The sequence below is a fragment of the Miscanthus floridulus genome, chromosome 12 (assembly GCF_019320115.1).
Source record: "Miscanthus floridulus cultivar M001 chromosome 12, ASM1932011v1, whole genome shotgun sequence".
Classification (NCBI taxonomy): Eukaryota; Viridiplantae; Streptophyta; class Magnoliopsida; order Poales; family Poaceae; genus Miscanthus; species Miscanthus floridulus.
The window spans coordinates 2,481,256-2,551,187 of NC_089591.1; the positions used below are offsets into that span (position 1 = coordinate 2,481,256).

Consider the following 69,932-nt stretch of genomic DNA (forward strand, 5'->3'; position numbering starts at 1 on the left):
AGCCAAGAATCAAAGTAGTTCGCCGGCAAGCTGACCAGCCATTGGTGGCTTGCATGGCCGACAGCGACTGGGAAGTAGTTAGACATGACGTGCTCGTCAGCCATGGCTGATCTGTACGCGGTTTCGTAGAGCATGACCCATAATTCGGGATTCTCCTTGCCATCATACTTCTGAAGTTTTTCGAGCTTGAAGTTCTTGGGCCATATGACTTGGCGAAGGTGCGGAGTAAACTGCTTCAAACCCGGAGGGCCATGGGTAGTATCATACTCCATACGGTGATAGCTTTCGTGGGATGCACGATCGTTGGCTCTTTGGTTGATGCGATCATGTAGATTGCGTTCTCCGAGATAATGGCGGAGATCGTTATTGCCATCACGGTGATCTTGCTTACCACCCTGATTAACCCTACGACCATGGTTATCACAGCGATTATCGTGGTTGTCTCGGCGGTTGTCGTCCCAGAAGTCGCGGCGGTTGTCATCCCGACGGCGGTTGTCGTCCCGACCACCATCATGGCCACCGTTTCCGCCTTGACGGTTGTCTGATGGATCATTGTTGCGCGAGCCACGTTGGTTGGGTGGCTGTGAGCGACTTGAGTACTGGCGGCTGTGGCTTGATTTGACTAAGACGGATGGAGCCCGGGCTTGATTTACAATCTCTACGGTCTGGGCCATAGCAGCCATTAGGTAAGCTTGTATATCATCACGAACTGCCTGTGTTTCCGGGGTATTGGGTAGTCGTTGCATTGTTGCCATAGCAACAGCTATGTTGGCGCTTGGAGTCCTGAAGACCTGCTTGTCCCCCACCCTATCAAAGGCATTGTTAAGGTCACGTGGCTAGACCCTTATGCGTCGGGCCTCCTCTTCTGCCTCGGCTTCGATTTGTCGACGATTAAACCGGTCAATATTGCGTGCTTCGCGTGCTAGCCTTTCTTGTTCTATTTTGCAGACTACCGGTGGTTCGTCATTACTGACAACATTGATCAAGTCTCCTCGCCTTGGTGGGAAGGATGGGAATCGTGGGAATCCTGGGGCGTGGTTTGGGATATCCAGATCGTATTCAACGCCTTCATCGTCATGATGCTGGAGCTCGGTGTGAACAGAGGCATTAGATGCGATGCCGGACGAGGAGCTTGAGCCACCCTCTTGAATTGTGTGGACCGATCCTTCTTGATAATCCTCAATCCGAACCATGTTGACAAAGTTGCGTAGGCCGTAGGGCTGGGCCTGTGGTTCTCCATCGAGGCTTCATACTCGAAGAGCCGGAGACCCATCGCAGGGGCTGGCCGACGACGAACGGAGCGCCCTTCAAGAGTAGATGTGACCACGAGATCCGTACCGAGTCATGCAGGACGACTGGCCCGAGCTGGTCGGGTAGATCTGTTGTGGGTCGTTGTTACCTGCTCATTAGGTTGACTTTGAATCGAACTTACCAGAGCCAGGGTTTCGGCAAGTTTAGTGCCAACCCGATCGATGGAGTCGAGCAAGTCGGTGTTATCGATTTGCCTCCTTTTGTAGCGAGGAAGCGGACGACGGGTTGTCGGCGTGACTGAAGACGATGCTGGCGTGGTCGGAGCCAGATCCACCGTGGTTGGAGCCAGATCCACCATGGTCGGAGCCATAACCGATGCAGGTGAAGCAGTGGTCGACGCAGATTGAACCCACACCTCCTCCAGGGTCAGGGCGATGAAGTCATCGGAGCCAGTGGTCAAGGTGATCTGGCCTATGGTGAACGTGAGGTCGTGCGGCGTAGCCATGGAACCGGGGATGATGACCATCTTGTTCGCCTGGAGAGCAGTACGCATACCCCCTACCTGGCGCGCCACTGTCGACGAAATATGGTCGGCAGTCTACCTAGGGGTATGCCCAAGGTAGTAGATTATCGGCAGACAGATGCGCAAGCAACAAACAAGATGGTGACGCAAGACAGACACGAGATTTTATCTAGGTTCGGCCGCTGTGAAGGCGTAATACCTACGTCCTGCGTCTGATTGTATTGCTATATGTCAATAAGAGATATTTTTTAGAGGGTTCCCCTGCCCGCCTTATATAATCCGGGGGCAGAGTTACAGATCTGGAAACTAATACTAACCAGTTACAATTGCCATAGGTGGCCGGATAAGGATTTCTATTCTAACCGACCAGGATCTTGCTTGATCTCCAAATCTGCCTTGATTCCTTACGTAGGACTCCGAACGGATTGGCTGGGCCACGCGTCGTCTTCTAACGGGCTAGGCCCTCTGGTCTGGGCCGGCCCAGGCCTAGCCATAAGGGTATAGGGGTTAATACCCCCACAACAGAGTACCAAGACATGATAGATATTATCCAAGGGTAATTTGGTCTCTCTAGCAACTATATATACCCCGATCTCTTAACTGCAACAATTATTAAAGGCCAAATTAATTTTTTATTTTATTGGGCATAGTATTTGGAAAAGTTTCATTGATGAACACCACATGAAACATTGCAAAGCGCCACTGGATGTAATCGCACACAAAGTAAGTACTAGCTACATTTATATATATATATATAATTCAATTAACACCATGCATGCTTTCAATTCACCGGATCTTTTTTCTCATAAAAGTGGGTTCTGAGGCAAGAACAGGGGAACAACTACTGTGGATACTATGTTTGTGAGTTCATCATGGCGTACTCAAAAAGAACTCCTGAAGAGAACCTCAAAGTACGTTATATAAATATATTCATATATTCACAATTTTTTTATTGCTCATATATATAAGTAATCACGTGACCAATACACACACACACATATATATATATATATATATATATATATATATATATATATATATATATATATATTTCCTTTAACTTTTATAGAAGACTCTATGGTTGAAGGAAAAAATCATACGACGTGACCAACTGAAAGCAATTCAAGAGACCATAGTAGGATTTCTTAATGACCAGGTCCTAAACCCCGCCGGCGAGTTCTACAATGACGTGAACGAAACATGGAAGTCAAACCAGATGGAGTGAATTTGTTATCCCAAGAATATGATAGAATATACAATGCAAGATTTATTTGTAATATATATATATATACATATTATATGTACATAAAATAACATACAATATATGTATATGCATGTAATATATACGTTAGTTTCATACTTTAGTTTGTACAAAATGTTCGAACATTATAAACGTGTAGAATACGTATATTATTAGCAGTGTAGAATGCGTATTCGAAAACCTATTCGAAAACCAAAACGATTCATCAATTGAAAATAAAAAGAAAAAAAAGAAAAAAAAAAGAAAACCTTTAGTCCCGGGCGCGAAACCGGGAGTAAAGGAGGAGCCCTTTAGTCCCGGATTCGTGCTCTCGGTTCCAAAACCGTGACTAAAGGAGGTTGAGAACCGAAAGTACAGCATGTTTCTCTGCTAGTGGGCATTGGTTTGCTTTTGTAATTTTTCTTTGCCCTGTCTACTTTAGAAAATGGCGAGGACTGGACTGAGAGGACAGAGTGACAAACTAGAAACTACACGGCGCTTCTGCCTAGAAAATGCCAAGGGCTGAGCGTGCAGACTACGCAGTGAGTGAGCCAAACAAAGGCCAAAGCAAGGGCACTTCTCGCAGCACGCACCGTCGTTCGGTACATGTGCAACGCAGCACACCTTTGGCATCTTTGTACTTATCGCTTTGCAGACTGACGTTGAAAAGGACCACCATCTGCTTACTTAGCATAACACCATTTCTAAATAAGCCTGTTCAGAGATTAACTTTAGTATAATTGATTGATTTCCTAAGCATATATAGATTTAATCTTATTAGTGTTGGATAATGATATCACAGGTGCTTGTGGAATAAAAAATAAGGACCCTGATCATGTGGAGTGGGCTAAAGCCCTAAAAGAGCTTTACGTGCCCAATTTGCGTGATTATGTGAAGAGGTACTACCCATTGGGTCCTGCATGGCAACCACCAGGAAGTGCAAACAACAAGGCACCTTCAGTTCCGTCCGCTCCTTCTTTCCATCTCTTCGGCCTCATCATCCCAACCAAAATCTGGAATGTCAGCAGTATTTGCTGAAATCAGCTCTGGGAAACCAGTGACACAAGGTCAGCTCAGTATGAGTTTTTAGTTGATTTTCGGTTGAACAACTCGTACACACCTGCCCAATTCATGCACTAAAATTATGTTACAGTTACTGCTCCACCTTCTTGTTATATATACAGACCTCAGGAAGGTAACTGATGACATGAAGAGCAAAAATAGAACAGACAAAACAGATGTTGTAGCTGCTGAAGGAAAAGAAACTCGTAATGCACCTTCCTTTAGCTCAACTAAAGGTCCCGCTAAATTGGAGCTCCAAATGGGTCGCAAGTAATTATTATGCTCCTTCCTATCCAGAAATGCGAATAAACCATCAATGAAACAATCTCACTCGATTAATGGCATCCTCTATCATATGGGTGGTTGAGCATCATGTTGGGAACAAGAGCTTAATTATTGAAGATTGTGATACCAAAGAGTCGGTGTATGTATATGGATGCAAGGATTGTGTGCTGCAAGTCAAAGGTACTTTCCCACCAAAGTGCTACGAATAAATCTTCATTATTTTTTAAGAGAAAACAATAACCGTCCAAGCGTATATGTGGACACTGTTGTGCAGGGAAAGTGAACAACATAACAATTGATAAGTGCATCAAAGTAGGAGTCTTATTCAAGGTACATCTGTTGACAAACCAACACAGACAAAGTGTTAGCCTCAAACCCTGTCAGAGAGGCCTGCAGAAGCCTTCATGGCTTCATCTGACAAAACCGTGAGGTGATCCCGGCGGTGGGTTCCAGAGCATGGGATCCCCATGAAGCTTGCCTACAAGACGTTCGATGATTTGCCAATCTGGGAGTTTGAAGAGGATGACTCGGGAGGAGCTAGAAAGCTGATTAAAGTAGCATCCCAACCTGAAAGTAAGCTTCCTCTGCTAGTGGGTATAGACTTGCATTTAGGATATAATAAACCCTAGAATATGAACTAAAACTGAGAGAGATAGAGAGAGAGGATGAGAGTGAGGAGGCGTTACCGACCATCGTCAGGCTTGGCGGAGGAGCTGGCCATGGTATCGATGTAGGGCAGCAGTGGAGTCCGGCGGCGGTGTCGAAAGCGCAGTGGAGGCGCGGTCGTAGAGGCGGCGATGAAGATGCGGCGGTGGCGGTTTCCCGTCGCTGGCAGCACCCCCTCTCTAGATCGGCTTAGGGTTAGGATGTAGGTGGGGTTCGTGGCATCTCAGGTGAACCTCGTGCCTTGTGCCCCGGCCCCCACCTCCTTTTTATGGCGCTGTGCGATGGGGGCCCACCAACCATAGATAGGGTTGGACGCCCCCGATCAGGGCGCGGATTAAGGGCTCAATTGGTCGTTGGGCCAAGTTGGTAGAGATCAACCTAACATTCTCCCCCTTGATCTCACCTTATGACTTAAACTTAACTTACTTTATCTTTTTCCCATTCCATCACAGATCAGTACATAGAGCGTGCTTCATCGTCATAGTCAGTTGCCATTAGACTAACAGGTACAATGCACCTCTCTGTTTTGAAACAGATTCTCATCTAGGCCCTTATTGTCCAGGAATCATAGGCTTTCCCTTAAACCCATGCCGGCTAAGTGTTCTCTGAATACGTTGGGTGGTAAGCCTTTTGTAAGTAGATCCACGAGCATCTTTTTCTGTACTTATATGCTCAAGACTAATTATATGATCCCGGACTTTGTCTTTCACAACATAATACTTTATGTCAATGTGTTTGGTAGCACCACTTGACTTATTGTTGTGAGCATAACATACTGCTGGATTATTATCGCAATATAACTTGAGTGGTTTATGTATGTTGTCTACCACTTTCAACCCGGGCATAAACTTTTTTAGCCAATTCACCTGCCCTGTGGCCTCATAACAAGCTACAAACTCGCCATACATCATAGACGATGTAGTGACGGATTGCTTTGAGCTTTTCCACGATATAGCTCCTCCTACGAGAGTGAATATATATCCCGACGTGGATTTTCTATCATCTTCCACATAATCTGAATCTGTATACCCCTCTATGTGTAGGGAATCTGATTTTCCGTATGTTAGCATGAGACCATTTGTGCCTTGCAAGTAACGCAAAACTTTCTTTACTAGTCTCCAGTGTTCTATTCTTAGATTACTCTGATATCTGCCAAGTAATCCGGTAACAAATGCTAAGTCAAGGCGTGTACACACTTGAGCATACTGTAAACTTTCGACAGCTGAGGCATATAGAACCACTTTCATTTGATCGATCTCATATTGGTTCCTGGGACATTGAAATTACCCAAATCTATCGCCCTTGATTATGGGAGCGGGTGAAGGCTTACAATTTTGCATACTGTATTTCTTTAGAACCTTTTCTAAGTATGCCTTTTGTGATAGTCCTAAAACCCCCTTTTCTCTATCTCGGTGAATCTCTATTCCTAGAACGAACGATGCTTCACCGAGATCCTTCATATCAAACTTCGAGAACAAGAACTTCTTCGTTTCTATTTGTAGATTAACATCACTACTAGCACGTAAGATGTCATCCACATACAAGATTAGGAAAATGTATTTCCCATTTTTAAACTTTGCATAAACACAATTGTCCTCTATATTTTCTTGAAACCCAAACTTTCTTATTGTACTATCAAACTTTAAATACCAGTGTCTTGATGCTTGTTTTAATCCGTAAATGGATTTCTTCAGGTGGCATCCCATACGTTCTTTTCCTTCCACAACAAAACCTTTTGGTTGTGCCATGTAAACATTTTTCTCCAAATCCCCATTTAGGAACGCCGTCTTTATATCCATCTGATGTAATTCTAAATCGTAATGTGCTACAAGCGCCATTATAATTCTAAAAGAATCCTTTCATGAGACTGGTGAAAATGTCTCATTGTAATCTATGCCTTCTCTTTGCTTGAAGCCTTTCGTCATAAGTCGCGCTTTAAATCTTTCTATGTTCCCTTTGGAGTCATGTTTAGTTTTGTAGACCCATTTATAGCTACTGTCTTTGCTCCTTTAGGAATTGTTTCTAAGTCCCAAACACCGTTGGTATTCATTGATTTCATTTCATCTTGCATGGCTTCAAGCCACTTTGATGAGTGAGCGCTTCTCATGGCTTCTTCAAATGAGGTGGGATCACCCTCCATTTGAAATTCTTCACATTCATAAACTTCGTAGTCATCAGGAATAACTGATCTCCTCACTCTTTGAGACCTTTTAGGGGCCTCGTTAGTTGACTCTTGTTCTATATGAGGCTGTTGTTGCTCTTCCTCGTGTGTGACAATGGGTTCTATGGGATCCTGAATGATAGGTTCCTCATGTTCATTCATTGTTGCCATAGGAGAACTAACAACAGATGTTGTTAATACAGTGTCTTGCACTGTTGGTACAGCAACAACAGGTAGCGTGAAGAGTGGCTTCTAAACCATCGGAGTAGGCACATGTACCCGCTTCTCCTCTAGGTTAATTTCTCGCACTACCATGCTCCCCCTGACCATATCATCCTCTAAGAACACAGCGTGTCTCATTTCTACAAATTTTGTATGTCTGTCAGGACAATAGAAGCGATAACCTTTTGACTTTTCTAGATAGCCAATGAAATGGCAACTAACTGTCTTGAAGTCTAGCTTCCCAATGTTTGGATTAAAGACTTTAGCCTCAGCTGGACAACCCTACATACGTAAATAATTAAGTGAGGGTTCCTTTCCTATCCACAACTCATATGGTGTTTTGGGCACCGACTTGCTTGGCACTCGATTAAGAATATGAATGACGGTTTTTAACGCCTCCATCCATAAACTTATCGGTAGAGTAGAGTAACTTGTCATACTTCTCACCATATCCATTAAGGTACAGTTGCGTCTTTCAACTACTCCATTCTGTTGAGGCTCGCCCGGTGTAGAGTACTGGGCAAATATGTTATTTTCCTTTAAGAACCTTGCAAAAGGTCTAGAAACGTAGCCATATGGGGTGTGTCGACCGTAGTACTCTCCCCCACGGTCGGATCTTACTACTTTAATCTTTAAGTTATGCTGATTTTCTATTTTAGCCTTAAAATCTTAAAATTATCTAATGCTTCTGATCATTCTTTAATTGGATAAATATAGCCAAAACGAGAATAATCATCTATGAATGTTATAAATGAATCATAACCATCCACACTTTTCACAGGAAAAGGACCATAGATGTCTGTGTGAACTATTTCTAAAATTTTTGAGCTTCGTTTGGCATCTTTCTTTATTTTCTTAACATACTTTCCTTTTATACAATTAATGCATTGTTCTAAATCTGAAAATTCTAAAGGCGGAAGAATTGATTTCTTAATCAATCGCTCTATTCTCCTCCTCGAAATATGACCTAAACGATAGTGCCATAATTTTGATGATACATCATGAACTCTCTTCCGCTTATTTGTTGCATTCATAGACGAGGAAGCATTCTCATTCTCAGTGCTCACAGCATTCACATTCTCAGAAAGTGATAACAAATAAAGTTTGTCTTGTCGGAAGACAAGACCAACACACTTATTATTAAACACAATCTGACATTTGCTATTACCAAAGTGGCAATCATTTCCATCATCGTCTAGTCATGAAACACTTATCAAGTTTCTACGCAAAGAGGGTACATAAAGAATATCTGAAAGTTGAAGTATAAAACCATCATCCAATTCTAGAGAGAGATCTCCAATGGCTTCAACTTTAGCTTAAACTCTATTTGCATCTTTAATTCTTCTTTCTCCTCTTTGCAGGGTCCTCCTCGTAGGGAATCCCTGTAATGAATTTACAATATGAATAGTTGCACCTGAATCAATCCACTAAGTAGATTTTGCATAACTTAAATACAAGGACTCATCTATGAATGTAATAAAGTCCTCACCTCTCTTCAAAAGGCTCTTTAGGAAATATGGACAGTCCCTCTGGTAATATCCATGCTTCTTGCACCATTTGCATTGATCCTTTTCAACTTGGGCATTGTTGTTCTTCTCATGGTGGTCATTCTAAGGAACTTTCCCTTGAGGTTTGATATTCTTGTTAAAGTTCTTCTTGTTGTCCTTCACAAGGTTAGCAGAGTCACCCTGTGAACTTTTTAGCCTCTCATCTTCTTGCACACACATTGCAATGAGCTTCTCAATATCCCATTTATCGTGCTGCATGTTGTAATTTACAATAAAAGTTTCATATTCTTTAGGCAAGGAAGCAAAAACCAAATAAATTAGGAACTCATCCTTGAGCCCCAAATCCATTGGCTTAAGCTTGGAAGCCGTGTTGCTCATCTTCAGTATGTGCTCTCTTATTTCTCCACCAGAGTATTTCTCATTGAATAATTTCTTTATCAGGGTACTGGCATAAGCCTTTGAAGAGTCAGTAAACTAACTCTCCTCTTTTCTTGAGATACTCTGTGGCAGTGTCACAATCTAGGATAGACCCCCTTATTGCATCTGAAATAGTGGACTTAGCCACCATTAAGCACTTGTTGTTCGAAATGTCCTATTTCTTACGTTCGAGATTATATTTCATTCTTACTTCTGCATGATCTCGCTGCCGAGTAGTGAAATCAGCATCAGTTTTATTTTTTTCCCTCACCGGGTCTACTGGTTCAGTAGGACACGGAGAGGTAAGCGCTAGGTCATTCTCGAACAGCGCAAGTGCTAATTCATACTTCTCTCGCAATACACGACAGTTGCCCCTTCAAGAGGCGGTATGTGCGAGATAAATATCATAGGGTTGAGTCCTGTAAAACATCGTCAGAGATAGTGAGAAAATATGACTTAATAATTACATGCCTTAATTTAATGTTGGTCAAAATTAAAACATACAACATATAACATTCTTCTACACTAATTCTGTATTGCCATTGGGCAGAAATAGAATTAATGCATGGAAAAACTCATGAAAAAAGTTTATAATATCGTTATTATCAACATTGGTCAGAAAAATAGTAATATTATAATTTACAGAATAAAAAATAACTGCTCTTCAAATTAAATCCTCCCGTTGGTTCAAATTTAACTAGAAGATAATAAACATCTACTTTGCAGCGGAAACGTGAAAAAATAATTTATCTACTTTTCAGAAGCATTTTACTGTACTCATCTACTCTCTGAAAAATTATCCCGTTGGTTCAAATTTTGACAGAGATTTAAACTAGATAAAAATCATCAAAAATTGCTTCGAAAAAAGAATAAACAAATTCATAATCGTTACTGTGCATCCAGCCCCGAAGGCACAGCTAGAAAAACCGGCCTGCGGCTCACTCGCTCGCGCTTCGGCCTGTGGCCCAGCATGCGCTATCGCGCTCCCCCGCGCCCATGCCGCAACCTGGGCCTGGGCTGGGAATTCTACCTCCCACCTGGTCTGAATCTGGCCCGGCTGCTCTCAGCCATCCATCAGCCGAGCGGCGCATCGGATGGCTGGCCGCCATTTTCGCCGGATCAAAAACCCAACGCGTTGGCGTCCCCTGGAAACCCTAGCCTCATTCATTCCCACCCCTTCTCGCCCATCAGCACCACAGCGAAACGGAGCGGCGCAATAGCAGCCTCCTATGTCTGCCGAAGGAGGTGGCGGCGCCGCCACGGTTCCTTTCGCCGGCGCACGCGCTCTCCAAAGGGAGAGCGCGCCGCCGTCGAGCGGCCCCGCGTCGGCGCCCTAAGCCCGCGCCCGCGCGTTGGAATCTCAGCGGCGAGCGGCAGCTCGGCTACCCACGCGACGTCAATGACGGCTGGCGGTAGTGCGCTCCGACGAGAGGACCAGGTAGGCTCGTCGGATCTCGTCTTATCTAGGGTTAGGTTCACATCTTTTAGAGAAAATTCGAATCCCCTCCTTCTACTTTCTCATTCTATTCTACCCCAAGATCTAGATCTATACCCTAGTAAGGCGTCTCATACCATTGATAGAACTTAAGATCACTAGGATTAGATCTAGCGGGTATAAACTTGCATTTCAGATATAGTAAACCCTAGAACATGAACTAAAACTGAGAGAGAAAGAGGATGAGAGTGGGGAGGCATTACCGACCATCGACAGGCTTGGCGGAGGAGCTAGTCATGGTGTCGATGTAGGGCAGCAGTGGAGTCCGATGGCGGTGTCGAAAGCGCAGTGGAGGCGCGGTCGCAGAGGTGGCGGTGGTAGCTTTCCGTCGCTGGCAGCGCCCCCTCTCTAGATCGGCGTAGGGTTAAGATGTAGGTGAGGTTTGTGGCGGCTCAAGTGAACCTCGTTCCTTGTGCTCCGGCCCCCACCTCCTTTTTATGACGCTGTGCGACGGGCCCCCTCCGACCATAGATAGAGTTGGACGCCCCCGGTTAGGGCGCAGATCAATGGCCCAATTGGCCGTTGGGCCAAATTAGTAGAGATCAACCAAACATCCTCTTCCCCCCTCCTCCTCGCTCATGGATCTGCAAGGTCTTTCTTTTTCTCCAGGATTAAAAATCCAAGAAGAGATTTGGGATCGGTTCAAGCTTCCTGTCACCAGACATGCTTTAAATCCTGCTTCTTTTGCTCTTGTGCTTGCTGTGGGGCGCTGTAAATTACGCCTCATGGAAGACTCAGTTAGTCAAATCCTTCAAGCCACGATTGGTGACATTGCTGCCCAGTTCAAAAGTGAGCCGCTGCGTGATCGTTCTTTCAAATTCTTTGTCTACTCCAGAAAGGTTGGCCTCTTCATCTATGCCCTCCACTCTTTTACCTGTGAGCATTATTTTCTCTCCTTTCATCTGTGGAGCAATCGAGGACCAAATTGGAGACGGGAATTTTCTCTTTACCTCTCTGAAGAAGAGAGTTCTTGGCAAGCTGCAACCAAAAAATCTCAGCCCCTTCGCTGGGATCATCCAAAATCTTTTGCTGAAGCTGTTAAGTCCCATCCTCTCTCTGGTGCTAATGCTGTTCCGCTTGGTTCCCCTAATTTGAATCGCCATGGCCGCAGTCATTCAGTTTTCAGCCGTGATTTTTCAAAAAGAGTTAATACTCCCAGATGCTCAGTCTTTGAGCGTATCTGCTTGAAACAGCAAAATCTTCACCCTGCTTCTAGTCAATCTCGTCTAAGGGACAGGGGCCCGGCATTTGTCTGTCCGCGCTGCCTATTCCTTGGTCATTCTAGAGTCAATTGTAGACGCCCTATCAGGTGTCACGCGTGCTTGGGCTGGGGACATATACAGGTGCACCGCCATTTGACAAAGGCCTCTGGACAGCAACAAGAGACAGTGAATAGTAAAGGCAAAAGTAAAGAGGACCCTTCATTTAATCAGCCCCGGTCTAACTCTGCTTTGAGCGGGCCGTCAGCTTTGAGCTCGCCGCTCTTCAATTCGTTCCGAGAAATGTTTCGTGCTCTCTTCCCTGCTTCCTAGGCCGGCAATGAGCCACCCACGGTCTTAACTATTCCCTAGCAGTTGCAGCCCACGCGCGCCACCCAAGAGTTGCCTTCTAATGCTTTAGAGGCCCCTGACCCGCATCCCGGAGACTAAACATCGCTTCGCCTTCTTGGAGATCCTATCCTTGCGCGGCAACAGTGCAAGTGGAAGATCACACCCCTCACCCCTTGCTCACTGCTCTTCACCTTCACTCTTCGCCGGCGATCATGGCTTACCAGCGTGCAGACCCTGCTCCGTTTGTTCCACATGGCTTCCAATTTGATGAAATCGCCAACCGGGAGTTCATGGTTCGAGCAGTGGCGTCGGCCAGGCCTGAGCAGCCATCACAGGAGAATGCAGCGTGGGAGTTTTGGCCTGCACCACAGCAGCAGCAGCAAGCTCAGGCTCAGGGAGGCAACCCTGTGTCAAATCTGAATCTAAATCTAAATCTAAACCTTGAATCACAGCAGGAGGAGGTGATGGGCCGGCCAGATGACATCAACCAAGATGAATTGGTTGGATCAGATGAAGATGCCTTCCCTGAAGATAATGGTTTCCCTGAAAATGAAGAGAATCATGAGCAAACAGTTGAGATGCAGGAAGACCATATAATACTAAAAAAACATGGAGTATATGAGCAGCCTGCAATACCAGAGAAACATGATCATCAACACCTGAATGTGCAGGTACAACAGAATCATCAGGATCAGTACTTAATGATTCCGGTACAGCAGCATAATGCAGTTGAGCAGCCAGTGATGCTGCCAGATCTGAACAATGAGGCTCTGCGGCAAGAAGGCATGGAAATTGATCTGAATATGCCAGCGAATCAGCAAGGTGAAGGCCAAGAGTTTGATCAGCAGGAAGTCATATTCAACTCCACACAGCCTGTTAATGACTTCATTGAGCTGAATAATTTTGGGGATGCCAATATCATTGAGGAGGAAATTCAAATTCAATAGCCAGTACTGCTGCAACACCCTAATGAGGATCATTTGATGGCTCTTGCTGATGAACTGCATCAAATCCTACCTCTCCCTATCATCCTAGATCTCTTAGGGGAGGAAATTGGTTTAGATCAATTGATGGTTGCAGATGATTTAGAAGAAAATCAAGATGAAGAAGAGAATGGAAATCATGCTGGGGCAGAAGAGCTAAACGAGAATCCTGCTGTAGTAGATGGTCTTGGGTTTCCTGAGAATCTGGACATAGATCAGCAGCAGTTGCCAGAGCATGGGGAAGAACTCAATGAGCAGCAGCTGCAAGTTGGAATGGCACTGATGCCAAATCTGCAGTTTGACCCAGTTTTCATGGAAAGAGAAGTCAGGCAAAGGGCATTGGAATCCTCCAAGCTATGGGGAGCTTTTTTTGGCCAAGGTAATCCTGGAAGGCTCACTATCACAGTCCCCACTAATTAGTTTTATTTCTTCTCATCACTGTTGTTATCTCCAGACAACTTTGGATGGGCCAAAGATTTCCTGACTTCCAAAGCTCCTGAGTACTTGGCAGAAAACTCTGATAATGTATCACTGCTTATCCCCATGGAATTTCCCAGCAATGCTAGTTCACCTTGCTTTGCTGAGACATCTTCTACAAACCCTGCAGTAATGAGCATGGAGGGGAAACAAACTATGCACATTGAGGAGATAACTGACAATCAGGTCTTAGACTCATCCCTTCAAATGGGGGTACAAAGAAGAGAAAATCCTCCAGAAGGCCAACTCCTCATCTAGAAACTCATGTACGCAGGAGTGACAGGGTGAAATCTGGAAATAACGGTTTTAAATCTGCTGGCTGTCCTAGTAAAAAATGCACCTCCTGTAACCCTCCACCACCAACACCCCCAACCTTGTCCACCAAAGTAATAAGGAACCTTGGTGTGTAGTTTTGTAGTATGGTGCCTGAAGAGCTTGTTAGATAATCTACTGTTACCTTGTGCGAACACACAGCAAGGGAAGGCAGCGCCGAAAAGGCCCCATGCTGTGATACTGTAGCAGTTGCAGGTGCAGGCGTCGCACGGCTCACCTGTAGCACTGTAGCCACATGCAGAGGCCGGCGCAGAGTCAGCCCTGCTGTATTATCTAGTTCCTGTAGCAGCATGGCAGCTGTACTAGGACTAGATGGATAGAGTTGTATATATAGTTTGCCACTGTAACTCAACAAAGAGAGTTCAGATTTGCCATCTCCTATACAGGGCTCCGGCCAACGCTGGTGTCTCTGCTGTGTGCGTGTATGCTCTGTTCTCCCTCTTCTTCTACCTCTAGCCATAGTGTATGTGGTCGGACAACGCTTGTTCGTGGTCAGCACGGCTAGTGGGTGCTCGGCAACATTAGCGGATGCTCGGCAAGACTGGTGAGTGGTCAACTCACTTGAGCCGGTGATCCTGACACGCCAACAGAGCTCATAGATGATTAGCTGTTGAGGAAGAAAGGAAAAGTGGAGCCAGTAGCCAAGAAGAGGAGCATCTGATGGCTCTTGCTGATGTATCTGTTTTTGCTTCTTGCCTAAAATGTCTGCAATGAATCAGAATTCTAATAGAAGTTGGAATGTAAGAGGGATAAACTCATCCTTGAAATGGGACCCTGTCAGAAATAAAATCTCTGAAGCCCAGTGTGACATCTTTTGCCTTCAGGAAACCAAGAAAGAAAGTTTTGACATCTCCTTTCTGAGGAAAATTTGTCCTCCATCCTTTGATGCCTTTGATTTCTTGCCATCTATGGGGGCCTTGAGGGGTATTCTGATAGCTTAGAAAGGATCCTTATTCACTGATGCTAGATCTTCTAGTAACAACTATGCTATAACCATTGATTTTAGTTCAAGCCATGATAACTCTAAATGGAAGCTCACTTGTGTCTATGGTCCATGCATAACTGAAGGGAAAGGTCTCTTTCTTAACTGGTTCAAAAATGTCCAGATGCCTCCTGACACTGACTAGATAGTCTTGGGTGATTTTAATCTAATCAGGAAACTGGAAGACAGAAACAAGCCTGGAGGGGATCTAGCAGAGATTTTCAGATTTAATGCTGCTATTAGTCAATTGGGCATCAATGAGATTGTTCTAGAGGGGAGGAAGTACACTTGGTCCAACATGCAACCCTCCCCTTTACTAGAAAAATTAGATTGGATTTTCACTTCTAGTAGTTGGGCCATTTCATACCCCAGTACTTCTGCTAAAGCACTTGACATGATCCCTTCTGATCATTGTCCTTGTGTGGTTAGCATCTCAACCTTAATTCCAAGAAGTAGAGTCTTCAGATTTAAATTTTTTTGGCTTAAGCATCAGGATTATCAGAGTATTTTAGCACAAAACTGGGATATTCCTACAAATGAAGGTGACAAAGCTAAACTAATCACAGCAAAACTGAAAAGTCTTAGGAAATGTCTCAGAGATTGGCAGGCATCCATGACAAATCTGAAAACAACTATTGCAAATGTCAGGATCACTATTATTTTGTTAGAAGTCTTAGCTGATCACAGAGATTTGAGTCTGCCTGAATGGAACTTCAAAAGACTACTGGAAGACCACCTTCTAAGCCTTTTAGAAAAGCAAAGATTGTACTGGAAACAAAGAGGAAACATTAAGTGGGTTCAATTGGGGGATGCAGGAACACATTTCTTCCATACAAATGCTACAATAAGACATAGAAGCAAATTAATAAATGAGTTGACCAACAGAGATGAGGTAATAGTCATAAGTCACAAGGATAAAGAAGCCTTATTGTGGGAAGAATTCAAGCAGAGAATGGGAATCTCTGATTTCAAAGGATTCACTATTAACCTAGAAGATCTGATCCAGAGGAACCTGAATTTGCACCATCTTGAAGCCCCCTTCACTTCTGATGAGATTGATAACATCATCAAATCTTTGCCTAATAACAAATCTCCAGGTCCTGATGGCTTTAACAGTGAGTTTATGAAAGCATCCTGGACAGTGATAAAGAAAGACTTTTATGATCTGTGCAGAAGTTTCCATGATAACAGTTGTTGTCTGCAGAGCATAAACTCCTCTCACATTACACTGATACCAGCTAAATTCTTCAATGAAACTTTTGACCAAATTACTGGCAAACAGGTTGCAGGCAACAATCATACCATTGGTGCACAAGAATCAGTATGGGTTCATCAAATCAAGAACTATACAGGACTGCATTGCTTAGGCTTTTGAATACATTCATTTCTGTCATCAGTCAGAAAAGGAGATTGTCATCTTAAAGCTTGACTTTGAAAAGGCTTTTGACAAAATTGAGCATCAAGCCATGATAACTTTAATGGAAGCACAAGGTTTTGGGCAGAAATGGATCCCATGGATGAAAGATATCTTCTCTTCTGGGACTTCTGTTGTCCTTTTGAATGGAGTGCCAGGGAAAACTTGTCATTGTAAGAGAGGGGTGAGGCAAGGTGACCCTTTGTCACCCCTTCTTTTTGACCTAGCTGTTGATTACCTGCAAGTGTTGATCAACAAGGCTAAGCAAATGGGGCTGCTCAACTTGCCCATTCCAATGTAGGCAGCTAGTGATTTCCCATAATTCAATAACCTGATGATACCCTTATCGTCATGGAAGGTGACCCAAGACAGCCTTTTTCCTGAAAACTCTGCTGTATAACTTCTCTGAATCAACATGACTCAGAGTGAATTATAATAAATCTATGATGCTTCCAATTAACATCTCAGAGGAAAGGCTTGACCTTCTAGCCAGAACTTTTGGTTTCACCAAGGGAACTCTCCCCTTCACTTATCTTGGACTTCCCCTTGGAATAACTAAGCCAAAAATCAGTGATTACCTCCCATTAATTAATAAGTGTGAAAGAAGACTTGGTGGGGTCTCATCAATGCTTAATCATGCTGGCAGACTTCAAATCACCAATGCAGTTTTGTCCTCCTTGCCAACCTACTACATGTGCTCCCTAGAACTGCCCAAGGCAGTAATAAAACAGATTGACAAGTTCAGAAAGAGCTGTCTATGGAGGGGATCAAACATAAATGGTGGTAGTTTTCCAAAGGCAGCCTGGGAGATGGTTTGCAATTCAAAAGAAGAATGAGGCCTAGGGGTGATAAATTTGGAGCTTCAAAACAAAGCCTTACTGATGAAGAACCTGGATAAATTTTACAATAAGAAGGATATTCCATGGGTAGACCTAGTGTGGGAGAAACATTATAAAAATGATAAACTTCCTGGACAGGTGAAGAAGGGCTCATTTCGGTGGAGAGATGTCTTACAGTTGCTGCCCACTTACAAAGAAATGGTAGTTATTCAAGTTAAAAATGGTCATTCCTATTTTTTCTGGAAGGATACATGGTCTGCTCAAACTCTTGAACAACAATTCCCACATATATACTCCTTTGCAAAGAACAAGCTCATAACTGTCAAAAGGGCTTTCAATCAGGAATTGATCTCTGACATGTTCAACCTGCCTTTATCTCAAGAAGCTTTTGATCAGATGATGAGCATTCAATAGATAATGACTGGCACGCATTTGGGGGATAATAATGGTGTTTGGTCTTATTTAGGAGGCTCAGTCAAATTCAAATCTGCAGCAGCATACAAAAAGCTACTTGGACACCAAGAAATTGATCCAGCCTTCAAATGGATTTGGAAGTCATACTGTCAACCGAAGCATAAAGTATTTTGCTGGCTTTTACTCAAGGACAGACTAAGTACAAGAAATATCCTCTGAAGAAGGAAAATGGAATTGGAATCTTACCGTTGTGAAATCTGCTCTCTATTGATAGAAGAAACTGTTGAGCATTTGTTTTGAAATTGCCCCTTTGCACAGCAGTGTTGGGGGATTTTGAATCTGGAAACAGTACCAAATGAAGACTCATTCGAAAACATAAGGGCCATCAAAGATCAGCTTCAGTCCCAATTCTTTACGGTTGCTGTCGTTTTAATGCGCTGGGTAATTTGGAAAGCCAGAAATGAACTAATCTTTAACAACAATCAAGTCAACATTCAAGATTGCATGACTCTTTTCTTGAAATTCATCTAGTCTCCCTAGCCTCAAGTTCTCCTTTGAGCAATGGATCCAAAGCCTGTAATTGATCAGTGTCTTAGTCTTATTTTCTTTGTTTCTTAAGTTTACTCTTTGTAGTCTCTGTAGTCTCCCTAGTCTCCCTGTAACACCTCTCTAAATTCTCTTTAATTTCTGCTTCTTTGGATTTGTTGTACTCTTTTTGTTTCGTTTAATAAAATTCTGTAGGCTCCAGTTCTCTCAAAAAAAACCTACGAGGCTACAACGGATCAGGAGCCCGACGACGTGTCCAAATACTGTGGTGTGGACTGTGGAGGCTACCGTTCACCTCTCTATCGCGCACATCGATCAACCAGAGTTGGTTTGTTGTCACCTGATCACCGCATTTTATTATCGTTGGCCTAAAAATCTGAAATTAACACAACTTCAGGTTCAGGGTCTCTCTCTTGGTGTTCGGCGTGGCGGTGGGATGGTAGGGGACATCCCAGACGAAAAAAATTCTCAGCGCTCGTGCCGCAGTTTGACAGAACAGCTCCGGTGCGGTCTCCTTCACCACACACCAGTTGTTTGCCTGCCGCCATCTTTCCTCTCCAATGCACCTGAACGCCGCTTATTGGCTACCGCAGTTCACCATCAGATAGGCCATGGCTGCTGGTGGCACCATGCTTTGTTTCAGAAGTTATTTCCAAGTGTTTGATCTGTATGTGTGTTTTTTGCAATGGCTATATATGTACGTTGCAAGTATATGTTTCAAGTGTTTCAGTTGTTTCATAGTATGTTTCACACATTTCATCCGTATGTTTCATGTGTTTCATCTTGATGTTGCAAAAGGATATGATATTGCATATGTTGCAATGGCTACACACGTATGTTTCAAGTGTATGTTCCACATGTTTCATTTGTTTTAGATGTATGTTGCAAATGTATATTCCAAATATTTCAACTGTTTCAGACGCATGTGTTCATGTGTTTCATCTACATGTTGCAATGACTATACATATATGTTTCTTTAGTATATTGCATATGTTGGAACAATTGGACGGATGTTGCAGAGGAGATAAGATGCTAGGATAGGGGAAGGGGCACGGCCGAGACAGAGCGCGGCGATGTTGCATATGTTGCAATGGCTATACACGTATGTTTCATGTGTATGTTCTAAATATTTCATATGTATCAGACATATGTTGCAAGTGTTTTCATCTGGATATTGCATATAAATGAATGTTATAAGTGTATGTTTCTAATGTTTGCAATGACTTTCAAGTGTTTTCTTGGTGTTTTGCAAGTATTTCAGATGTATGTTGCAAGTGTTTTCAGTTATTTTCTGACGCATATTGCAAGTGTTTCATCTAGACGTTACAAAAGTAGAACTGGTGTTGCACATGTTGTAATGAGACCCACATGTCGCAGCCACCTGCTGCAGCTGTTGGGTGACGTTCGAGCAGCATGGACCCATTGCTGGCTCGTGCACCCAACGGGTGCAGACGGGCGTGTGAGAAACTGAGCCCAGGCATAGGGCCCACGTGGTGGGCGTGCGAAAAACAGACGACGCATGCTCCTTATCTTGCACCTTCTGATGCTAGCACCTCAGATTGAACGTCCGGGTGCTAGCAAGTTCGTTTTAAAAATCAATAGGCCATCTATTCAGAGTGAGGAACTAGCTGGAACGAGTGTTATGATCCTTGAGTTACTCAATACTCTGTAAAAAAAATTGTTGTTGTTGTAAAAAAATGCCCTGTAATTTAGCATAGAACAGGAGCCAATATGCTTTCCTACCTGAAAAAAATGGTTCGCAATTGTTGTACATTGGCTTCTACGGTTTTTATGGTTCTGGCATATGGCCATGCACAGTTGTTATGCTCGCTATTACTGGCCGGAAAGCTAAATTTCAAATTTAAAATGTTGACCGGTTGCTATATACTCTCTCTATCCCTATTTATTTGTCGTTATGGTTTACGTGCTGGTCAAACTTTTTAAAGTTCGACTAGATTTGTAGAAAATATAACAACATTTATATCTTATGAAAATAGATTTGATGATCTATCTAACGTAATGATACTAATCATGCACTATAAATATTAATATTTTATTTATATATATTCGTTCAAAGTTGAGTATGTTTAACTTTTCGGGAAGCGAGAACGACAGATAAAAACGGACGGAGGGAATATAAATCAACACCTTTTGTGTTTATAAAAGTATTCAAAATTTTCATTTAAATGTTGAGCTAGTTTTCAAATTGTTGAGTGTAGTTTTGATATTTTTAATTGTTTAAGTATTTATAAAGACTAGCAAATATGCCCGTGTGTTGCAACAGGAGAGAAAAACTATCAAACTTTAATAGAAAATGTAACATTTATATATTTATTTCATATCCTTTCTAGAAAATTTAGTAGCTACAAGTTATTTTTTTATCACTATGGCATCCATAATATAAGGGTGTATGCATTTCGGCTCTGTACCAAGTGCTTGTTGTCGGACGTTTGGCGCTCTGACTCTGGCGACCAAAATAGTTTTGGCACCATGTACGAGAGGGTGGAAGCGTTTCTCCCTACGATCTCGTTTGATGAGGCTTCGCTTGCTCTAGTGCTAGAGCCATTAATATTGCCAATAATATAATAATTTCTATAAGTTAATATTGGCAATAATATGACGTTGTCCTATCAAGTCTATATTGAATTAAACTGCAACCTTGGTACATCTTTTAAGGCACAAAAATATTTACTCGTAAATATATCATCATTTTTTCATGTGTTGGTAGAGTTAGATATCAAGTTATTTCTTTTTAGGATACATAAAAATATGTAATATTAATATCTGATTAAAATAGGCAACGAGTTAGTTGTTGTCAAAGACCTCAATTTCTACTGGGCATCTATAAAAATATGTAACAGTAATATCTGATTAAAATCGGCATGGAGTTAGTTGTTGTCAAGACCTCACTTGATTAAAATTCCGCATAGCAACCCTCATCGAGAATTGCATTGATGTATATGTACAACTTGAAGATACATTTATTTTCATTAAGGCCCTGTTTGGCAGGGCTTTACTTCACTAGTGAAGCCATTTTTTTTTTTTTTTGCTTCAACTCCACGAACAGTTCCACCAGTGGAGCTGAAGCAAAATGGCTTTCCTGTGAGAGCATGTTTTTAGGGGGCTGGAGGAGGAGCCGGGAGAAGCCACTTTTTTTGACTCCATCCCACCCAAAATCACTGTGAGAGCATGTTTTTAGGGGCTTCACAAGTGAAGCTATTTTATTTTACCCCGTTTGGTAGAAAATGGCTCCAAATGGCTCCTGAAGCCGGTGGAGAAGCCCTGCCAAACGAGGCCTAAGTTGACAAACTACTCAAGGTTTCAGTTCATGGTTTGATTAATTAGACTATCGACACATCCAGATTCTAATAATAGTAAGTTTTATTTCTAATTAAAATTACATTAATAATTTAGTGATGAAAATATTTATTTACGAGGTATAGGGATAAAGAATGATCAAAGTTCAAAGATCCATAATATTGTATTATTATTTATTATTTATGTTTATATAATAAAACATGAGATACTATAGAAAATAAAAAACAAAAGAAAATCATGCAATGAGAGAGCTAGATATACAGAAAAAAGAGACGTGGGGAAACCGCCAAAGTCATGGGGACAAAACTGTTTTTTTACAAAACAGAAAGAGAAGTTGGACACAGGAAAAAGAAAAGACAACGGAAAAAACAGAACCGACTAACAGAAACGCACACGCGGGGATGGTCGGGAAACAGAAATGAAGACGAAAAAGGCTGAACTGAAAAATATATGGATAGGCAGAAAAAATATACGTGTAAAAATAGCCCAGGTGAAATAAAAAAATGTATTAAATCATGATTTAATATTAAGTTACAAGAGGTATAGATACATTATTTTCTATTTTGATTTGGATTTGGTTCAGGACCGAAGAGATCTTTTCAGATTACTAGGAATCATAGCTATCCAGGTTACCCCAGGAAAGCTACATATGTTATATATAAATTTATAGGGCTGCACACAAAGAAATAGATACAATTTTCACAGTCAAGCGTTAGTTAGAGGAGGGACGGGTCAAAAATGGGTGGAGAGAAATTTTACCTCTTTAATATTAGGTATAGACTAGTAGGTGATCACAAGTGACAAAGAAAAGAGAAAAGTGAAAAAAGAAAGAAAAAAAACAGCCAGGTGCCTTGCCAGGCTAACCTTTACGATCTGGGCCGACTTCTGCGATCTAGGCTGTCACCTTTGTTCACCAGCTTCTGCGTTTAAGTGTGGCCCGGTCCGGAAAACGGTTCATGGGCTTGGTGGGCTATAAAATATGTGCACGCCAAACAACATTGACAATTCTTGTGTTTATCGGGCTTGCAAATGACTCTTCCACACGCTTCTTTCCCCAAGCTATAGTAGATCGCAGGCGAATCCCCGGCGATCTCCAACTTCCCGCGTCGATTTCGTCGATTCCTTCTCATCTCCAGTGGCCACTTCGGCGGTGGGGATGGGGAGGAGTTGCGGAGTCGATGGCCGGTGTATATACCCTTCCCTTTTAGCTTTTGTTTGTGTAGGTTAGGGTTAGGGTTAAGGTTGGAGTCTTTCCCGAGCTTCTCTGGCGTCGGCTATGTCAATGGTGGGCGGGTTCCGGTGGTGGTCTGTGGGCGGGAGGACCACAACGACAGTATCATCTGCAGGAGGTTTGGCATCAACGATTTTTCTCCGTTTCCTTCGTCTGTGTCGGTGCTCGAATCTTCTGTGTGCTTCTTTGGGTTGTCTGTGGCCTTCTCATCAATGGCAACGCTGAATCCGTGACCTACAACATGGCTGTTGTTCGAAGGAGACTTGGTGCTTTTACCGATGGCGTTTTCACCGGGATTTTGTCCCTCCGAGGAGGTTTCCCTTGGAGGTCATGGCTCCACTTGACCCTGTCACTACTACAGAATTTAACTGTAGGGGCGGCTCTAGAGCCTCTGTAGGGGTGGCTGCGCTAGCCGCCCTTCCCAGGATGTTCCTACAGAGGGTGCCTCTGTAGGGGCGGCTGGTGTTTTCAGCCGCCCCTACAGCGCCCTTTATAGGGGCGGCTGGTGTTTTCAGCCGCCCCTACAGTGCTCACTGTAGGGGCGGCTGGTAATATCAGCCGCCCCTGTAGTGGACTTCTGTAAGGGCGGCTGTATCACCGGCCGCCCCTGCTGTGTGTATTTGTAAGGGCGGTTCAATCAAGAACCGCCCCTACAGTGGATTTTCCAGCAAAAAAATAAATAATTCAAATTCAAATCTGACCATATATATATATATATATAATTCAAATCAAGTAACAACAATCTTTTCTCAACTCTGACATATATTTAAGCATTTCCAGGAAGTACACCAATTCACACTAAACATTTTGACACTGGTTTCACAAAAATCACAGCAAGTAAATACAACTAGAATAATAAAGTTCAAACATTTGCTCTAGCCAATACTGAAAATTCAGTATATTTGATGCAGTCACAACTACACATGCAGATATTGCTACTGCTAAGAAATCTCCATGGAGACAAATAATTGTTAAGAACAATCATGCAATGACAGCTACAGGGAAAACCAATTTCAACAGAGATAGATTCATTACATATGAAAACCCTCACCTTAAAGATAGAAGCTAATATGGGGTACAATCTGCCTATATTTTCCTTCGTGAAGATAGAAGCTATAAATGCGGGCCTCTTTCATGAGGTTTCGGGCTTTTGTGCAACGATTGCTCGAAGCTTTTGGCCTTCCACCACACTATCTTTTGGCCTAAGTCGTACATTTGCTGCTTGCATACCTACATGAGAAAATAGAACAAAGAATCAATTACTAAGCATATGAATTCGGCATGACTCAGGTAAAAAAACAGTCAGCAAGGTTGTAAGCATGTAAAAATAAATTGAGCTAGAAATCCCAAGAACATATCGGTGTTGCAAACTTCTTTTATGGTTAGCAATGAATCACAGTGTTCATGGAAATGGAAATTAGCAAGTATTGATGGAAATCAACACAATCCAGTATAAAATCAGGTCGAAAAAGAGGTAAACTGAAAAACAGGCGGAATTCTCAAGAACTTATTTTGTAGTATCTGATTTGATCAGGTAATAGATGGTCAGTACCTTAGGTGAAACAACTCTACTGGTATCTAGTATTGTGTATTGCATCAGCGTACAAGCACAACAACTTTAGCAGATATATTCTTTAAAGATGATGACATAGCAGGCCGTCCTAACATAACATTGATTAAAAAATTAAGCAACTAGTTCACGGAACAGATAACTAATAGAAGCACCTTTTTGATGAGCAGGGCGAAATAGCACAAATCCCTTGGACTTTCATCTACAGCCTGGACATGACAGAGGCACAGAAGAAAGTGCCCAAGTTCATCAATAACTCGTTTAGTCTTTGGATCTTGTAAGCCTTAACTTGTTTACTTATCTGTATTATAAAGAACAACGGCAAGTGAGTGAATAATAACTTATATTTGTACTACAACATTGTAAATAAACCCAGGAACAATGATAATCATTTAGATAGTAGTTATTTTTTAAATGACTTCCTAAGTGAAAGAAAACAATTGTCTGTATACTAGTTATTACTTATATTACTATAAACTTAAAATTGTAGATGAAATATTGCATTGCATTTAGCTATATGGATAAAAGACCAAGACTCTACACTGGCCTATGCTATATTAGTCTAAAATCAGCGTATGGACACGCACGGTGGAGAACAAACATCATTTAGTTTTATATGTGTGCCTGGAATAATGCTAGAGTCAGAGATTAGTTCATTTTTAGATAGAAGAATACACTGCTCTATTTCATTCTTCATGAACATCCGAAAAAACACTACTAGAGCATTAGAGATTCATGGATTTATACATCTACCAAGGCAACATCTAGTGTAAAAAATGGCTCTACTAGATTCCAAAATCACAACCAAACAGAACCCAAGCTGGACAAAGCAACCACCAAATAGTGCTGATGCATCACATTCACATGTAGTGCCGATATAAATCAACGTCAGAGCATACAAACAGCTCAAGGCAGCATTTCGACACAATCTGACAGGACATCAGTACATCACAGAAAGCACATCGCCATCATGTTTTTGCTCTTAGTGCTTAGTAGTCTCATATATTCAAACACATTCTGACATAAATGAATAAAACACTCTGAAATTGTGTGTTAACCACTAGGAATTTTCCCCTTCTGTCTTCCCATCGAACTCTGTATATCTACTTGTAGTGACTCTATTTGCAAAATAAGGAGGAGATCGAGTCTGATACGTACCAAAATTTAAGCGATGCCGTTTGTGCAGAAGTGAGCCCCTTACGGAAACGGCTTCTAGAGCGGCTGATGTTGGAGATGCCCCGGATGTGTTGGTCTACAGCGAGCGGCCTTGCCACCATCGTCGTGGATGTGCCGGCACAGCTCCGCCGCAGGTCCGACGCCTCTCCTCCGATCCCATCCGCAGGTCCGGCGTAGGCTCACCGCCGCTCCACGAAACCCCACCCCTTTAGCACCTAGAAAGCACGCGCAGCGAGGCGCGTGGAGAGAGCAAATCAGGAAGCCGTGATGCACGGGCGGAGGAAGGAAGAAGAAGCGGAGATGGGGATAGCTCGAGCGACTCACCTCGCACAGCCGGTAGGCCGGAAGGGGCTGGCTGCTGCTGCGTGCGGCCTGGCGCTGGCCGGCCGAGCTGGCAATCGCCGAGGGGAGGACTATGGGGCCAAGCCAACGCGCGCGAGGTCCACGCCGCCGCGCGGCCGAGGGGCGCCCGCGCCTGTGTCGTGCCTCTCCGAGCTCGTCGGGCAGCAACAGTCGAGTGCAAGCTGGGGGGGTGGGGGGGCGGGGGGCTCGTCCCGTACCTACCTGCGCCGCCAGAGGAGGGGGCTGCGTGAGGGAGTGAGGACCCTAGGGTTTCGACTGAAGAAGAGATCCAGCGCAGGTTTATTCGGCATTTGGCATATCTTAGCCGTTCGAAGTCAATCCAACGGTGAAAAGCGAGTGTGCTCCGACATGGGCTGAGCCGAATCTCTGATGGGCCCAATTCGAAATTGCTTCACCCTTGACTGTATAATAATAATGGTTTTATTAACTTTTTTCTATTATCGAGTAAATAGATAAGGCATCATGTGATTTCAAATTTTATAATTATTTTTTATAGATATATTTACATATACAATAACTAAAATAACTACAACAGTTTAAAATTGCAAAATTGAACCTTTAAAAATGGGAAAATTTTTAAATTTTTTTAAAAATAAAATCAAAACTACTAAAATAATTTTGAGACACCAAATGATCTCAAATGAAAATTTGATAAACATCAAAGTTGTAGAGGTCATGAAGATCAACAACTTTTATTTTGGTCATCTTGTCATTTGACAAAATTTGAACCATTCAAATTTGAAATTTTAAAAAATGACAAGTTCGAACCAAAATTTGAGACCCAAAATGATTTCAACATAAAAAGTGATGAATACCAAAGTTATTCAAATCATTAATATCTACAACTTTTATTTTAGTAATCTTGTCATTTAACAAAATTTGAACCTTTCAAATTTAAAATTTTGAAAAACGACAAGTTCGAACCAAAATTTAAGACCCAAATTGATTTCAACATAGAAAGTGATGAATACCAAAGTTGTTCAACTCATGAATATCTACAACTTTTATTTTGATTATTTCTTCATTTGACAAATTCTTAGCACACATTGTTCATTAATCTTACACATGTCTCATATAGTTTATAAAACCATATGAGAGATGTGTCACATTTGTGAATAATGTCATTATCACTTTGTCATATGAAGAAATAACCAATACAAAAGTTGTAGATCTTAATGAGTTATTCAACTTTGGTATTTATCACTTTTTCAGCTGAAATCATTTGGGGTACCAAAATCTTGTCTGAAGTTGCATTTTTTTGAAATTCAAAATTTAAATTGCTCAAACTTTTCATATGTATATATTGACAAAACCAACAAAATAAATTGATAGAGAATGATTTTAGAAAATTTTAGGAAAAAAAATCATCAGATTTGGAGTTAGTATGAGGAAGAAAAACTAGTTACAAAGTTGACCCACAGATTAAAAAAAGAAATCACACTGTTCACTATGATTATGTAAGGATCATCTAGAACAGTGTGATTTTTTTTAATCTGTGGGTAAATTTTGTAACTAGTTGTTCTCCCTCATACTAACACCAAATGTAATGGTTTTTTTTCTAAAAATTTCTAAAATCATGATTCAGCATTTAAGTTTGATCAAACTTGGATGTGACAATGTTTTAAACATTTTAAAATTTGAAATTTAAAATTTGACAAGTTTCAACCAAATTTTAAAACCCTAAATGATTTCAGATGTAAAAGTGATGAATACAAAAGTTGTTCAAGTCATCAAGATCTACAACTTTTATTTTGGTCATCTTGTCATTTGACAAAATTTGAACCTTTGAAATTTGAAATTTTAAAAAATGACAAGTTCGAACCAAAATTTGAGACCCAAAATGATTTCAACATAAAATGTGATGAATACCAAAGTTGTTCAACTCATTAATATCTACAACTTTTATTTTAGTCATCTTGTCATTTGACAAAATTTGAACCTTTTAAATTTGAAATTTTGAAAAAGGACAAGTTCAAACCAAAATTTAAGACCCAAATTGATTTCAACATAAAAAGTGATGAATACCAAAGTTGTTCAACTCATGAATATCTACAACTTTTATTTTGATCATTTCTTTATTTGACAAATTCTTAGCACACATTGTTCATTAATCTTACACATGACTCGTATAGTTTATAAACCATATGAGAGATGTGTCACATTTGTGAACAATATCATTACCACTTTGTCATATGAAGAAATGACCAATACAAAAATTATAGATCTTGATGAGTTATTCAACTTTGGTATTTATCACTTTTTTAGCTGAAATCATTTGCGGTACCAAAATCTTGTCTGAAGTTGCATTTTTTGAAATTCAAAATTTAAATTGCTCAAACTTTTCATATGTATATATTGACAAAACCAACAAAATAAATTGATAGAGAATGATTTTAGAAAATTTTAGGGAAAAAAATCATTAGATTTTGAGTTAGTATGAGGAAGAAAAACTAGTTACAAAGTTGATCCACAGATTAAAAAAAAGAAATCATACTATTCACTATGATCATGTAAGGATAATCTAAAACAGTGTGATTTCTCTTTTTAATCTATGGGTAAACTTTGTAACTAGTTGTTCTCCCTCATACTAACTCCAAATATGATGGTTTTTTTTCTAAAAATTTCTAAAATCATGCTTCAGCATTTAAGTTTGACCAAACTTGGATGTGACAATGTTTTACACATTTTAAATTTTGAAATTTGACAAGTTCAAACCAAATTTTAAAACCCTAAATGATTTCAGATGTAAAAGTGATGAATACAAAAGTTGTTCAACTCATCAATATCTACAACTTTTATTTGGTCATCTTGTTATTTGACTAAATTTGAACCTTTCAAATTTTGAAATTTTAAAAAAGGAAAATAGACACTGTAGGGGCGGCTGGTGATTGAGCCGCCCCTACAGATCAACCCCAACTATAGGGGCGGCTCAGGTTACTAGCCGCCCCTACAGTGCCATCTGTAGGGGCGGCTGGGCTGCTGGGGCTCGAGGACGTCCACTGTAGGGGCGCCCCCAACCCCAGCCGCCCCTACAGTAAAAATATCTCCGTTCCTACAGTAAGAATCTGACGTAGTGTGTATGTCGGCTGGTGTTCTTGGATCCCCTTTGTGGGATTGGTGCTTGTTGGCCGGAGCTTGCCGGTGATGCGACTGGCGTCTGTTTCCGGTGAAAGTAGGGTTTGCTCGGGGCGTTCTCAATGTCGAATCGAGAATCGGCTGGAAGCTTCATTATGGATCTTCTTCATTGCGGGAGATGGAGGAGGACCAGGCTGCAGCAGCGATGGTCGGCGATGGTGACGAACACTGTGTAATAATGAACTTATGTGTAATTTTATTTTCTTTCAGGGGTACCTGGTCAAGGGCTTGGTTGTAAGCGTTCTATATCAATAAAATCCAACCCTATCTCAAAAAAAAAAATCTTGTGTTTATCGTGCAATTCTTTTCTACATATCCAAATTTCCTTTCCACGTCCTCTGAGCTTATGAGTCTCATCCAATGGTTAAAACCAATTAATGGAAAACTATTAGCTCAATTATTCTGAATACAAATAAAGTGGTCTTATTGAATCTACTACACCACTCATTTGTTTTTAACTCATCCGAGCTTATGGAAAGTGGCAGAGGGTAAGGTGAAACATATCTTGGTGTGCTGCATGCATGATGAAGGTAGAAAGAGACAGAGACCATTTCTAGTTCATTTTCCCCCAAATCCAAAAGTTCCTAAAGTTGTGTGAGACGTCTTTTTTGTGTGTTTTATTTATCTTTTTTGTTTTTTAGTTTCTTATTACAATTTTTATTAAAAAAGAATTGGCATAAAGATATCCCATTATAGGTGTGTTTGCGAAAAAAAGATATATACCATTATAGTTGCGTTTGCGAAAAAAAATGTGCCCCAAAAAATATGGAGCAAATAATTTAGCAAACATATTCAGAACTCGGCGTTATTCTGAAAGACTGAAACAAAGTAACGCCCGCTGTATGTATATAATTACTTGGAAAAAATTATATGGTAATTCTTAGCACTGTAGCACCGGCATTGGTTTGCTTTTGTAATTTTTCTTTGCCCTGTGTCTACTTTACAAAATGGCGGGACAGAGTGACAGGCTACGCGGTGCTCCTGTCTACAGTATACTCTCGAAAATGGCAAGGGCTGAGCTTGTACAGACTACGCAGTGAGCCAAAGGCCAAAGCAATGGCACTCCGCAGCTCGAGGCTACGACGGAGGAGCCCGACGACGTGGAGGACCTCGCTGTCGCGCGCGTCGATCAACCAGATTTATATACCTGGTTTGTCGTCACCTGATCACCACATATAAATATGACGGTAATACTACCATTAACATTAACATTTCCAGAAGACCGGATGCATTGTTCCACATGCGCCGCTCACCTAAAAATACGCCTCACCTAACAAAATCAACTCCTGTATGCGTAGCGCCGCTCGGCTTCCACTCTTACCCCTTCCGCGCTCCTCTTCCCCTACCGTAGTGCACCAACGCGACGTCCTCCCCCACCGGGAGTGCCCAACGCTGGCATATCTGGTGGCCCTCTCACCCACCCTGGCGAGATCCATGGAGTAAGTGGCGAGTGGAAGATCCATAGAGGTGACGCGGTGGTGTTGCAGGGGAGTGGGTGGCTCTCCTCCACCCCGGCACACCACCCTCTCCACCCTCGGCGGCACCATCTCTCACCCCCGGCGACCGAGCTCCGGATCCTCCCATCTCGGCGGCCATGGCGCTCCTCGTCCTCCATTCCCATCGTCACCGCCGAACCAAGCCCGGTACTGGTGGTGTTGGAGGTGGTGGTGCTCGTGCGCCGCCGCTCGCCTCTAGCTCCGACCCCCGACGGCTGGAATCGATCGGCCCAGGCTTTCCCTCCCCTATGGTACAAATGTATGTTTCAGATGTTTTAGTCGTTTCAAAGGTATATTGCAGTTGTTTCTTATGGATGTTGCAAAAGTAGATCAGGGGATGTTGCACATGTTGCATATGTTGCAAGTGTTTCAGAAGCATGTTGCAAGCGTTTGATGTTTCATATTTTTCTAGACGTATGTAGCAATTCTTTTTTATCTGGATGTTGCATATGTGTTTTCACACATATGTTGCAACAGTATGTTTTAAATGTTTCAGCTGTTTCAGTCTTAGGTTGTAGTAAGGGGCAATTGTTTTATTTGGATGTTGCATATGTTTCGCAAACATGTTGCAAGCGTATATCCCAAATGTTTCATCTGTTTCAAATGTATGTTGCATTTGAGTGTTTCATGTTGCAAGTGCAGACCACCGGCGTTGGTGTCCAAGAGGGCGGGCAGGGCCAAGCCGCGGCCACCGACGAGTGGAGGAGCGCGCAGGCCACCGTCGGCGGTGTGGGGGAGGAGGCACAGGTCGTGTGATGCTGTTGTGGAAGAGGCGAGGTGTCTTCTGGGTGGCCTGAAAGAGACGGGCGTCGCGCCATTGTGGAAGAGGAGGGGGCAAATCATCCGATAGCGTGGACAACGGATCTAAAGAGGGCAATTCGGATGCAAGCGCCGGGTAACAGAGCTAGTGCAGGCGGCGCGCGAATCCGAGTGGATGGGGTGGAACAGCAGCGAGCGTCCGGACAGACGCAGGCGTTCGGACGTCCAGGCACTAGTGCTGCCATAAGGTGGCGTTTGGACACAGGATATAAAGAGTGGGATAGGGAAAGATAAATGGATAAACAGTTAGGATTAAATGAGACTAAAAAATGGATGCCTAAGATATAATATTATCATTTGGAAGGGTGTGATATCCCAGTGTCATCCAAACGTCACCTAAAAATTAATATTATTATTATTGTTGGTCCGAAATTAACACACAACTTCTGGTTCCGGTTACCTCTGTCGGCAGGGTACCTCTGTCTCTTGGTGTTCGGCGTGACGGTGGGACGGCAGGGGACATGCCAGAACGCTGCCCGGAAGCTTCTGCGGGTTTCTGGTTTCTCCAGATGTATTTTTTTTAGCAAAGGTTTCTACAGATGGATGGAAGTGGGGGCCGAACGTAGGGAATCAAATGAGAGGGTTTTAGCTGTATGCCATTAAAAAAGATATCTTTATCTATAAGTTACTAAAAAAATTCACCTAGATGTCATTCGTCGGAACCCTTTTGTCCTCACACTATTATGTCCACTTTTAGCTCTATAACGGTGTCAAACTATGCTGAAAAATATCTAAACTACCCTCATGTTTGCTACCATAAGTGTATGCGATCTTTTAATCTTGGCCGTGGATCCGGAGAGGAACGGTGCAAGTTCATTGCCAGTATAAGTGTATTTCTAAAGTATTTCTGAATTTATTTTTCTAAAGGAAAATGACAGTTTAAGGTGTAAGCATGACTTCACGGTGGGGTCATCAAGCTAGATCTCGGTACGTATCCCTGTAATCTCGTGATGCATCTGTTGTGCAAGTTGCTGAAAAATCATGGCGAAAGTACTGTTCACTAATTTATTGTGAGAGAAAAACACTATATATTCGCTGAAATAGTACGGCTCATAAGACAAAGGTATAGGGCCTAAGGCAGAGTTCCCTCTGCTGCTCGCTCTGGGCGCTCGCGCGGCGTTGCGTGCATGCGTGCTAGGAGGGGTTGCAGCTGTTGTCGCAGAAGCCAACGAGGACGACAAGCCGCGTAGAGATGCGCCACCCCATCCCGAGCCAACGATGCCGTCGCGGTAGAGTTCGACATGCTCATGGACGTCCAGTTTGGCGACCCCAACAGGAACCACGTTGGCCCGGATCTCGGCTCCATGGTCTCCACCATGTCTGCCAACCTCAGGGACGACGCCACCGGCGGCGTTGACCTCACCAGCGAGACGACCGTCAACGCCTGGATCGACTTCCGTCCCTCCGGTTTCGGCGACGGGAAAGGCGGCGTCTTGGAGGTGTTCGCGTCCTATGTGCCCAAGCGCCCGCCCAGGCCCGTGCTGTCCGCGCCGCTCGATCTCGGGGAGCACGTCAAGGACGCCGCGTTCATCGGATTCTCCGCCTCCATGTAGGGAAGCACGGAGATGCACGCCATCGAGCGGTGCAGCTTATCCACCACGTCGCCTTCGCCATCCCAGCGTTCGGCACCCGCCGTGGCGCCGCCCGACTCTACCCCAGCGCTCCCGCCCCCGTCGCCAACCCAGTGCTCTGTCGCCGCTGCTCCCAGGAGTGACAACGACAGCGCCGTCGCCACCAGCTGCCTCAACAAGTGTCGCCGCGCCTGCCGCTCGAACGCGTGGCCGCCACGAACGCCCTACCCTGCCCCGCGTCCGCACGGGCCGTCCTCGGTGCCGGCGTCGCGACCACCACTACGTGTGCCCTGCCCCACGCTGGGGACGTGCGTGCCGTCCTCAACGCCAGCAACGTGGGCGCCGCCGCGAGTGGCCCGCCCCACCCCCGCGCGGGCGAGCTTCGCCCCGGCCACCACGGGCGCGCGCGGGCGAGCTCAGCCCCGGCCACCGCGACAGCGCGCGGGCAAGCTCCGCCCCCCGGATAGTGCACGGACGAGCTTTCCCCGGCCATGTTCTTGAGGAGGAAGAAGGTGCCCAGGTCATTTACAGCTTGGCCCCACCGGACAGAGAGAAAGAAGTGAGAGGATAAGGTCGTGAGAGAAGGGTATGTTAGACATTGTGATCGGCTAGGCCCACATGTCAGGGCTGCCAAACGGTGGAAACCAGACGGAAGGTGGACGGAATGGCGTGTGGGGCAAAAGAGTTAAGGTCAGTGGCACCGAGGTGTGTTCTAACTTTTAGTGGCATGTAGGTCTGGACCATATTTTATAATGGCACACAGGTAAAAGCCCCATGAAAACGACTCAGACCGGCCTTTCCAAAAAAAAAAACCCAAACCAGAATAGAGGCCTAGTTTTGGGTCCAATTGACTATGCTCTTGTATGGGCTGCATTCCCATTTTCCCTCAAAAATCCTTAGGCCAAATTGGGCTAAAGGTACTTTTTTACCCTATATTTGTAGAGATTCCTCTAAAAAAAAAGTGAACTAACATTCTTTTATTCTTTTTAAATAAACAAAAAGGAAGACAGTCAAGTGAACGCCGCATATATTTGTAGATAAAATAATAATAGATAGAATCCGACTTTACAACTCTATGACTCCAGGCCCTGAAAAAGTTCAGGCTTACCTTCTTGATCTCTTTTTATTTTTGAACTTACCTATTTGGCCCAAAAATTATGTTCGGTTACTTATATGGTTCTTCCATCCATTCTGTTAGCTTTCACCGTGAGGCAACCCTACATACGTATGTCAAAAGACAAAACTACCCTTACCTCTTCTCTTGTCCCCAACGCACTGAAGCCGATTCAGATCGAGCAGAGAACCGCACAGAGATGGCGGGTGAGGTGCTGGGCACAGCCGCTGTGCGCCTCCTTGTGCGGCCGCGGGTGCAGATGAGGCGCTCGGCGCGGCCCCCTACGTGGCTGGCCTGGGCGACGGCCGAGGGGGCTGGGTGGCCCAGGTCGCGGCTCGAAGCAAGCATTGCCAAGGATCAAAATCTTCGGCCTGATTTTCTGTATCGGAATCTGGCTTCTTATTAGCACCAAAGAGGATGGTTGTGACTCATAATCATAGCTGAACATTCTTGTTTTCCTCAAGTTCTTGTATAGTCGTAGTATACAGTGAGAGTAAGAAAGAAATTTACTTTCCTTTTTTTGAAAGGCTAATCTTTAGTAATCTAGAAGATATCAGATTCTGTTTTGTGGTTGATATGTTGTTACGTAGATCAACCTGTGATGGCTAAAGGATAAAAGAAGGTAAACTCTGCACTGATTTTTTTTTTCGCTCTGGCGGCAAACTTGTCATTTCACCCTTGACTTAGCAGCTCCGGTGTACGAGAGAATCGAACCGTGGGAGTGAAGAGTCGAACCGAGCACATTGCAGCAGCCGAACCATGTGTGTCAGATTTGAAATCGGATGTTGCAGAAGAGTACTACTAGATCAGCAGCGGTAGATTCACAGCCTATCCAGAGCTGACATGTGAAGAGAAAAACAAGAGTAGGAAGCCCTTGTCTACGGGATAGGATATTTGGTTTCCGTCCTCCAAGCTTCGACCCCTTATCAAATAGTGTTCGATATTAATCGGTAAGCAAAACCCCCAGAAATACATGGATGTGCTTTGCCAGCTGGAAAGGAAAAGACGAAAAGAGAAACTACCGTGAGTTAATTAATCACAAGTAACAGAGTGAAAAAGGGAAAAGGAAAAAAAAAACACCCAGGTGGTCTTGCCAGGCTAACCATTACCATCTGGGCCGACTTCTGGAATCTATGCTGTCACCTTGTTCATCAGCTTGGTGTGGCCCGTTCCGAAAAATGGTAGATGGGCTTGGTGTGCTTTGAAGTATATGCATGCTAAACAACATTGGCAAGTCTTGTGTTTATATCATGCAATTTTTTTTTATAAATTATATGCATGATTTTCCTTTCCACGTCATCTGAGCTTGTGAGTCACATCCAATGGTCATACTCTTGTCAGATTACTGACAGAACAGAACTTTTGATCCTATATAAACCAATGATAGCTGGACCGGCTAATTTATACACTCAGGTCTTGTTTGATGCGCATGTATTCATCCCAATCTATATGTGTTGATGTGGATTGGAGTGGAATTAAACTAAGTTCCATTCCATTCTAACATATGTGTATTGAAGTGAATACACATTCATCCGAACAAGACCTCAATGGTCGTCGTGAAGGATAGGGCTTGAATGAAAGAAAAATTGTAATCACTGAAAAACGATAGTCGTGAAGGACAGGACTTGAAGAAAGGAAAACTCGATCTCTGAGGAAACTGAAACTCTGAATTGTTTCAAAATACAACATTTACACTTGCTCACACATATTATGCATAACCATTGGAAGGTACGTAGATCTAAAACTGCAACAAGAGGACATCTCAAATAATGTAAGTACCTAATTAAGCGCTTCACAGACAACACGCTAATTAACTCGGCGGGCGGAGAGGATGCCTATCCAGTGTCCAACATGCATGCAGTGTGAGCTAGCGGTTTCGATCGGGCTCGCTACAAAGATTTGCCCAATCGTTAACGCACCATTAGTATATATCCGAATCACCGAAAAGAAGCCTGCAAGTGAATAAGGGTCTCACGACAGTGAAATGGCCGGCCTTCTTACTGTTACTATTCTTAAATTAGAGGCCTGAATAAAGTCTCCACGTTAATCCTCACCAAATACGATAAAAAAATAAATGCTACAAATTTTCGCATTAATCAGAAATATCTAGCCTCGAACAATCCTTAACCATTAGATCTATTTTGTAATCTAAAGAAATTATTCACCTCCGCAATTATATAGAGAAAAACATTTCGTCAAGGGAAAAACGCCGGCAAGGTGGTGGCTCCAATAGAGATCCTCCTCCCGTGCTTGCGCCGGCACGCCGTCAATCCTCCACGGTCTGCTCCGAGCGCGCGCGTCTCCCCAACCCCGCCCTGGTCATGGCTGCGGCCCTCCGCAGTGTCGTTGGCCTCCCCCAAGGCCACCACGGCGGGCGTCGTCCCGGGGATGCGGAGAGGGGCGGCGGCTACGTGGAGTGGGGTGGCGGCGCGTAGAGGCCGATGAACCAGGCCGGAACGCACAGAAGTTGTGAAAGAAAATGGGGAGAGCGTTTGACAATGAGGGATCGGGGATGAGGGCATTTTCGTAATTTGCCAAGTATATTGGTTTTGGCGCCTGGTTCAACTAGCAGTTTGTTTTGGAGGGAGGGAATACTTCTATATATTATTTGCGATAAAGCCTGAGTATAATTCCTATTTTCATATTAGAACAGATTCGAGACAATTAAACCGGACGACCCTGCCGAAACAATGCAATTCTTTGTTTTTTTTTTTGCTTTGACTCGTACAAATGCTTCAAAGTTTAAACACCTGCGCCTGTACACATTCTGTGCTACTGCCTAGCCAGAGCAAATAATCTACAAGATTTGGAGCTTGGTGGTAGATTCTAGTTTTCTTTGTATTCTCTCAAGCGTTCTTTTGTTTTGCTGCTAAAACCATCTCTCATGTTTAGTCCCCATATGAGATAAGTGGCCTATATAAGGATCATTTTCTTATCTAATACAACGAAGCGTAGCTCTCCTAGTTTTCTAAAAAAAGATGGGTTGGAGGGCCCACCTTTTTCAGACCGAATGTGACTAAGTTTTTGAAAACCTTTGTGGTTGAGTAATCTAAAGCGTCATGTGGCAATTGTACTTGATCGGAGGGTAGTGACGGCCAGGCTACATAGGCTGGGCACCCTACTTCTTCGTGCAATAACTATGTAGAATGGGATGGTGTGGTGCATCTCAAGGCTGGTCGACCATGTAGAGGACACCCGGATATCCTCAGCTTTTGGACTACCACACTAGTAGAGAATTGATTTTTTGCTAACGGTCAAAAACGATCTCTAGGACCGGTTTAAAAAACTGCTGCCATACCATCGATTCTAAAAAGAAGTGATTTTCAGGGGCTCTCTTAAGATAGCTGTCCTTAAAAATCGATTTTTAGGATCTGTTGACTTAAGTCAACCGTCTCTAAAAATAATTTTCAGAATTTTTAAAAAATCATTTGGAAGTCTATTGAAAATAAGAAAAAAATATTTTTTAGTATGACCGAAAGCCTAAAGGAACTCACGGGATTTAATTTGCGCTAGTTCTCAACAAGTGTAGCCGTTGCGGGTCACGCGTTCCACCCCTACCACCACACCACAAAGGCACTTGTGACTAGTTATATGATGTTCCACCCCCTACCATCATACCACAAAGGCATTTGTGACTAATTATATGATGATATCTATTTGTACTAATATATACAAATCTTGTAATCAATATTTGGACTCCCAAACAATCTTAATGACAAAAGTTTCAACTACAAAGTTTTAGATCTCGTGAAGCACTACAACTTTGATATATGACATTTCTACATCTAGGGTCACTTGGAAAATTCAAAAAACTAAAATTTAAAATATGAGGACTTATTATATATATTTGGGCCCCTAAACGATCTCGAATAAAAATTTCATCAACTACAATGTTTTAGATCTCCTCGAGCTCTATAATTATGATATAAATTTTATCTTCATTTGACTTTATTTGAAAAAGTTATAAATTTATTTGTGCTCTAGTTATTTTTAAGGAAGTCGACTATCTTCAAAATCGATTTCTAGGAGTGGTTGATTTAAGTCAACCCTTCCTAGAAATCACCTGTTTTTAGAGACGGTTGACATAAGCAACCGTCCATAAAAAATATATATTCAAAAGTGGTTCTCTTAAACAACACGTCCTTAAAAATAGATAAATTTTAGTGACGGCTTAGTTAATAGAACTGCCGCTAAAAATATATTTCTAGGGACGGTTTATAAGCTACAGCACACCTAGAATAGTTACAAACGGCTTGCTAAGTAAACCGTCCTTGATAGAAATAAGAGCGTCTGTAAAAATCAATTCTGTACAAGTCACTTTTGGTGTATAAATAGGGGTAGGCGTACCTAGATAAGTTTACATAACACTTGGAGCTATCCAATTCCAATTCCACTTCACTTTTATCTTAGAGCTAGATTAGTGTAGTTGGGCATTAGAGTCGAGTCGAGCTTTTCTCAAACACGCATGTGATGAGAGAATGTCCAGAATCAGTACCCATGCTAAAGTTCATGAGGTTAAACAGTTTCACAATACTACAGAATGAAACTTCGCTGGCGGGTAAAACTAAAAGGTCTACGTTAATCAAAATCAACGTGGACGGGCGCAACCCCTGCCTGCGTTAATCACTCCTGCGTAAATAATTTCCTAGATTAAAAAAGCCCAGCGAGCCCAGTGGACCCCCCTCGCGATGCTAACAACAGTCTGAATTAAATCAATTAACGGATTGAGACATCTTCATTTGCTCGCCTCTATTAATACTAATACCATTATAGGCGGTCATTTTAAGATGTCCATCTTTGTAAGGGGGTCAACAGAGGCAGCCAAGGCACCCGCCTCAAGAAATGGCTGGTTAATAGTGACCATTTGCTGAAGGCAGCCGCCTTGCCCGCGTCCGAAAACTCAAAACACCTGTGTCGGATAATGTTTACAGTAGTAGTGTTTAGTGCGTTAAAAACCTTCGATGCTATTTATGTGTTTTTATTAGTGTGATAGGGGATTGTCATGGATGACAAAGATTTAGCGAGCAATGTTTGTGATGATCCATAAATAAGAAAATAGAGACTAAATTGAAGAATCAATCTTATCACTCAGAATTTCATTTTGGAAAAGAGTTCTGCTTTGATGGTCCTCTTGAAAGAATTTTTCATGAATCTTAAAGCTGCTAGTAATTAATTAAAATTAATTTTGTCATGGGTCAGGATTAGGGCTGACCCTGTCCATGCCCAAACAAAATAATAAAGGCTCGGGTGTGTAGAGGTTGGGCTTTGTTTGGGCACGGACAGAGTCAACCCTAATCCTGGGTTGGAGTGGCTAACCCTGTCCGTGCCCAAACAAAGCCCAACCTCTACACACCCGAGCCTTTATTATTTTGTTTGGGCATGGACAGGGTCAGCCACTCCAACCCATGAAGAAAATAATTTTAATTAATTACTAGCAGCTTTAAGGTCTGTCCAAAAAATTTAAAGACGATCACCGGAGCAAAACTATGCTAACACCTAAAAGAAATATTTGTTTCTCAAAATTTGACCATGTAAAAAGTTTCATATGCTGAAACAAAACATCCAGAAGAGCACGGAATTCGTATGTTTTAGTGTAGTTTTTTTTTTGGGTGGGGTAGGGGGGGGGGGGGGGGGGGGGGGGGGGGTGGGGGGGTTGTTGGGGGGGGGGTGTTTGGGGGGGGGGGGGGGGGATGTTTTAGTGTAGTTTGGATAAACACTAAAGTTCCAGGAACATTAATGTTCACGCATCTGTGACGCATGACCTCTACCGTAGCATTCATATATTTCTCTCTATCAATTTTAAATCGAAGTTTTAACAATGGAACACTGAATTAAAAAATTATTGCTAATTAATTTTTATTTCATTGGATTGGTCTGGGTCGATTATTAGTATAGAAAAGGTAGTCAAACTGTCTGGATTCATTTCTCCCCGTTAATTCTATGATTGTTTCAATAGAAACTTAACTAACATTTAAATACTAACAGAAAAAGGAATATTTGAAGTAATTCCATTTTAGTTAATTTGACGATCCTTTTTTATTGACTGTCCGTTAGACTAAAATAAATAAAATTAATTAAAACCTGATTCAAATGGTATTGGGATCGGAGGAGGGACTATATAAATTGGAGGGAGGGGCAATGGCTTTTCCCCAGTCATTTTTACAGCTAGCGTAGTAGAGTAATACACCGTATTGACAAGGCTGTTCAGGATATTAATAAAGATTAAAAAAACGTTGCAGTCATGTCCCACCGCCAGCATATCCTCTTCGCCATTGTCCTCATGGCTGTTTCCGTCCTCCAAGCCGTCTCCACCAGAGTAACCACCACGGCTAACTTGACCGGGGACGATGCAGCCAAAACAGCCTATGATGTCCTGGAGCAGAACAACTTGCCACGGGGTCTTCTACCTCTCGGTGTGAAGTCTTACGTGCTCCACCCTGGTGGCGCTTTTCAGGTGACGCTCCCTGGTGAATGCAACTTCTTTGTCAGCGCTGCTGGAAAGCAATTCAAGTTGTGGGATCGTCACATCTGGGTCCATTAGCCGTGTGTCTGGCGTGAGGATTCAGGTGGAGTTCGCGTGGCTCGGGTTGAACCAGGTGTAACCAGCTCAACATTCAGCTAGAGAAGTCTACCCAGTCGTTCCCCATCAGCGCCTTCGCTCCGAGCGCACGATGCAGCTGAGGCGACCACCTATTGACCGCTTAAACCTAGGGCCTCTCCTATTTCTGATAATGCTTAATTATATGGTACATTCTCAAATTTTTGTATCCCGAATATGCTGTGTATTTTGGAATGAGGATAATAATTTGATTCAGTCCTAAATGTCGTCGTCATGCTTCTTCAGTTTTGCAGTGTTTATCTATAGACAGACAGGTACACATTGCATGGAAATCATATCATCATTATTTTAGCCTTACCAGAGCATGGGCGGAATCCGCACGTCTCTGGTATACAGTCACGTGATCACCGGTAGAGCCTCAGCATCCGATCTAACGTAAACTTGCTTGCACTGGCTATCCAGCATGTGGTATCTAATATATAACCTAGAGCCACAATGGTCTGTTCTGCTCATTGGCTCGATCGAATGTATTTCATCAGTTTGTTTGGAAGGTAACAATGCATATAAGAGGATCGATCCAGAAGTAGAGGCAAACTTGTTTGTTTAGGGGGAATTCCCTTTGAGGAGCAAAGATTCCCCATCCCAGCATAAACTTCTCACAAAATCAACAATACACCAATAACAAATAGAATAACAAGACCATCAACTCATCATCAAAAGATATCAAATTATCATCAAATCTCCAGAACACTAGTATATTACATATAGAGTTAAATACATGGGTGATCCATCAACTTGCGCTCTAGTTTCACTTAGGTCCATCAACTCTGAAAGTGGGTTTTTGGGTCCATAATCTTGGTTAGTGGCGCATTCCTAACACATACCCCATTTGTTTTAATTTTTTAACTGACGTGGCACCTCGGGGTCCCGCACACACGCATGCAGGTGCATGCATGGCTCTCGGCGCACGTCGTCGACTGGTCCACGCACGCCATCAGGTCCACGAGGAGGCAGGGAGGAAGCTCGTCGTCGACTGCGCCGCGAAGGGCGTCATGTTCGCCGAGGCCGACGCTGACCTCACCGCCGATGACTTCGGGGACGTCAAGTGCCCGGCGTTCCCGTGCTTCGAGCAGTTCATACTCGAGAGCACCAACATCGCCGGCGTCGAGCCCGTCGTCGACCACCCGTTGCAGCGGATCTGCCACTGCGTGGTGGATGCGCCGGGCGCCATGCAGTTTGAGAAGGCCATCTGCGAGTTCACGCGCAGGGCCACCGAGGCGCTGCCGTCGGTGACGCCGTCCTGGGGCAGGGAGATGTTCATGGCGCGTCAGCCGCCGCGGCCGTCGTACCCGCACCTCGATGGTGCTCACGGGGCGGCCGCTGTTCGCGCTGTCCAGGACGTACATCGTGTCGGACGTCAGCCACGCCGGGTTCAAGAGCGTCGACTTCGGACGCGGCACGGCACGAACGGCGAGACGCGCACCATGGCGCGCAGGTCCACGGCGTCAGAGCAAGCAGATGCCTCGGGCTTGGCACGGCCGGAGCAAGCAGCTGCCTCTCACCAACTTCCTAGAGGCCGTGCTTGTGGACAGAGTGACGTGTCCCACTCCAGCCGCAGGCGTCGCGACAGCACCGCCCACCAACTTTCGGGGCCAGCACGCCGCGGGCCCGCGTGTCTTGCAACGCGAACGAGGCGTCTAGACGTGGCCTCCATCTCCTGTTGTTCTCCAGCAGAGCGCGCCAACTCGCAGCCGCACCGCCATTCATTCATCTCACCCACCGATCTGCGGGCCCAGAGATGCCGCGGACCCGCGTGTCATGCAACGCGAACGAGCCGTGTAGACTGGGGATCCATCCGCAGCAGGCCCGCACGCCACACCAACCAGCCACACCACCGGGCTGCCCACCCCGTGCCCAATGACCCACGGGTCCCGTGCCGTCCATGGACCGCGCGTCATACGAGCCCCGGCGTGGATGGGCGTCGCGTGCGAGGGCCTGCCTGGAGACCCGGCAAGTTGGCCTCGGGGGCAGTGAGCTGTCGTGGGGCTCACACGCGAGGCGTGCCGCGACGCGGCACGTGGCGAGTGATGCATCGGCCTATGCACACACGTACCCCCCTGGTCCCCACGCGGGCCTGCTGCAGCTTTAAAAGTGGATGCCAGAGACGTGTCGTTGCTGCGTAGGCCCCCGCGCGACACCTGTGGACCCCGGAGCCTGTCGTTCTAGGATTCAGGGCGGACCGCGCGCTCGCCGTGCTCTGCAACTTCGTGGCGGCCTGCCCCAAGAGCCGCCGCGCGGTGAGCTGCACCCCCAACGCGGTGTCGTCCCTTGTCGACGTGCTCAACTGGCCGACGAGCCCGGGTACCAGGAGAAGGTGGCCTACGTGCTCATGGTCCTGGCGCACCGGAGCTACGGTGACCGTGCAGCCATGGCCGAGGCCTCCGCCTCGTCCACGCTCCTGGAGCTCACGCTCGTGGGCACGGCACTCGCGCAGAAGTGCGCGTCCAGGATCCTAGAGATCCTCCGCGCCGACAAGGGCAAGTAGGTCGTGGACGACGTCTCAGGCCTCGTGGCGACGGTGTCGGCGCCGCAGGAGCGTAGGTGCTGCGGGGAGGAGTCAGTGGACGGGGAGTTCGACGATGCCAGCATGAGCGCCGAGAAGCGCGTCGTGCGGCAGCTAGTTCAGTAGAGCCTGCAGAGCAACATGCAGCGCATCGTCCGGCATCGACCGAGAACCTCAAGGCGCTCACTGCCTCCTCCACCTCCAAGAGCCTGCCGTTCTAGGAGACCATGCTAGCATCACGACGAGCGGCGGGATGGCGCCGAGCATCGCGAGCATCTCCCTGGCGCCGGCGTCGTCCTTAGCCTTCCTCCGCACGGCCTTGGCCGCCTCGACGCGGGACATGCAACCTTCGCAGCCTCCGTCGTCGTCCTGGAGCGCCCCGACCACGCCCTTCAGCTCCTCGAACGCCTTGTGGCAGAACCTCCTAAATTATAGGGCCCACATGCACCTGTCACTGTCCGACGACCTTTGACATCTGTGCATATGTTTCCGGTAACTTAAGAAGACTGTCGGGTGTCCTCGGGGAACCCTGAATCATCCACGATTTCCGAGCAGGATCACGTTACAGAGTCATTGCAGTATTACAACATTTATTCAAATATCTACACCAGAGTAAAAACAGCGGAAGTCTTACAATAACATAATTTACAAAATAGTAGCTTCAAACCTCACAACTAAGTTCGATGATTATTACAAAACGAAATAGTGGAGTGACATTATAATATAATACAAAACACACAATGAAACTGCCCTGTCCAAGGGCCACACATTTACTTTTCATCGTCAGATCAAACAATAGTCATGCAGCACGATCCAAAACAGATCTGCTCATGAGGCTCACCTGCAACAAGGGTCAACGAACCCTGAGTACAAAAGTACTCAACAAGACTTAACCGAAATAAAACTGAAAAGACTCAGGAATGCAGGCTTAGGGATTCAAGGTATGGTTTTAGCAATAATCAAAGTTATTTTGCATAAAAGCTCTTTAACAAAATTCTTTATTTCAACAGTTAAAACTTCATAAAATTATATACAAAGATGACATGATCCGTAATGAGATCATGAATCTTCATATCAACACCTTCACAAACCATTCTCAAGTTCTAGTTATTAATACTACGATGATGAACAGTGAGTTGAGTCTCCATAACCGAGGAGCAACGACGATTCGAACCGATTGTTAACCCAGCTGGGAATTCCAGACCACACGACATATGCAGGTCCCCGACCTACATATACCAACCTACTCTCGGATCCTCTAAAACAAGAACGGGTCCGCGCCACCCGAGAATATAGTACTCCACCATTCCAGCCCATGGCCACGTGGGTACACGCTACTCTCGCCATCTCTCCACTCCTAGTGCGCGAGTAGCCATTCTCATAATAGAATAGCCGAGTAAAGGCTTACCCGAGTATGTGGTTAGTACTATAAAGTCTCACCTCATGCAATTCAACAACGGTACGGACCTTAATCGATACAGACGGAAAGTACCCGCTCACAAGACCTCCATGTCTTGTGGCTCACACACACCGAGTCCGCCCGGTCTAGATTTATTACTTCACATGCTCATATGTCATGATAACATAAGTAACCAAAGATCCATTTAAAATTCTCAGGTGACCGGTAATCACCTGGCTAAGCATGACTAAGCATAACTAGTCATTTATGAAATAAATCTAGTAACAAGGTAGATATGGAAAAACAATGTTGGTAATGCACCAATTAGGCTTTTACTTAACTCCTAATCACTTAATGCAGTAAAGAAAAGCAAAAGCAAAATTAATTTGTAAAATACAAGGTAGGGTCGTATGCATCCGGGGCTTGCCTTCATTGACGGAAAAGTCCGGTTCCTGTGACGTTTCACAAGTATTTGATCCGACCTCAACAGACGGATTAACCTCCTCCGCAACTTGATTAACTACCACGTGTTCACCTTTGTTCACTACACGTAGTAACAATGCCATGTTTAACATGATTCGGAATACGAAACATGATGCTCGATGATGGATGCAAAAATTAACAACTTGAATACAACTTTCCTTCATGGTACCGTTACAAGTTAAACTAACTAAACATTTTCGGAATACTAATACCAATTGCCAAAGATCATTACCAACTAATGACCCAAGGACATCACTAAATCAAAAATTCAAACAAAACCTAAATCACTAAAGGTTACTATTTGCTTTTAAGAATTAATTAATTAATTAAGAATTATGAAATAAATCAACTTGTTCCAATTGAGCTCAAAATTTTTGTAAATATTCACTACATGATAACTAAGTGGCAAAACAAATTTCATAATTTTTGGACACTTAAATAAGCCTAGAAAAATCATGGAAATCCATTTATTAATAAATTGAGCAATTTTCATCACATTCAAAAAGTACTAAAAAACAATATTTCATATTTTTCTTAAATATTATACATCACAGAGAAGTCACACAAAAATTTTCATAATTTTTCGAGCTCTAAATAAATCTACACAAAAATAACAAAAACAGACACTATTCATTTAATCTGAAAATAGAAAAATCCATTTTGAACGCTGAGTCGCTGACAACCCGACCCCACCCGTCATCTTATACCTCTGGCTTTGACCGCGATGGCGACGGCGCTGACCTATGATTCCTTGCCGCCGGTGAGACTAACGGCGAAGGCAACTGCACCAACATACTCCCTACGACTAAGCGCACCTACTGACGTCCTTAGTTGCATCGATTGCGGCATGAAATGAGCACGGTACCGGCCATGGCGGACACGGCGGCTCGGCGGCGTTACACTGGTGAAACAAGGCCGGTAGCGACTAAACAAATGGCCCAGAAAGACTCAGGAGCTCACCCCGATCACGCTGGAGTCGATGACCGAGCCAGAGGACAGAGGCGAAACTGAAGCACGACTCAGCAAGGACAGAGGCTCACTGTAGCACGCTGGCCACGGCGACGCGCACACCATGGTGGTGCTGCCGGCCGCGAAGAAGAAGGGCGGCAAGCGGCGTTCCTCGGTGAAATCAAGCGTTAAGGATGGTTCGGCTGAGCGCGCAAGGAAGAGGCGAAGCTGTTGAGTGCTTTGCTGCGACGGCACAGACGCTGGTTCGACGGCGAGGGCTCAACGAAGCAGCAGCGATGGCATCGGAGAAAACAGAGGAGGAGGAAAAACCGGCGACGACAGCGTCGGAGATTTATAGGGCGGCCACGGAAGCAAGGAGAAGCCACGGCGACGTCTTTCCAGCGCCAGCACGAAGCCGAGGGCGTCCACGTGCGTGCCTAGAAGAGAACCGAAGATCGCTGGCGGTGTAGCTAAGGCGGTGAACACTGTTCATCGAAATTACAAAGTTGCCATCCAGTTTAAAACTCAAATTACTTCCAAATTTTGTAACAACTCAAAAATCTCCAAAAATAAAAGTTGTTCAAAATTCAAAGTTCTACAACTTTGCTTTTATAACCAACCCCAAATTCGGTCTAGATTTTGAAATGAACTTTTGAATTCGATTAGGGGAAATTTAACGAATTACGCCTTTTCGAATTAGTCCAAATTTTTCATAACAACTTTGAAAACTCCAAAAACAAACTTTGTATAACTTGTCAAGCTCTACACTTTTGCTTTTGGGCTCAACCCCAAAATATGCTTAGATTTTGAAATGAGTTTTCAGGGTAGGATTTAAATGCTGAAAATCAGAGTTTTCGGAATTTCAAATCAATACAAAGATTTCGAACTTGATTCAAACAATACCAAGCAATGCTTATAACATAAATGTAAACTTGTTTTAGTGAATGCATACAAAGTTTTCAATATGACCAAATGCCTTGCAATGCATATGATGACATGGCAGTTTTAGTATTTAAACACCCAGGGTGTTACAATCCTTTCCCCTAAAAGAAATCTCGCCCCGAGATTCAAAGCCATAGAGTAAGTAATGGAAAAGGAAATGTGTCGGTCCAAAAACATCCAAAACTTGTCCATAAAACAGCTGAGGTTCCTTTACAAATATGATTGGTAACAACATAGTGCACTAACATTATTCTATATTGTTGCAAGAAACTCTGGAAATTTTTCTAACAAGTAATCTTCGGATTCCCAAGTAGCTTCTTCTTCTAAATGTTGATTCCATTGTATTTTGTAGAACTTGATTGTCCGTCTTCGAGTAACACAATCTTTCTGATCCAAAACTCGGATAGGATATTTGGAAGAAGTTAAATCTAGTTCAAGTTCCACTCCTTCAACCTCAATATTCTGCTCAGGCACTCGGAGACACTTCTTCAATTGAGAAACATGGAACACATCATGCACAACTGCGAGATGTTCAGGTAATTTCAAGCGATATGCCACTTTTCCATACCTCTCCAAAATTTTATATGGTCCAATATATCGAGGTGCCAACTTGCCTTTAACACCAAAATGGGTAACTCCCTTCATTGGTGATACTTTCAGATATATAAAATCTCCTTTGTTAAACACCAATGGTCTACGTCGTCTATCCGCATAACTCTTTTGTCGGGATTGAGCTATCTTCAAATTACTTTGTATTTGCTTAACCTTGTCTTCTGTTTCTTTCACAAGGTCAACCCCAAAGAATCTTGTTTCTCCAGGCTCAGACCAACTCAGCGATGTTCTGCACCTACGACCATAGAGTGCTTCAAATGGAGCCATTCTAATGCTTTCCTGATAACTATTGTTGTATGAAAACTCGGCCAAAGGCAGACATTCATCCCACTTTTTGGAATAGTTAAGAACATAACATCTTAACATATCTTCAAGTACTTGATTGACTCTTTCAGTCTGACCATCAGTCTGGGGATGATAAGCTGTACTGTACAGAAGTTTGGTACCTAATGAAGCATGTAAGTATTTCCAAAAGTTGGAGACAAACTGTGTACCCCTATCTGACACTATGGTCTTTGGTACTCCATGTAAGCTCATGATTCTTGCTAAATACATCTTGGCATATTGGATCGTAGGATATATAGTCTTGACAGGAAGAAAATGTGCTGACTTAGTGAGTCGATCTACAATAACCCATACTGAGTCAAATCCCTTTGATGTCTTGGGTAGACCAACAATAAAGTCCATACTTATGTCCTCCCACTTCCAAGATGGAATAGGTAATGGTTGTAATTCACCAGCATACCTCAAATGTATAGCTTTCACCTTTTGACAAGTATCACACTTTGCTATATATCTAGCAATCTCTATTTTCATTTTAGTCTACTAGAATCTTTGCTTCAAGTCATGGTACATCTTGTTGCTTCCCGGATGGATAGATAACCTAGTAGCATGTGCCTCTTCTAGAATTGACTACCGCAACTCAAGAACTTTTGGTACCACCAGGCGATCCTTGAACCATAGCACACCTTCATCATCTATGCTAAAGCATTCCGCTTTTCCATTCTTGACTCTTTCCTTGATGTGGGCTATACCCTTATTCTCCTTCTGAGCAGCGATAATCTGGTCTCAAATAGTGGCTTCAACAGTTATGTTGGTCAAACTTTCTTGTTGAATCACCCCTATACTCAACTTTTCCATCTCTTGGCATAAAGTCAAACCCATTGTTCTCACTACCAGACAATTGCAATAACTTTTGCGACTAAGGGCATCTGCAACCATAATTGCTTTACCGGGGTGATAATGTACTTCCAAGTCATAATCTTTAATAAGTTCTAACCATCTTCTTTGTCGCATGTTCAACTCTGACTGAGTAAAGATATACTTTAAGCTCTTGTGGTCTGTATAAATATGGCACGTATTACCAAGTAGGTAATGCCGCCAAATCTTCAGAGCATGAACCACAACTGCTAACTCTAGATCATGAGTCGGATAGTGTTCTTCATGTTGCTTAAGTTGCCTAGATGCATAAGCAATGACTCGGCCTTCTTGCATCAACACACATCCAATACCAATTCCTGAAGCATCACAATAAACATCAAACGGCTTCTCGATATCAGGTTGGGCTAATACTGGTGTAGTAGTCAACAATCTCTTCAAAGTCTAGAAAGCCTCTTCACAATCAGATGACCAAACAAACTTGACTTGGTTCTTCAACAATTCAGTTATGGACTTTGATACTTTAGAGAAATCTGGAATAAACCGACGGTAATACCCTGCCAAACCTAGAAAACTCTGAACTTGATGAACTGTGGTTGGCAGTTTCCAATCAAGCACATCCTTCACTTTGCTGGGATCAACTGCAACTCCTTCAGCTGATAAGACATGTCCAAGAAATTGCACTTCCCTAAGCCAAAAATCACACTTGCTGAACTTGGCATATAGTTGATGTTCTCTCAAGCGGGTCAGAACAATTCTGAGATGTTCCGTATGTTCTTTCTTATTCTTGGAATATACTAGAATGTCATCAATAAACACCACTACAAACTTGTCTAGCTCAGGCATGAATACTGAATTCATCAGATACATGAAATGAGCTGGAGCATTTGTCAAACCAAAAGACATTACCAAGTATTCATATAATCCATATCTTGTGGTAAATGCCGTTTTGGGAATATCTTCAGGCTTTATCTTGATTTGGTGATATCCTGACCTCAAATCTATCTTGGAGAAAACTTTGGCTCCAGCCAATTGATCAAAAAGCAAATCTATCCGAGGTAATGGATACTTATTCTTGATGGTCACTTCATTCAACGGATGATAGTCGACACATAACCTCAGGGTCTCATCTTTCTTTTTCACAAAAATTGCCGGACATCCCCAAGGTGATGAACTAGGTTGGATAAACCCCTTCTCAATCAATTCTTGTAACTGAGTCTTCAACTCGGCCAATTCCTTAGGTGGCATCCTATAAGCTCTCCGAGAAATTGGAGCTGTTCCAGGTTGCAACTCTATGTTAAACTGTACATCCCTATTAGGTGGTAGACTGGGTAAATCTTTAGGAAACACATCCGGAAATTCACACACTACCGGGATATCTCTAATCTCTTTGACAGCAGTTGCACAAATCTTGTCCACTGATCTTCTTAAGGTTGGAAGTTGGATGAGAAGTTGAGAAGTACTATCAGGCAAACTTACCCTTAAAGTTGTATTCAAAGCATCTATAACAGCCCTATGCTGATACATCCAATTCATTCCCAAGATTACATCTATATCCCGATCCTTAAGGATAATCATGGTAGTGGGAAAAATATGCCCACCCAGGTTTACGGGTACCTGATATACCATTTCCTTAGTACATAGACGTCCCCCGGGCGACTGTATAAAGAAATTTTCCTTTGTTGCCCCAATTGAAATTTCATACTTCACGACAAATGTTCTATTGATGAATGAATGCGATGCGCTAGAATCAAAAAGTATAACTGCAGGGTGATTGGCAATAGGAAACATACCCATCATCACTGGTTCCCCTTCCGGAATTTCTCCAGCTTGAATATAGAACACCCATCCTGTCTTCCTCTCATCTTTGCCCTTCTGAGCATTCTGATTGGGGTTCTTGTTTGGTGCCTGACCCTGTTGTTGATTGGCAGGGGCCTTCTGATAATTTTGATTAGCCTGCCTAGGATATGGACATTCCCTAGAGAAATGACCAGTCCTTCCACAATTGTAACACGGATAATTGTGACCCTGGGACGTTGGAGCATTGCCACCAGGAGCATTGGTCGACTGTGAATTCGGGTAGGTTATAGCAGGACGAACATTTGACTGTTGCCCGGCTTGGGACTGCGGCGGATGATAAGGAGGACGATTATGATGTACTGGATGATAAATCACCCTCTGCCTCTTCTGATTTCCTCCAAAAGATTCAGACGGCATACTCTTCTTCTTTTTGAGCTCCTCATGCTGCCGATACTTTGACTCTGAAGCAATTGCAATATTTACTGCCTCATGATAAGTAACATTAGTACAAGTTGTCATCATTGTCTGCAGCTTGGTATTCAGACCTCTCATAAACCGCCTCTTCTTCTTGGCATCAGTATTGACATGTTCAGATGCATATTATGACAGGTGATTGAATCTTCCCACATACTGCATCACTGTTTGATCTCCTTGCTTCAAAGCAAGGAATTCATCCAGCTTCATAGCCATAACTCCTTCAGGGATATAATGGGCTCTGAAGGCAGTACGGAACTCAACCCAGGTTATTGGAATGCCAGCTGGTTGCATAGCTACTAAGTTTGCCCACCAAGCACTTACTGCTCCTCTAAGTTGCTGAGCGGCAAACGCAGGTTTCTGATACTCCATGCATGGAATAAGATCAAATTTCTGCTCCATGGTTCGAAGCCAGTCATCAGCCTCCAATGGTTCATCTGCCTTGGTGAACACCGGTGGTCTTGTGTCTGTAAAATCAACATATGTAGCCTCCTGTCTGTTATGGTGGCGATCACGGTTTCTATACATCTGATTCTGATTACTCTGAGCTATATCATGAAGCAAACGAGAATTTTCGGCCATCACATTGACAAGTGCGGTTATAGCATCCGCCAGATTTGTTGGAACTGGTGGCAGATCTAGAATACCGTCCTCATCTTGTGAAGTTCCCAGAATATACGAACCCCGCGTACGACGCATCTGTTCATAACAAACCAAACTTTATTCACAAGTCTTTATTGAATTGCACAAAAGCTTACTCCAGACACATTACATAGAGTTTATTAATATAAACACCAGAACTTGTAAGTACCAAAACAAGACTACATAACTTAACTAGAACTAACTAGTATACAACTCTACTCCTTTCCTTGATCACTTCAAACTTCCGGCTCGGTATCCATTCCGGAAATATTACCGCCTTCATTATCACTTTCATTGATCATTACTAATTCTTCAGGATCTTCTTCTTCTTCTTCTGATTCGTCATCATCGGCAAGGATGACACCGGGGTCCATGGCATCAGCTTGGGGTTCATGATTTGGATTTAGTAGATTGCTAAGCCTATGAACTTCCTCATGTAGATAGGTATTATGTTCTTCTAAATCTTCTACATAGAATTCTAGCTCATGAGTTCTAGCTCTAGCTACATTTTCCCTGTGTCAAGCTTCATTCCTTCCCTCCACCGTACGAACTAACATGCTTTCGTAGTTCCTGTGCGCGGTGGTGAGATGCCTCAATTGATCCTGTAATTCTCCTACCTGTATAGCCTCCAAAGCCCTATCTCTAGTAGCTTGTGCTAACTCTGTAGAAATCCTCTGTATCTCTGCTTGGGGATCAGGCCTAGAGCTGCTACTGCTAGCACCGTCATTCCTAGGGGCAAGTTGGTGACAAGAAACTCCTTTGGGTCCAGTGGACTTACGGGGTGTCATCTTGGTACGAGCCATACTGTAGGAAGCCAATTTAATCCAAGTAAGATCATTTGATCAAAGTCTAAAGAGCAGCTATGATGGAATTACATTACTCAAACCAGACTCACTACTCAACTCTAGACTTAGAGGTGAAGGAAGTAACTAGTGAATTAATCATGATGCATGAATCGTTCTTACAAACAAAAACATCAAAGCTTATAATGCACATAAACAACATTTGTTTTTATATAGGGCATAGTAAGATTACTACTCCACCACACAAAACCTTTTTAATCAAATAAGGAGTGGTGAGAAAGAAATAAGATAAGTCAGAAGCAATTTGGACCAAATTATCAAGTTAAATTTAGTCATCCAAATCATTTTGAAGTTTTTGTAAAACAATACAACTAAAACCTTGCAACGATCGCTCCGATACCATTCTGTGGTAGAACCTCCTAAATTATAGGGCCCACATGCACCTGTCACTGTCCGACGACCTTTGACATCTGTGCATATGTTTCCGGTAACTTAAGAAGACTGTCGGGTGTCCTCGGGGAACCCTGAATCATCCACGATTTCCGAGCAGGATCACGTTACAGAGTCATTGCAGTATTACAACATTTATTCAAATATCTACACCAGAGTAAAAACAGCAGAAGTCTTACAATAACATAATTTACAAAACAGTAGCTTCAAACCTCACAACTAAGTTCGATGATTATTACAAAACAAAATAGTGGAGTGACATTATAATATAATACAAAACACACAATGAAACTGCCCTACCCAAGGGCCACACATTTACTTTTCATCGTCAGATCGAACAATAGTCATGCAGCACGATCCAAAATAGATCTGCTCATGAGGCTCACCTGCAACAAGGGTCAACGAACCCTGAGTACAAAAGTACTCAACAAGACTTAACCGAAATAAAACTGAAAAGACTCAGGAATGCAGGCTTAGGGATTCAAGGTATGGTTTTAGCAATAATCAAAGTTATTTTGCGTAAAAGCTCTTTAACAAAATTCTTTATTTCAACAGTTAAAACTTCATAAAATCATATACAAAGATGACACGATCCGTAATGAGATCATGAATCTTCATATCCAACACCTTCACAAACCATTCTCAAGTTCTAGTTATTAATACTACGATGATGAACAGTGAGTTGAGTCTCCATAACCGAGGAGCAACGACGATTCGAACCGATTGTTAACCCAGCTGGGAATTCCAGACCACACGACATATGCAGGTCCCTGACCTCCATATACCAACCTACTCTCGGATCCTCTAAAACAAGAACGGGTCCGCGCCACCCGAGAATACAGTACTCCACCATTCCAGCCCATGGCCACGTGGGTACACGCTACTCTCGCCATCTCTCCACTCCTAGTGCGCGAGTAGCCATTCTCATAATAGAATAGCCGAGTAAAGGCTTACCCGAGTATGTGGTTAGTACTACAAAGTCTCACCTCATGCAATTCAACAACGGTACGGACTTTAATCGATACAGACGGAAAGTACCCGCTCACAAGACCTCCATGTCTTGTGGCTCACACACACCGAGTCCGCCCGGTCTAGATTTATTACTTCACATGCTCATATGTCATGATAATATAAGTAACCAAAGATCCATTTAAAATTCTCAGGTGACCGGTAATCACCTGGCTAAGCATGACTAAGCATAACTAGTCATTTATGAAATAAATATGGTAACAAGGTAGATATGGAAAAACAATGTTGGTAATGCACCAATTAGGCTTTTACTTAACTCCTAATCACTTAATGCAGTAAAAAAAATAAAAGCAAAATTAATTTGTAAAACACAAGGTAGGGTCGTATGCATCCGGGGCTTGCCTTTGTTGACGGAAAAGTCCGGTTCCTGCGATGTTTCACAAGTATTTGATCCGACCTCAACAGACGGATTAACCTCCTCCGCAACTTGATTAACTACCACGTGTTCACCTTCGTTCACTACACGTAGTAACAATGCCATGTTTAACATGATTCGGAATACGAAACATGATGCTCGATGATGGATGCAAAAATTAACAACTTGAATACAACTTTCCTTCACGGTACCGTTACAAGTTAAACTAACTAAACATTTCCAGAATACTAACACCAATTGCCAAAGATCATTACCAACTAATGACCCAAGGACATCACTAAATCAAAAATTCAAACAAAACCTAAATCACTAAAGGTTACTATTTGCTTTTAAGAATTAATTAATTAATTAAGAATTATGAAATAAATCAACTTGTTCCAATTGAGCTCAAAATTTTTGTAAATGTTCATTACATGATAACTAAGTGGCAAAACAAATTTCATAATTTTTGGACACTTAAATAAGCCTAGAAAAATCATGGAAATCCATTTATTAATAAATTGAGCAATTTTCATCACATTCAAAAAGTACTGAAAAACAATATTTCGTTTTTTTCTTAAATATTATACATCACAGAGAAGTCACACAAAAATTTTCATAATTTTTCGAGCTCTAAATAAATCTACACAAAAATAACAAAAACAGACACTATTCATTTAATCTGGAAATAGAAAAATCCATTTTGAACGCTGAGTCGCTGACAACCCGACCCCACCCTTCATCTTCTACCTCTGGCTTTGACCGCGATGGCGACGGCGCTGACCTATGATTCCTCGCCACCGGTGAGACTAACGGCGAAGGCAACTGCACCAACATACTCCCTACGACTAAGCGCACCTACTGACGTCCTTAGTTGCATCGATTGCGGCATGAAATGAGCACGGTACCGGCCATGGCGGACACGGCGACATTACGCTGGTGAAACAAGGCCGGTAGCGACTAAACAAATGGCCCAGAAAGACTCAGGAGCTCACCCCGATCACGCTGGAGTCGATGACCGAGCCGGAGGACCAACGGAGAGATGGGTCGACGTGTATAGCAACCACGGCGACGCAAGCAACGTCGACGGTGAAGTCCCGGTGGCTGCGGTGGACAATTTGATCAATCATCAAGGTACAAAGCACCACGACATCGTGGCGAAACTGAAGCACGGCTTAGCAAGGACAGAGGCTCACCGTAGCACGCTGGCCACGGCGACGCGCACACCACGGTGGTGCTGTCGCCCGCGAAGAAGAAGGGCGGCAAGCGGCGTTCCTCGGTGAAATCAAGCGTCAAGGATGGTTCGGCTGAGCGTGCAAGGAAGAGGCGAAGCTGTTGAGTGCTTTGCTACGACGGCACAGACGCTGGTTCGACGGCGAGGGCTCAACGGAGCAGCAGCGATGGCGTCGGAGAAAACAGAGGAGGAAAAACCGGCGACGGCGGCGTCGGAGCTTTATAGGGCGGCCAAGGAAGCAAGGAGAGGCCACGGCGACATCTTTCCCGCTGCCAGCGTGAAGCCGAGGGCGTCCACGCTCACGCCTGGAAGAGAACCGAAGATCGCCGGCGGTGTAGCTAAGGCGGTGAACACTGTTCATCGAAATTACAAAGTTGCCATCTAGTTTGAAACTCAAATTACTTCCAAATTTTTGTAACAACTCAAAAATCTCCAAAAATAAAAGTTGTTCAAAATTCAAAGTTCTACAACTTTGCTTTTATAACCAATCCCAAATTCAGTCTAGATTTTGAAATGAACTTTTGAATTCAATTAGGAGAAATTTAACGAATTACGCCTTTTCGAATTACTCCAAATTTTTCATAACAACTTTGAAAACTCCAAAAACAAACTTTGTATAACTTGTCAAGCTCTACACTTTTGCTTTTGGGCTCAACCCCAAAATATGCTTAGATTTTGAAATGAGTTTTCAGGGTTGGATTTAAATGCTGAAAATCAGAGTTTTCGGAATTTCAAATCAATACAAAGATTTCGAACTTGATTCAAACAATACCAAGCAATGCTTATAACATAAATGTAAACTTGTTTTAGTGAATGCATACAAAGTTTTCAATATGACCAAATGCCTTGCAATGCCTATGATGACATGGCAGTTTTAGTATTTAAACACCCGGGGTGTTACGTGCCTCCACCTTCCTAGCAGCCGCGACGTCCGCCTGCCTCGGCCTCAGCCTCGTCGCTGCACTCGGACGGCTCCTCGGCCCTGAGCAGCTCCACGAGCCTGTCCGACCGTGGCCTCGGCCTCGGCATCCGCTGAGGCGACCGGTATGCCGTCCATCCACGGCAGGAGGAACCGCAGGGGCGGCGGGAGCAGCCGGGGACAGCGACAGCCAGCAGCAGCAGCAGCCGGCGCAGCGATGGCCCAGTCCGCTGTCTTTCGCCAAGACGTCGACTTGCATGCATCATGCATGCATCTGTGCGGCGTCCACGTGGACCCGACGGTGCCACGTCGGTTAAAAAATTGAAACAAATGGGGTATGGACCCAAAAACCCACTTTCAGAGTTGATGGACCTAAGTGAAACTAGAACGCAAGTTGATGGACCATCCATGCATTTAACTCTTACATATATATGAAAATAATAGATCTATACAAAGAAGTCTGTTTACACCGGATTTTGGAAATCACAGTGTCGGTAGGCTTCATCTGGAAGAAACCGCTGAAAAGAGCGGTACCGGCTCAATGTAACAAAGCCGGATTCAGCTGAGAAGGAAGAGTTATAGATCTAGGCGAGTTTGTTTACACCATATTTTGGAATGGGCCGCGGGAACCAGGAACATGGGAAGGCATCGTGCCCGCGGAATCGACTAAGTACGGATTGGGATCAGAGTCGACTAAGAGGCATCCCAAAGGCCGTGACGTTAGCAACATAGGCTCGAGCGTGGTTAAAAAGCAGATTTGCTGATAAGGGAGTCAGCATCGGCTAGAGCGTGAAGGAGTCGGACTCTTCTAGAAAGGAAAGCCTAGAGTCCAATTTATCTAAATTAAGATATTTTGTTTATGTACAAGGATTGTAAGTCTTATTTGATTAGGACTCGTGTTAAGCCAGGGTATAAATATAAACCCCGGCTATTGTAACCGGACATCATACATAATCAATACACAATATTCTTCGACTTTCACACCATTGCATTAGGAGTAGGAGTAAAGTTGATCTCGACGAGTTCTTCATAAGCAGGGCTACATCGATTTCGATCTCCGATTTGCTAGTAAATACCGTCACGACTAGTATCTTATCTCGTTATTAGGCTGCATCGTTCAATCTCTAGCTTGATTTGATATTAGTTAGTTGTTGATTATTATCTAATCTTGTAAGGTTACATCTTTTGACCTCTTGCTAGATTCGGTATTAATCACAGTTATCGATCTTACTACGCTTAGCATCCTGCTAGATTTAGTAAAATCACCAGTTATCGCACTGAGATTAAGATTTAATTGGCTTATATCATATTTAATTTGTCGTCTTGTTTTGTTATTTATCACGTTTATCTCATCCCTGACGTTAGAGTTTGTTTCATCGGCTGTTTAGATCTTAATCTTGGTCTTTCATAGCGTATTTTCAATATTTTGTTTTACTATAAATATATATATCGGCTTGTTGGCTTTAATCTAACGCCCTGCTAATGCTGCATCGCTTCGAACCAATTGGTGGTGACGTTAGGTTAAATCCTACTAGTTAATAGATTTGCTGGTTGATAACACTACTACATAAAATCTTTTGCAAGGCGTTTTGAAATTGGCCTCGGCGACGGGCAAACTTTTAAACCGCCTTGGTTAATGGCTAGGATTAACTGAGGCGGTCATTTTTTATTAACCGGGGCAGTCACAGTCAACCGCCTCACAAAATCAATTTACCGAGGCGGTTCCTAAAATCTATTTACCGAGGCGGGCATAATAAGAGGCCCGCCTAGGAAAATGGCCTTATTTAAGACCCGCCTCGATTAATATCCGCGAGGACCAGCAAAAAGCCCATATCCAATAAACTATCGGGTTCATATATATATATATATATATATATATATATATATATATATATATATATATATATATATATATATATATATATATATATATATATATATATACAGAAGGAAAGTTAGGGTTTCATTCATTTCTCCTTCACTCAGCCGTCACTCCATTCCTCCATTCCTCCCCCAGCACGGCGCCCCCTCCCCTCCCCGCCCCCAGCCCGACGCCCACTCCCCTCCCCTCCATCCGGCGGTGCCCCGTCCCCTCCCCTACCCTCCCCATCCCAGAGGCGCCCCCTACCCTCCCCTCCCCCAGCCCGACGCCCTCTCCCCTCACCTCCATGGCAGCGGCGCTCCTTCTCCACCACGACGCGTAGAGCACGGCGCGGCCAGGATGGGGAGCACAACCGGGCGACACTCTTTCTCCACCACGGCGCGCGGAGGATGGCGCGGCCAGGATGGGGAGCACAACCGAGCGGTGCTGTTTCTCGGCCCCTCCTCCACAACCAGGTGGCGGTGGCGGCGGCTACCCTCCAGGCGACGCTCCTTGTCCACAATCGGATCCGTGACTGTGGTGGCCGGATCCACCGCTGATGGCCGGATCTACACCCATGGTAGCCGGATCCGCCACTGGTGGCCGGATCTAGGCGGCGGCGAGCATATCCGACCGAAGATTAGCATCTCCGACCGGCGAGGAGCGGTGGTACGCGGATCCAGCGGCGGATACGGCTGCGGCGGCGCAGGGCCTACGCCCCCGGCGACGGCGGCCTAAATCTAGGCCCGGTTAGGGCTGGGTCCAGGCTTTTTCTTTATTTTTTGTTTTTTATTTGATTTACCGAGGCGGGCATCCAACCGCCTCGAAAAATACCCCATTTACCGTGACCTTTGTGCCGAGGTGGTTGCGATGCCCGGCTCGGTTAATTGTCTTTGCCTGCCTCGAAAAAGTTTTCTGTAGTAGTGTAAACAAGAGATTGTTTCTATGCTATGCTGCATCGGCTTGATAGCCGATAGCCCATGCTTTATGTCTTAGTCTTGATTCATATAGTGTGTTCTCAGTATTCTATTTAACTATAAGTAGATTTATCAGTTTGATAGTTCTAATTTATCGCCCTATTGCCAACGTTGTCTCAATTTGATCCGATTGGTAATGACAATAGATTAGTTCTATTAAATTTATAGATTTATTTATAAGAAAATAGAGGATGGTTTACACACTATATGCCTCATCGGCTATATAGCTGATGACCTGTGCGTTCACTATCTATCTTGTTTTATGTTCATCGGCTTTATGATTTGCATTGCTCACACATATTATACTCTGCTTAGCCGACGACGCTTATATTTATAATGTTTACATCATCGATCTGCTGGATATCGGCTCTGTAGCCGATAACTTTATCCCATTGGCTCGTTAGCTGATCCTGTAACTCTCTGGACAACAGTCGATATGTTGCACCTTAAATTACTGATTATCTTTTTCTCCTTGTCAATTACAAGTCAAATTGGCTGACACACCCGCGATCTCTAAAATCGATAGGACCGGCACTAAAGTTAAGCAGATCTTCCAAGCTTGTCATTGTGCCCGGTGCAGCAATAATCAAATTTCTGTGTCGACACATTTTCTTGGCATGTCCGGTGGGATCACAATTGTTGAAATAGGTGATAAAGTTGAACTTGTCCAAGCCGATGCATCGGCTACTCTATTCAGATTGATGATCAAGGGCTTAAGCAGATTCAAGCAGTCGGCTCTGAGAGTCTGTTCTGAGGGATGATCTAAGTAGATGATACTAAAGGAAAATTGGGAAAGGGCTTTACGTCGGCCGATGAGTTAGAAGAAATTGATATTGGTCCAGGTGATAGGCTAAGGCCAACGTATGTAAGTGCTAAGTTGGATCCCGAGTTTAAACAGGAACTAATAAAATTATTAAAGGAATTTCGAGATTGTTTTGCTTTGGAATATTTTGAAATGCCCGGTTTAAGCCGATCGACCGTAGAGGATCGGCTACCTATCAAACCCAGATATCGGCCATTCAAGCAAGCACTAAGAAGATTTAGATTAGAGATGCTTGATGAAATTAAAAAGGAAATTGCAAGATTATATGAGGCTAAGTTTATTAGACCGTGCTGATACGCAGAGTGGATTTCAAATACAGTCCCTTTATTTAAGAAAAATGGAAAGTTACTGTTTTGCATTGATTCCAGGACTTGAAGAAGCTACACCAATGGGTATCCAATGTCTGATTGCTGACTTATTGGTAGATGCCGCATCTGATCATAAAGTTATTAGTTTCATGGATGGCACGCATGGTATAATCAAATTTTATGGCAAAAGTAGACATTGTCAAGACCGCTTTCAGATGCCCTGGTGCCATTGGCTTGTATGGGTGGATCGTCATGACTTTTGGTGTGAAGAATGCTGGCGTCACCTATCAGCGTGCAATGAATTATATTTTTCATCAGCTGATCGACAGGATAGTTAAAATTTATATTGATGATGTTGTTGTCGTGAAGTCCAAGGGGTACACAAAGAACACTTAGCCTTGGGCACGCAGTGGCTGCGGGGCATGGAGAAGTTGGAGCGCAGAGGTCGGTTGTGTAGTGGCTACGGGGTGGCCGGCCCCTCATAGAGGAACAGTGGTGCAAGAACGATCAGCCCTTCCGACGTGCAGGCGTGGCCGACACTTGGCGGAGGAGCGGTGACGCGCGCGGGGTGCGGCCGGCCCTATGACGGGCGGGCGCAGCCAACCTGGCATGGGAGCGGCTGCGTAGGCATGACCAACCCTGGCGGCGGGCGGGCAAGGCGAGGTGGCGCTGCCGACGCCAAGCACTTTGTTACGGGCGCAGGCGAGGCTAGGAGTGGTGGAGCAGCAGTCCATTCTATGATCCGCTTCTTGCCTGTGCAGATGCATTTCTACCCTGCAGATGTTCCGTTTTTAGCTGCGAAAAGCAGCTACGGGCACGAAAACCTCCCTTAGAAATAGCCAATCGACGGAAACTGGTCCCCAGGCCCCCGTGTCGCTCTCCGTACGGGCGACACAGGCGGCGACCAGCTCATAGCTGCCAGCGCCGCCGCCGGGGAGTAGCCAGTGTGCGGCGGTGGCAGAGACGACGCGCGGCGAAAGGGCATGGTCGTAGCGGTGCGACGGGAGACCGTGGATGGCGCAGCGGCGACGCCGGCGGCTCAAGATCCACGCCGGCCACTGGTAGGCTCAGATGCAGAGGTTGCCGGCGTCCACGAGGCGGCGGCGGTGGCGTGGCGAGGTCGCGATGCAGGGCCGGCAGCTTGGGCTGCGCGGCGGCAGCACGGAGGCCGCGAGTGTGCTGCTCGGCGACGCGGCACGGAGACCTCGCGGGGGCTACGCGGCAGTGACGGCGGAGCCCGGATCCGTTCGTAGCCCATTTGTGGTGGTGGTGCAGTGCTGCGACAGCTTTCTCCCGGTGCCAGTGAAGTCCGGCGGTGTCTGGGTGAGGCTCTGTGGAGCTGTTCGGGAGGCCCCTTTCCATCGTAGAGCATTTTGCGGTGGCTGGTGTTGGCCATGCTGTCAGCGGTCCTCGGCGACGGGCGCTGCAGTGGGTAGTGCTGCCTCCGCAGTGCTATTTTGGTGTGGCAGCGACAGGCGGGTCTGCTGCGGCTCATCAGAGTCGTGTCCATGGCGACTGGTCCTGCTTAGCGGTGGTCAATTTGGTGTGGCCACGGTGGCTCCTTCTGTTGGTGAGGCTAAGCGGGTAAGTCGGTGGCGACTGGATGACTACTACCTTTCTTGGAGTTTGGCGAGTGGTGATCGGCGGTGTCTATTTGCAAGTTGATAGTGATTGTGGTGGGTCTCTCTCCTAGACGATCTTCTTTTGAGCCGGTGATGGTGGGTTGGCTGCGGTCCGTGTTGACCGGCGCGGCTGTGACGTGCCACGCATGTCTGTGGCTGGCTTACATGTCTGTGGCTGGCTTACAGCTGCTGCGACAACCAACTAAAGGCGGTTCGTTGTGGATGGCGGTCTGGGTAGGAACACCAGTTGCTTTCCCTAGAAGCTTCGTGGACAGCGATGTGCAGCAGCTCTGGGGACTCCCTTGGCTCGTTGCGGGAGCAATTGGTGACTTCACGTGGTGGCCGGTGTCATGCAGGATGGAGGCAGCCCTTGTGAGCCGTGGTGGCGGCGATAGGTCACGCATGCCTGTGACCTCATTGGTGCCTCAGCGATCTCTTGCTAGTGGCGGTTTACTATGGTTCGGCACATCTGCGAGGTTCATCGTCGTGGCAGGATTTAGGTCTAGGGTGTTTGGGGCTTTCGCGCGAAAGCCCTGCCTAGGCTACGTTTTTGGCATCATTCCCCTCGTTGTAGGCATTGCAGTGAGGCCTCTACCCCTTGAGGGGTTTGGATTGAAAAAAAACCTTGGTTTCCGTACGGTGTTTGCGGCACCTGGTGTCGTTCCGCTCCTTGGAGGACTCGCCGAGGAAACCCCTCCCTCCTTTTCCTACTACGAAGCTTGTTTCTGGTGGCGTTTCAGGGTGGCTTTTGGTTGTTGTTGCTTTGGTGGTTTCGTTGGTGTCGCTTTTATTTTGGTGGTGGTCTTGTTGTCACCTTCGTGAGTGTAGAGTTTTTCTTTCTTTCTTTTGATTACTTGGCTCCTTCTCTATTAATACATGGCTTTTCAGAAATAGCCAATTGACCCTACAAATCTTTTTTATTGGCAAAATGCTGCTTGCAGCTGATGCTGTTGGACCTTCCTCCACATCTACCAAGCATGGCCCATGAGATGCAACACAAGGAGAGTTTACGTCAATTCAATGCTCTATTCTTTTGTTGGTGGCCGAAGGTATGGAAGAAAAAAATATATATATGGAAGCGGCAAATGTATTCCTAACGTTTGGTTGACCCTCTAACAACTAACATTCATGGTCCTCATATTCAACATTAACGTCAAAATATGTTTGACACTACGACACAACACCGCTTCACCGTCAGACATCTGACGCTAAAAATTATATTTGGCGATGGATGATCTGACGCTAAAGATAACTCATAGACTATCTGACGCTAAATCCTCATTTAGCGATTTAGTGTCTATCGCTATAGGTATTCATATTTAGCGTTGAACAGTCTGTCGCTAAAGCCAAGTGTACCATCAATCTGTATGTCGCTCAAGAAAATAGGCCCCACGCTGAGCTCGCGTGCCCCACCTCTATCTAGCTCGCTCGCAAATTTTTGTTTGGCCCACCAGTGAACCCTAGACTCTCCTCTCTCCGAAATCGCAAATTCAGCTTTTCCAAATCATGAACAAACCACTAAGCTATGAATCTGTGGTTGAATGTACTTGGATTCAGTTTTTTAGTATCTTTTTGTTGAATGTGTCTATCTGTGAACATGTAGTCCCACTTTCTTAAAAATGTTTGAAATATTTATGAAATGATCATGGACCAAAATTTAATATAAGCACGCAGAAATTTGAAACACGTACTTTTATTTGGAACTTAATACAGACACGCAGAAATTTGTTTAAACTATAGAAAACAGTAAATGATTTTCAAAATTTTGTGTACTTTTACGCAATAACATATATGCAGTCTATTTCATGTAAAAATATTTTAGTTACAAGTACTATTTTGATTAGAATATTCACCAATGTTTCTTAATTAGTTAAAATAAAAAATATTTAATAAAGATGAACCTTTCACGTGCGGCCTCCAAGCCCACAGTCGGCCCACCTATCCCTCCCACCCAGGCAACCCTAGGTCACAACACACATTGGACATAGCCTATCTATCGAGCCGCCGCTCCCTCCGCATCCCTTGTTCTATTCGCTCTCTCCTGCTCAGCAGCGTTGATTTGTCTGTCCCTAGAAAATGGGCCCCACGTGGCGCCGCGCCTCCGTCCAGCTCACGCTCAAATTTTAGCCTGTCACCGCCCACCGTGACAAACCCTAGGTCCTTTCCCAAATCCTAAACGCAGCTGCCGCCGCCTCTTCTTTCATCTCCCGCAAGCCGCCTCTAGCTTTTTCCTCTTCCGTCGCGCTCCACTCTCTTTCCGGTCTCTCCCTCCTGATTCCAATCCACCCCATCCCACCCCATGGCGGAGCTCCGTTCTTCCTGGGGCTCGGCAGATCTAGTCCTCAGAGCAGCGGATCCGGCCGGCGGGCGTCCCTAAGGTGGCAGCTCCTTCGTTGTCGATTCAGAGATGGCAAAGAAGGCGCCGGAGTGGTGGAGTCATGGAGAGCGCCCAGCCCTGGCCTCGATCCACCTTGATGCAGCCAAGGGCGCTCGACGGCGGCGCTCCAATCCAAGGTGGTGCCGGTCGGTGCGGTGCTGTGACGGCTCCCTCTTCCGATCCCACACGCTCCCAGCTCCCCCTCCTGGTCCCGCGTGCTCCCTGCTCTCGGCATACGGCAGCAGGCTAGCAGCAGCCGTGGCTGCGCCCAGCGTCCAGCACGCGGTGCCGCGTTGCGCATGGAGCCTGGGGGCTACGGCCTGCCCCTGGCGCTGGCCTGGGTGCTAAGCTCGTCCCTCGATCTTCAAGGTACTCACGCATACTTACATTGGTCTTGCTTGTCTCAGTTTTGCCACGAGTTCATCTGCGGCTGTAAGCCTGTAATCTGATAATGTAGATCTGCGCCGATGTAATCTTCCTCACCTATGCTGCTACCTGCAGGATCGCACAATGCACGATACACATATAGTATTAGAGTGTGGAACTTTGTTTGATATTTTGTGCTAAAAAAGAAGAGAAGAAACTTTGATTATATTTTAATTTTATAACCGCAGCAGGGTAGCTCACTAGAATTGATATACATACATGATTAGACCGGTTAAGTTTGGTATTTGTATGTAGCAACCTGCCCTAGCTGAACTTTTCAGCTGGCTCCGCCAATGTCTATACTGCTCTCTGAATTTCTCGTGCCACCTAAACTAAGGATGTCATGGTTTCAAATGGTTAGAAGCCCCCAAAAAACTGAATTAACAGTATACTAGCGAATCAGATCTAGCTAGCTTGTGTCTCAGCATTTTGATTCTCACAAGAATATGATGAACACTGCACCAAATAGTGAGATGCTTTTGAGATGCTCCTAGCCACGTTTGATGTGTGTAGGACTGCAGGTAGCAGCTGTCTACTAGCTGCTAATATAACACCTTCAACGTACAGAAAGGTAAATAGTACAAACCTATGGCTATTTATCTTGCTCCATTTCATTAGTATAGACCTAGGCCTTGTTTAGTTGGCGAAATTTTTTAGGAAATGGTATTGTAGCACTTTCGTTGTTATTTGGCAATTAGTGTCTAATCATAGTCTAATTAGGCTTCAAAGATTCGTCTCGTAAATTTCATCTAAACTGTGTAATTAGTTTTATTTTTTATTTATATTTAATGCTTCATGCATGCGTCCAAAGATTCGATGTAACGGGAAATCTTGAAAAATTTTGCAAACTTTTGGGAACTAAACAGGCACCTATAGCTAGCATCTGGCATTCATGTGGACACTAAAGCTAGCAGTTTTCATTTTTGTTCAGACTTAAAACTGTTGGATTGTGGTAAATGAAGGCAGCCAAATTAAAAACAAATAAAAATATATTTATGATGTTACATCTCAGGATTAATTAATTAATTAATTATATTGAAGTTGGAGATATGGCATGACATGATCTTGCTTTTTTGGCTGAAGTAGAAATTTCAACAGTTTCCTTTTGTTATTATAGTCATACATGAGTCCCTGATGCTTTGTATTCAATACTTTCATTTATCTGCACTTGACTTTATTTGAGAATCTATGTTGTTCAGACTAGTGGTGAAGAACTGAAAGTTCTGTGAGTCTGCACTTCCATAGAAACAAAGTGATATCTGCTTAGTCATTTGCACCCTTTGATCTGATTACTTTTTTGGGACCTGATCTCATCCTAGAAGATGATGCTTTTGCTAGACAGAGGAACATGGTGTTCCATCGTACATTATATCGTAAACAAAAAAAAAACATGGTGTTCCATCGTACCTGATCTCTCCCCCTCTCTGTTTTGATTCATTTGTTGATATTACTCTGAGATGCATTAGTTTGTGGAGGTCTAAACTATATAGATGGTTCACTCAAGTACACAGGAAGCCGATGTAACTTTGTTGATTCCTAACAGTGGGGTAGCAGACTTCAAGTGGTGATGGGTTGAGTGGGGAAAAATGTTCGTGTACATATATTAGTAATTGGGATGACAAATCCAGAAATTTGTAAGTGCAGAACCTAATTTTGTTTGTGTTTTACACAGCACTGTAGATAGGCTTTAGTGTTTTAGGAGTATGCTTCTTTTCTAATTTTATCTTTTTTTTACTTTGTGAGCACCTGGAGCAGTGGAGCATAGCCGCTGGTGAAGTAGTTGGTTAGTTCTCCCTCTCTGATTTTTTTTTTCTCGAGCATCTACCAACGACCTGGGATTTGTGATTGTACTAGCTTCCCTTCTACTGGCCTCAAATCCTAGTCAAGTAGTTGGTTAGTCCTCAATCTGATTTTTTTTTCTTCTGCATGGCCATTGCATCTGGTTCAGGCTGCAGACTGCATGCAACATGGCAGTATTAATCTGACTATCTGAAGCAAATTTTGGTACTTGTACAGAAGGTGGGACAGGGGAAGTGTTGTCTTCACTTATATTTTCTTGAGCTGCAATCGTTGACCTCAGATTTGTCCTGGTGCTGCAGCCATCTCCTGCCAGTCCTCACTTAAATGATAGATATTTTGAATAGACGATAATTTTTCATCTGTGATATCTTGACTTATATCACTTATAACTGATGACTTTATTCTCATGAAAACATTGAGACTTCAGCTATTGCAAAATTAGTTGCATAATGTTACCCAATTGGGATTGGAGAAAACATCCCGTGGACTACTTGTGTGTGATAAACTGCTTGTCACTACTAGCTGTTTAATTGGTCTATAGAAAATTTGTTACCGCTAATATCAAGTTAATTTTGTACTGCTTTGGCTATTCGTTAGAATGTTGGTTAGTACTAGTTGTTAGTTACTGTTTTAGCACGCTGTACTTGAGGTACAATTCTGCTTTTGTGAATTATCTGATTGTAGCCTTATGCCCAAAAATATGCACGAATCTACTTTTCTTGTAGCTCATTTACCGGCTTGCAAGTAGACCATTCTGAACTTGTTATGTTTCTACAAGTATTGGTTTACTATATATATGCAACAAACATGAATATAACTCTTGTTTCCATCCTTCATGGCTCATCTGCCATTCTGAATTTGTTATGTCCCTATAAGTATTGAGTGGTGATGGTTTGATATTTTTCGTTGGAAATCTGAGCATTAGTCACTAGTCATTTCTTTTTTTTAAGTAGAGGGCAACTGGAGATGGATCCTCTCAAGTTTCAACAAACCTGTACCACAAGTCATTTGGGCTGCAACCAGCATGTTTGATCAGCATGTGTGCTGTGGAGCAAAAGTATTTTCGTAGCAACCATCAAGCAACAAGATTATTATAGAAATTATCTGGTTTCTACCATCTAGAATGTAGCCTATGTTGGTTGTGCAACAAACACTCCATTTTGCTAAGTCAGTGCCTATGGTCTGGTGCAAGCGGTAGAGTCTTACTGCCTATGGTCGGAAGGTCCCGGTTCGAGTCGTAGTCTCATCGCCTTGCACAGGCGATGGTAAGGCTTGCCACTGATACCCTTCCCCAGACCCCGCATAGAGCGGGAGCTCTTTGCCCTGGGTACACCCCTTTTAGTGCCTATGCTATGTGCTAGTACGAAAGGCTGTTTAGGAAGCAGTTGCTTCATGTTGCTTGGTCTACTTTATGACTTAGGGATATAGTAGCATCATACTGAGATGTATGACTTTTCTATCAACTTTAGCTGTCTGCTGACTTCATGTTGCAGTTAAGGCAGTTGCTTCATGTATGACTTAGGTTGGCACATGTTGCCAGATGTATGATTGTGTGCACAAACCTTATGACGTGAAAAGTATTATTTTCTGTTGAGATGTGCATTCATGTAATTCTTTTGATGTTTGACTTTGCTGAATGACTTACACTCATATGGCGTACAAGACAAATTAGATGTAATAAATATTGACCTTCATGTGATATATGTTTGTTTGTGTACCTTCATGTGACGTGAACACTATATTAAGCTTGAATCTAGGGTTTGATATGTGATAAATGTTTTCTTGAACAATCTATCGCTATAAATGCATGGACTATTGGATGATCTGTCGGTATATGCTTGATAACAGAGCATTTGTTGCTAAAAACTAGCAATGGACTATCTGCCACTATTAATATTCAAGGTAGCAGACTGTCTGTCGCTAAAAGCATTGTCTGACGCTAAAGATTTTTAGCGACAAGACTTACGCCGTCTATAGAAGTCTGTCGCTATAACTTTTTAGCGTCAGATTATCTATGGCGGTAGCCGCTTTTAGCGTCAGACCATCCATCCATCCATCGCTAATCTTGGTGTTGTGGTGTAGTGTGAGTCCGGTCACAATCACCATCTACTTCTTAATAATATCTCAAATCCTTGAGGACACAAGCTACTTAGACACTCTGTCCGTCTGTAGGCCCTCCTCTCGCAGTGATCCAATCAGAATGAGTCAAAGCACTAGTGTCAAGCAAAAAAAAAAGGTGCCTACATGTGTCATGATCCGAGCAAGTTGTGGTGCGAAAGCGAGAGGAAAGATCAAATAGACTAGGTAGCAGGATATATATGAATATGGAATGGCATCGATCCACTTGCATTGCAAATTGCGCTAGTCGCGACAAGACAGAAATGAAGTAACAAAACCATATCACACGCCCACGGAAACACCAGGACGACGCCGAGCCGAGTTTGGTCGAGCTCGTCTCTCCAGTCCACCATCCGCCCGGCCGCCCCCTGGCTATATATCCGAACCGCGCCTCCACCACCGGCCCAGCCTCCGGCCGTCTGCTGGCCTCTCTGCCGCCGTTCCCCCCACATCCGGTAGGGCGGTAGGAGCTTTATCAACTCCTCTCCTCCTTTTACCTTGTCTCCTCTCCGAAGTGCTGCTGGCCACAACGCAGCCGCCAAAAGGTTTGATCCCAGCAATCGATTCATTTCCTGCTCATTTTCTCTCGCAGTTTCTTGGAGCTTTCACATACCTGCATCAGCTCAGTTAGATGTATGCCCTTGTATTAGGTACTAGACACTTTGTTGTAGGTAACAGAAGTAATGATATGTGTTTTGCTCTTGCGGAACTTTGTTTCTATGCATGTATTTGACTGATAGATGTATATCATCCTTAAGGTGATATATATAGTAACAACTAACAAGCAATAATGACCCTTCTTTGGAGTCAGCTGCTACATGCACTCTAGCTGAAGGATAGTCAGAGTTTTTTTTTATGCCTGACTCTTTAAGTAAAGCTGTAGTGTCTGAACTCATGCACTAACTTACACACTAAGATATGTGTGGTGGTGTAAGTTAGTGCATGAGTTCAGACCACGTATAAGGCTGCAGATATCACCTACACGAAGAGGTTGTACGTGGCTGAGAGGTATCCAAAATCTTCTAGGCATTAACCATTGTGGAGCATCCACGTATAAGGCTGCAGATATCCAAGACCTGCAAATATCAT

The 69,932-nt window shown here is 43.9% G+C and overlaps 2 protein-coding genes, 1 long non-coding RNA gene and 1 pseudogene across 3 annotated transcripts; 3 read left to right on the forward strand and 1 right to left on the reverse strand.

Annotated features, from left to right (window-relative positions):
* Positions 1–23,773: 23,773 nt before the first annotated feature.
* Positions 23,774–26,192, reverse strand: LOC136498332 (uncharacterized). Its single transcript, XR_010769566.1, has 4 exons — positions 25,988–26,192; positions 25,646–25,878; positions 24,643–24,788; positions 23,774–24,147 (listed from the first exon to the last, which is right to left on the reverse strand). It is a non-coding gene; the product is annotated as an uncharacterized lncRNA (long non-coding RNA).
* Positions 26,193–33,041: 6,849 nt separating this feature from the next.
* LOC136498328 (classical arabinogalactan protein 9-like) lies at positions 33,042–33,548 on the forward strand. Its single transcript, XM_066494276.1, has one exon. It carries the CDS (start codon positions 33,042–33,044, stop codon positions 33,546–33,548), a length of 507 nt encoding a protein of 168 aa, XP_066350373.1.
* An 8,125-nt stretch (positions 33,549–41,673) lies between these two features.
* LOC136498329 (benzyl alcohol O-benzoyltransferase-like) lies at positions 41,674–42,754 on the forward strand. The gene is made up of 2 exons (XM_066494277.1): positions 41,674–42,120; positions 42,563–42,754. Exons 1-2 carry the CDS (start codon positions 41,674–41,676, stop codon positions 42,752–42,754), a joined length of 639 nt encoding a protein of 212 aa, XP_066350374.1.
* Positions 42,755–42,917: 163 nt separating this feature from the next.
* On the forward strand, positions 42,918–43,929 carry LOC136495455 (uncharacterized; annotated as a pseudogene).
* Positions 43,930–69,932: the final 26,003 nt, after the last annotated feature.

Coding starts and splice junctions, on each gene's coding strand:
- LOC136498328 (XM_066494276.1), top strand. CDS start 33,042: ATGCACGCCATCGAGCGGTGCAGCTTATCCACCACGTCGCCTTCGCCA.
- LOC136498329 (XM_066494277.1), top strand. CDS start 41,674: ATGGCTCTCGGCGCACGTCGTCGACTGGTCCACGCACGCCATCAGGTC. Junction 42,121..42,562: donor CTGTTCGCGCTGTCCAGGAC/GTACATCGTGTC, acceptor CGAGCCGTGTAG/ACTGGGGATCCATCCGCAGC.